Below are 64,325 nucleotides of genomic sequence, written 5' to 3' on the forward strand. Positions count from 1 at the left end.
TCAGTTATTCTCAAATATGTCATCCCATTTATTCCCTCAGAACATTACATAACAGAAGTGTTAGCTCTCTTTATTCATTTGCTACATATTTATTGTGTGTCTCCTCTCTTGCCCACTATCCTTCACTAGAGGGTAAGCTCCTTAGGGCTTGAGTCTTTGTCTTGTTCACTACTCCATACTCAGCCACAAGCTCCGGACCTCATATGAAGTAGGTACTTGATAATATCTGTTGATTATGTAGTTGGTGAAGTCCATTGTTTGGGCTCAATTGTGGTCAGATTGTGAAGATGTTTATTGAACTACTCTTAGCTTAACTACAGTGCCTGGCACTTAGTAGGTACCCAGTTTGTTGAGTGAAGTACAGAATGAATGAATGAATGAACTTGCCGAAAGATGCTGAGCTGCCAAGAGGAAGAGCTAGGACTCTGTAGTCTAAAGCCTTATAAAATTTGGATTGTTTCCATTCTTTCCCCATCCCCTTTTCAACTCCTCAACCTCTGGTACATCTTTGCCTATTGAATTGAATTAACAGTCCTTCTGCCAGCTGTGGAAGCCCCAACTTATTTCTCAGTTCTCTGTTTTCCTACCAGTCAAGATGTGATTAGTATCATTAATCAATTGTTACAAGTATCTGCAACTGGTACTCTATAAACAGAGGAAAGACTATAGTACATCCAGACTACTCCACCCTAGGAGATGCTATAACACAGTCCCCAGTACCTTCTTTCCCAGCACACACAATTGGGAATGTGGGTTATGATATCAGGTTTCAAAGCCATCTTCAGCCTCTCCCATAGGTCTCTACCCTCAGCCTCTTCCTCAGGTCTGGGGACTCTTTAAGTTGTGACACCCCCCTTATGTCAGTCACATACCTCTCATGTTGTCTTTTCCCCCATCCAACTGCAACTACTGTTGGGAAAAGAATAAATTCATTTGATGGAGAAATCACACCTCTAGTTACCAACATGCTGACAAAAGACGTATCAGCGTGTATTTTGATTCTTTTTAAAATTTAACAGATGTCCAGTCTACTTCCATTCCTTGCTTTGTCATCATCTTGAATGTGGTGGATACCTTCAGAAAATGATACATTTCAACCTCTGCCTCCACTCCACTATCCAGCTTGCGAAGAGCCACAGCTAGTTTGCTCACTGCAAGGATTTCCAGCTTCTGTCACCACTCAGATAGAGACCAACTCTTATTCTTTCTCAGGAGTTTTCAAAGGCGATTTTCCCAAAGGCCATCAAGTGAAACCATCAACCATGAAGTAAATTAATATTACTTGGTTGAAATGAATGACAGCCTTGGACACTACCCTCTTAGCTATCACCATGACCTTGATGGATGTACTTGAGGACCCTTAGTGGAATACTTGGGGATTCTCAGAGCAGTTTAAAAGTCATTTCCTTAACAAAACACCCCTCATGTTGGATATCCACCTGCCAACCTGACCGGTCCACTCAGCTCACTGCCACAGAATGTGTAACAGCTCCCAGAAACTACTAAGCACTGAGAATATGCCAGACCCTTTGTTGAGTGATCTGTATTTTTTTCATTTAGTCCTCACCACAACCATATGAAATAATTAGCACTATTACTCCCACTGTACAGATGAGAAAACTGAGACTTATATCTCCCTGAAGCTCCTATTAGCATAGCATTACTATGAGCACTAGTAAAACACTGATTCTTTAAACAATATGTTGCAACACTTTAGAGGGTCATGCAATCATCTTATTCAATCTTTACCAGCTTTTAGAATAGAATAGGAAATATCAGAGTGTACTAAAGGATTTTTGGTGGAAGTTTGGTTTCAGTTATAAATATGTCTGTGTATGGGTATAGGTGAGTATGTACCTGGTTGCAAGGTAAAAAGTATGTCTTACTATGGGCCACTCAGCTTCTGTCTTCTGATTCCTTCTGGTGCACCAGGGTCTGAGGCAAGAAGTTGTTGCATGGACTTCTAGGCCCCAAGAGAGTCATGAACATGGGTAAAAAGGCAATTGAGAGATAGGATCAGCCCATACTTCATTGACCAAGGTTCATGAGCTTTGTCTTTTCAAAGAGCAATCTTTTAACCTTTACAATCTTACTAATATTCAAAAAGGTGCCATTTGGGCAAGTAGCACTCCAGCTGACCTAAGATAGGGAAAATGAATGAATTTAAGAACTGCTAGATTTCCAGTGACCTCACCTCCCAGCCAGCTCCAGAACCTGATCCACCAGGAAAGGTTTAGGCCGGAAGTGCAAATCTGCAAACCTGCCTCCTGCTGCAGAAATGTTACTGAGATGTCAGAAAAAGGCAGCAGAGAGTAAATACTCTCTTCCTCTGAACCCCCTTTCATTCCTCCCTCCATTCTTCCCCACCAGTCAGTTTTTCCACAGAACTCAGGTACTGCTCTCGGCCTAGTGCCTTCTATGAATTCCCTCTCTGGTTTGGTGATTTTATTTACGTTGGGAAATGTAAAGGTTACAAACTGTTATATTGGCTTTGGAGAGAACAAAGGCTATTTATACATTCAAACTGTAAAATTTGACATTTAAAAATCTCTTCAATGTTCAGGAAAGCTTTCTGAAAGAAGATAATGGCAATTATTGTTTCTTCCTCCCCCAGACTCAGTGTGAGTGTGAATGTGTGGGGGTTGTTCCGTGAGGTGGGGGTGGGGCAGGGAGAGAGTGAGTAAGTGCACAAGAGGGAGAGAATGAGGAACAGAGATTTATTATCTATACTTCACCCTCTGAGTTTTATGCAGGTTGTAGTAACAATCAAGCTCTATTGCTCTGCAGACATTTTACAGCTTTTGTAAGGATTTGGGGTTTTCTTGTTTCAATTTTATCCATTCACATTTACCATTGTTGTTTTTATAATTCTTTGTTGATTGCCCCATTATAAGTGCATGCCTTGGAGGCCCTCATTATGACATGTACATATTTTTAGAATGCTACAAGAAATATGTGAAAAGAGTAAGGGAAATTATGGCAATGGAAGAGAGTACGAACATGCTGGTTATATTTACACCTGAAGAAACTGCCATGTTGTTTCAGAGGTGAATGAATCAGCCAGTGAAACAATCAAGAGGAATGATGTTGTAAGGGCAGATATTGCATGAAGTGGCAATCTTTGTTTTCATTTCATGTTCTTTAAAAGTAAAAAGGAAATACAGTTTACTTCTTTGTGCTGTTTCATGTAGGTCTCAGACTATCCGATAGTGATGCTATAGCTAGGAATGCCTGCGACACTCACCTGGGCCCTAGTATTTGTGACGGTCCCATAGAGATTTCCCCCATGAGAGTCAATGTCGTGGCTGGGCCAGCCCTCATGGTTCTTATTATGACTGTAAGATACACCTCTGCAACATCATCCAGCAGGGAACTTTGAAAACAAAGTTTATTACTCACAGGTCACACGGAATACACAACATGCGTGGGGCCACACAGTGAGGTTGCAGGTACAGAGAGTGTATGTGTTGGGATTGGTGGGGGATGTGGGGGAGGGCGCTCTGCCTTTATTGAGGTCTAAGCATTGAGTGGCTAAAATTTCATAAGTTCAGTCTTTATTGGGAAATTAAAGAATGAGAGTGAGAATTAAGATGTGGGAAGGGAAAAGTGGGGCCATTTAATCATTATCTAGGTTAACCAGGGCTTTCTAAAAGGAAAGCTTTATGGGTGGCAGTCGGGGGGCCTGGATCCTTATCCAGGGGTATAGCTAGTAACTGTGTCACACAGCTGGACCCGTGTTCATTTGAAATAAACACCTTTGAAGTGAAAACCTTAGCAATTGAAAGCTTTAATATCAGGCACTTATGTTACAATCAAAAGAGCTTATTGTCTGGAAATTACCCTGTGTGTCTGTGTGTGTGTCTGTGTGTAATCTTTTTACCCAAATGAGAGTATACCATAATACTGTTCTACACTTTCCTCTTTTCCATTACCAATAAATACATCTGGCCAATCACTCCATTATCAGGATGTCTGAAGCTTCCCCGGGCCTTTTAATGACTTCAGAGGATTCCATCATCCCTGTTTCCTTGTATGGTCTTCAGATACAGAATCAGTAGGGGCCATTTGATGCTGCAGCTCTCTTGGCCACAAACATGGTGGGAATCCTCCTTCACAAGACCACTGGCTTCTGGGACATAGTGGTAAAAATCTTCATAAGTGGGATGTGACCATTTTAATATGTTTCCACTAGTGTCAGGGCAGCGGGAGGGTCTATATATGTGTATGTGTTATGATGGGGTGACAATTACAATATTTAAGACCTAGGCAGCATAGACACTGAGCAATTTGTCTGGTAGTACCAGCATATACCAGACAGAGAACAGCCCACCTATGTCCATATGTATGTATATGTATATATGTAAATTTGTGTTTATGTGTGCCTGTGAATATATATGTGAATTAGTGTGTGCCTCTGTATACATGTGTTTGTGTCTGGATGTACAATGATATGTGTGGGTCCATGTGTGGATGTTGGTATTTATGTTGGTGTATTATATACCTACATGTAAATGTGCCTGCTTCAATATGTCTTTGTATTGGGCTTTGTGTGTATTATGACTGAGTGCAATTACATGTAAAATGTATCTGTATTTGTGGGTTACCTCATCAACTCTTTGAAAGTAGCAGGAGAAAATAGTTGCACTAGTTCTAATTTCTACAGCAACCTGTTTCCTGCTTCTGTTGCTGCCCCCTACAGCATGTTCTTAGAACAACAGTTTGATATGTTCCGTTAACATGTAAGTCGAAACACGTTACTTCCTCGCTCAAATCCTTCCAGTGACTCTCATCTCGGGGTAAAAATAAGGAAAAGGCCCCTTGTTTCTTCTCTGACATCCCCTACTACTTTCCTCCTCACTGACTGACTACACTCCAGCCACACTGGTTTATTTGCGGTTTCCTGGGCACACCGAACACATCCCCGCCTTGAGCGCTTTCGAACTTGTTCTCTCTGCCAAGAACGGTTTTCTCTCAACTCTGCCTGACTTCCTCCCTCATCAAATGAATTCAAGGTGTCTGCTCAAATTTCACCTCTTCAGAAAGGTCTTTTCTGAATTACCTGTCCATAGTACCCTCTCAGTCACTCTACCCCAGTTGTCCAGCTCTACTTTACTTCACAGTTTATGTATATTTGTTTACCTGGTCATTTGTCTCCCCCTCTGTAAGGAGGAATCTCAAAGGGCTTTTTGGTTTGTTTTGTTTACTATTACTTTCCCAGCACCTGGAAGAGGGGCCTGCCATGTGATGAGTGCTCAGTAAACATTTATGGCTGCATTAAATGAATGAAAGATGCAGCCAGGACCTTATGTGAATAAGTGAATTTGTAAAAAAGGGATAATAACACCTCACATGCAGACTTGTGTCTTGAAAAGTAAATGAAGTATGTAAAAACCTCCACCACAGTGCCTGGCCCATAGTAAAAGTTCAATAATTTGTTTTGGTATTTATTTATATTTAAAAATTCTTTTTAATGGCATTTTTTATTGTTCAGGTACAGTTGTCTTCATTCCTCCCCCTAATACTCCCCCCACCCAGCCATCAATAATTTTTTTTCAGCAAAAACAGTCCTCACCTTGAGAAGCTCAACATCATTGACAGTTGGTAGCGTCTTCTGCAGAGCAGGAAGGGCACGGAGAGGCAGGAGTTGCTTCCAACGTGTAGGTGAATATGCGTGTGAGAGGGAAGGGGTGATTTGGAAGTCATTTGGGGATTAACTGTCAGCCATGGTACCTCAGGAGCAGTGCAGCAAAGGCCAAACCTGTCTGAACCAATCCCTAAGCACATGACCCCGGTGCCTCACCCTCCCTATTCACCTGATCTTGCTCTGGAGCAACTTGTTTTTATTTGCCCGGATGATAAAAGTCCTCAAAGGGAATGTTTTCCCGATGTGGTAGGGGTGAACAAAAACCAGCAGCAGCACTAAAGGGCATCAAAATCAAAGAGTTCAAAAACTATTGTGAGCAGTGGGAAAAAACATCCAGATAGGTGTATTGCATTGGATGGAGAGTACTTTGAAGGCAACTGAAGTTTAAACATCTAAGAATAAATACACAATTTTTATATATAAATTCTGTTTTGGGAGTCTCCTCTCATGCTACAGTTTCCACTAAGGGAATCTGGGTACAGCTTGAAAAAAATATATGGCTATTCTTGACAAAAGAATGCCCAACCTACAGAGAAGTCTTATAAGACTTTATTTGAGCTAGAATTTTGAGGACAGCTGGACTGGTGTGGCTCAGTTGGTTAGGTCTGTCCCACAAACAGAAGGGTTGCCAGTTCAATTCCCAGTCAGGGTACATGCCTGGGTTGCAGGTTCAGTCCCCAGTTGGGGTGCAGACAGAAGGCAGCTAACTGATGTTTCTCTCCAGCTCTTTCTCCCCCCTTTCCCCTGTCTTTAAAATCTAAAATAAAAATAAAACACTTTTAAAAAGAAAAAAACAATAAAAATTTGAGGACATTCTCAGAAGCAAAATCTCAATAGATTAAGAAAATGTTCCAGAATGGTAACCAGAGGAAAAAATGGGAGGGGAGAATGGGGGGGGAGGGTGAAGGGTTTTCAGGAACAACTATAAAGGGACACATGGACAAAACCAAGGGGGTTAAAATCAGGGGAGGGAGGTGGGGATGGTTGGGGGGGGAAGGCACAAAACTGTACTTGAACAACAGTGAAACTAAAAAGAAAAAAGGAAAATGTTCCAGGGCATGGAAATTTTATACATTAGAATGAAAGGAAAAGCTATAAAGAGGGTTACATGAAACCCACTGATGGTAGATTAAGGGGGCAGGAGAAAAAGAAAACAGAAATCTGTCAGATTGAATAAAAAGCAAAGTGGAGAAACACATACTTATTTTACATTGGTGGGTGCAAGAGAGCTATTATTTAACATTCACAGCACATAGAGATGGTAGGTGGAAAACAAGATAACTGCATTGTCAATAGGAGTTTCCTATAAACTATTCCGAGGAACAGAAAGGGAGTCAGTAATAAATAGACAGTTGTGGGTGTCTGTAGCCTATAAACAAGGTAGCAAAACTTCTGGGTTAAGGCTTTACATCGAGTTAAGGTAATATTAGGTGCAGAAAGTAGGAGTACTTTATAAGAAGCCAGTTGACTGACAGAGAAGTGTTGAGTCATGAGAGTTTAGTAAAGATTCAACACAATGAGAAACATAAATAATGGCAGGGGAGCCCCTTAACTATTTCTCCCATTTGTTTGCACTCGTGGCTTACCAGAGGTGGGCCTCAGGCAGGGAGGGAGCCCTTTTGCTACTAAATCTAATTTCTGGCTATACTATTCTGTCAGTTTATGATATCTCCATGTTTCCGGGTTAAAAACTCCTAAAGCATTTTCTCTATATTTATACATGAAAAGGAAGTAAGGAAGCTGATAATTAAGGCCTATCAAAGTGGAAGCTTTAAGTCATTTTTTCTTTAAAGCTTCTAGAGCTTGTTGACATTAGGAGCTCCATTGAATTGGGTCAGGTTGATCTGGTTTTAATAAGACACATAGGGGCTGAGCCATTGATAAAAATTTTGGAACCAAATTGTGACAATACCTAGTCAGACCCAGCAATCCTCTAAGCCACTTTATTTTATTTTATTTTTTGAAGAGAAAAGAATACAATTCTTCTAAATTTTTCTGGGATAATTAGTCGCCCATCTTTAAATGTTAGCCGACCAAGGTATTTTACTTGGGATAAACAGAATTGAAGACTTATCATCTGAGACCATATGTCCCTTTATGGTTAGCTGTTGTAATAGGTAAATAGTGTCCGCTTTAGAGTCTAACAAGGTCCTAGTGCATAAAAATAACTCATTCACATATTGCATTAGAGTGGAATTGCTGGGAAATTTAACATCATCCAAAGCAGCCTGTAGTATCTGAGAGAAATATGTGAGACTCTATGTATATCCCTGGGGCATTATCATCCAAGTAAATTGGTGATCTTCCCAGGTGAAAGGAAGGAGGTTTTGACTGAATGCTAAAAACAGCATTACATAAATCTATTGCTGAAAAATATTGGCAGTCCATAAGAGTAGTTGATAATAAGAACTGCAGATTTAAAACCACAGAATGTCTGGGAATAATTTATAGCTGTGAGAGCCTCATGTACATTTTTTTTAATTCTTTGCCATTTTTTTAATTGAAAGGATAGGAGAATTACAAAGTCTTATACATGGAATTGTAAGCCCTATTTTAAAAAAGATTTTATTTATTTATCTTTAGAGGGGAAGGGAAGGAGAGAGGGAGAGAAACATCAATGTATGGTTGCCTTTCACGCGTCCCCTACTGGGAATTGGCCTGCAACCCAGGCATGTGCCCTGACTGGGAATCAAACTGCAATTGTCTGGTTCGGAGGCCTGTGCTCAATCCTCTGAGCTACACCAGCAAGGGCTATAAGCCCTATTTTTAAGTAGTCTTGTATAATGAACCTAATTCCAGCTAGTGCATCAAGTCTTAAAGGATATTGGTAAGTATTAGTTAGAAGCATTGTATTGTCAGTGGTGACTTTACTAGGAGTGGCTGACTTAATGTTGCCAATACCTGTACTAGAAAGAGCCCCAAATTGCATTGGAACATCCTGTAACAAATGTTCCATCCCAAGATAGGTTTCCTCTTGTAGAGGTTTCTTTAAAATCATTATTTTCCCAATTGGCTCACTATCTGATTCATTTAGTTCTAAATACATTTTTTTCCTTCTAAGAAAAGAATATGTGGACAACATGGGTTTCAGAAAACTTTTTCCCTAGCAGGTTAATTAGAACAGATTTGACTCAGAAAAGTATATGTTGCTCTAAACATTCCCTAGCTGGAGAACAGGTTCTGATGCAAAAATAGACATAAGTTGACTAGATATCCCTATGATTTGTATAGAAGCTTTACTCCAAGGGAGAGGGCAACTTGACTGGGTAGGGTTAAGAACACATAAAGTAGCTTCCGTATATGCAGGGTCTTAGCAGTTTTTCCTTTTATGGAAGTATCAATTTTTTGTAAAGTACTGGTAAGGAGAAGGAGAAATTTTCCCTCACAGTCCTCAGAGCGGCCTGATGCTGGCTTCTGTTTCTTTTCTCTTTCTAGTCCTACTTTAGTTTTTTTGCAATCCTTTGTAAGGTGGCCTGGCTTTCTATAGTAAATATCCAACTCCTTTTTCTTGTCCAAAAGATCTCTGGGGAGGTCTGGCCTGGTTGCTTAACTGCTGGAGCTGCAAATTCATGACTTTGGTAGCTTTGTCTTTTTAATTATTTTGGATAGTTTTAGATAGCTGATTAGCCAGAATTGTTAGTTTATCATTAGTTGTTTAGCCAGTTTAATTTATGTTGTTTAATCAGAGTTACAAGCTCTTCATCTAATCCTTCCAAAAATGGCAAATTTAGCAATGAATTATTTTTCATTTTTATTTTTAATTGTTGTTCAAGTACAGCTGTCTCCATTTCACTTGCCCCACACTCTTCCATGCCCCACAGACCCCCACTTCCCACCCTTGATCCTACCCCCTTTGGTTTGTCCATGGATCCTTGATATATGTTCCTTGATGACCCTGCCTTTCTTTCCCCCATTATCCTCCTCCCCCACCCCTCTGGTTACTGTCAATTAGTTCTTTTTTTTTAAGTTACTGTGTTTTTATTTGAAAATCACAATTCTAATAATTATTACTACACAATACCCTCTACTATCATACTTCTTGGAAAAACAGTTCAGTTCCCCAGTTAAATTATCTGTGTAACCTGATTATTTTTTACTCCCTGTTCTACAACAAATATTTAATTTTTTAAAATTTTTTATTGATTATGCTGTTACAGTTGTTCTATTCCCCCTTTATTCCCCTCCACCCTACCCCTCATCCCCACCATTACCCCCCCCTTTAGTTTATGACCATGTGTCTCAAGTCCTTTAGATTCTATATTTCCCATGCTATTCTTGCCCCCCATCTATTTTCCATCTACTGTCTATGCTACTTATTTTCTGTACCTTCTCCCCCCTTCTCCTCCTCCCACTCCCCTGTTGCTAACCCTCCTTGAGATCTTCATTTCTATGTTTCCACTCCTGATCTAGCTGTCCTTTTAGTTTGCTTTTGTTTTAGGTGGTTGTTAATAACTGTGAGTTTGCTGTCCTTTCACTGTTCATGTTTCTTTAACTTCTTTTTCTTAGATAAGTCCCTTTAACATTTCATAGAATAAGGGCTTGGTGATGATGAACTCCTTGAATTTGATCTTATCTGAGAAGCACTTTATCTGTCCTTCCATTTTAAATGAAAGTTTTGCTGGATAGAGCAATCTTGGATGTAGGTCTTTAGATTTCATGACTTGGAATACCTCTTTCCAGCCCCTTCTTGCCTGTAAGGTCTCTTTTGAGAAATCCACTGACAGTCTGATGGGGACTCCTTTATAGGTGACTGTCCCCTTAGCTCTTGCTGCTTCTAGGATTCTCTCCTTCATTTTAATTTTGGCTAATGTAATTATGATGTGCCTTGGTGTGTTCCTTCTTGGGTCCAACTCCTTTGGGACTCTCTGAGCTTCCTGGATTTCCTGGAAGTCTATTTCCTTTGCCAGATTGGGGAAATTCTTCTTTATTATTTGTTCAAATAAGTTTTCCACTGGTGGCTGTGCCTTTCCCCTTCTGGTACCCCTATAATTCGGATGTTGGAGCGTTTAAAGATTTCCTGGAGGTTCCTAAGACTCTCCTCATTTCTTTGAATTCTTGCTTCCTGACTCTTTTCTGTTTGGCCATTATTTGCTTTCTTCTGGTCCACTCCATTGATTTGAGTCCCAGTTTCCTTTTCATTGCTATTGGTGTCCTGTCCAATTCCATTCATTTCAATTAGTTTCACCTTCATATATTTGTCTAATTTGTGGCTATAATCAACCAGTTCTGTGAGGATCCTGATCACCAGTGTTTTAAACTGTGCGTCTGAGAGTTTTGTTATTTCTTCATTGCTTAGATCTATAGGCTCTGGGGCTTTGAGATCTTCTTGCACCATTTTTGGTCTGTTCTGGCCCTTTAAGTGTGAGAAGCAGCGCCTTGGACTCCCAGGTCGCTAGGTTGTGACGCTGTATGTGGGGGCGTGGTCAGAGCGGGGAAATGGCGACCCCCTCTGCTGTTTCTCACAGCTGGGTGAGGAGGAGCAGCACCTTAGGTGGTTCACCTGGGCCGGGCCACTCAGAGTCGCTGGGTTATGATACTGTATGTGGAGGTGGGGTCAGAGCAGGGAAATGGCGGCGCCCTCCACTGCCGCTCGCCGTGGGGACCTGCCGGCCCGGTCCACCCGCGCACAAATGCGCGACCTCAGTCAACACGCAGCCCTGCTGCCCCGCTGTCTCCCCCGTGGTCGCTCGCCTGGTCGCTCGCTCGGCCGCTCACTAGGTCTGACCCTGCGCCTGGATTCCACAGGCCTGAGTCCGTCTGACCGAGTCCTCCTGTGCAACCCTGCTCCGCCAGCCGCTGGTTTCACCCCTTACCGGTCAGGCTGAAGAATTTGTTGTTAACGGACTTCCGAAAAGTTCAATTTTCCGTGTTCTGGCTGTGTTTTCTGTTGCTAATATTTAGTTTTCTCTAATCTTGGTTGTGTGAGAAGGCACAGCACATCCACCTATGCCTCCATCTTGGCGGAAGTACCTCAATTAGTTCTTTATTTCAATGTCTCTAGTTATATTTTGGTTGCTTGTTTATTTTGTTTATTAGGTTCCACTTATAGGTGAGATCATATGGTATTTGTCTTTCACTGCCTGGTTTATTTTGCTTAGTATAATGCTCTCCAGTTCCATCCATGCTGTTGCTAAGGGTTGGAGCTCCTTCTTTCTTTCTGCTGTCTAGTATTCCATTGTGGAAATGTACCATGGTTTTTTGATCCACTCATTTACCAATGGGCGCTTATATTTTATTTTGATAATTTTTGAAAGTGTATGGAGACATACCTAAATATTATTTAAAAGTTTTTTTGAAATGTCTAAATAAATGAAGTATGGTTCATCAGATTTTTTTTTTCACATTGCTGGATCTTGGTCCAGTCATTTTCCATTAAAAAAAAAAAGCCCTGGCTGGTGTAGCTCAGTGGATTGAGCACAGGCCTAGGAACCAAAGGGTCGTTGGTTCCATTCACAGTCTAAGGCAAGGGTGTCAAACTCATTTTCCCTGGGGGCCACATCAGCCTAGCAGTTGTCTTCAAAGGACTGAAATAATTTTAGTACTGTATAACTGTAACTACTCCTTAATTGCTAAGAAGTTGAAGTTACATTTGGCTGTTTGAAGGCAACCACGAGGCTGATGTGGCCCCCAGTGAAAATGAGTTTGATACACCTGGTCTAACACACATGCCTGGGTTGTGGGCCAGGCCCCCAGTAGGGGGCGCATGAGAGACACTCATACATTGATGTTTCCCTTTCTCCTTTCCTTCTCCTATCTCTAAAATACATGAATAAAATATTTCAAAAGCGCTCAGGTACTGCTTGGCAAATCTGGTGAGCTAATTCCCTGCGTTTTTTCCTAGTCTGTCTCTATCTGTATAATGATCTCTACTGGAATTTCCCAGCAAACCTTATTTACCCACTCGGTTACTTTGCTCTCAGCAACGAGTGGCTGTATCATTAAAATAGCAAGGATCATGTGTTCTGCAGTTAAATCAAATTTCTTTTTGAACTTATCAGGGTCCTTAAGAGGGTCAGGAAATTTTTTATTTAGATTCCTTAATTGTGTTCTAGTCCAAGAAATATATATGATTGCTGGTTCCCCGTTCCCCTCTGCCTGAAACTGGCTTTTCCCTAAAGGGAGCTGCCAGAGTTTCTGGTTTTACTGATTTATGTTGGTCTGGGTTTCTATTCTCAGTTTCCCCTAGATCAGTAGGAAGTGGTGGTGGAGGAGGGGTACAGGAGAGAAAGGGGAGAGATGGAAGGGTGAGCAAGTCCTAACAAGGAAGCTTAGAAAGCAAAGGAAAGCAGCTGGAGAGGGAGAAGAAACTGGGTGTTGCTATTTGTCAGCTTCAGAAGACTTCTTTAGTTCAGAGAGTCTTCTAAAATTTTATTAACTTCCTATAGAGAAGAGATTTTAACAGTGCTCCACTGAAAACCTTCTAACATCAAATTAGGGTAAGTGTTCCGTTCATTCAGTTTGATTTTAGAGTCAGCTTTTTCCAGTTGAGCACACAGGAAAATCTGTTTGGAGGTGTCAAAAGTGCACCAGTTTGGCCATCTCAAGCTGATAGCACTTTTAGTTAATGGACAGGTTGTGGAGAAAAGGGAACCTTAGTGCACTGTTGGTGGGAATGCAGACTGGTGCAGCCACCGTGGAAAACAGTATGGAAAACTAAGAATGGAACTGCCTTTTGACCTGGCAATTGCAATGCTAGGAATATATCCTAAGAACCCTGAAACACCAATCCAAAAGAACCTATGCACCCCAATGTTCATAGCAGCACAATTTACAGTAGCCAAGTGCTGGAAGCAACCTAAGTGCCCATCAGTAAATAAATGAATTAAGTCTTTCTGTATATGCAGGTACTTGCTAGTTAAACCTCATAGGAATTATACATATAGCATGTGGAATGTTATCAGAAGGCTGGGGTTCTTGGAGCTTGTCAGCTGTGGAAGCACTATTTCCCGTGTTAATTTTAGTTTTATTTATTTTTTTAAGATTTCATTTATTTATTTTTAGAGAGAGGGAAAGGGAGGGAGAAAGAGAGGGAGAGAAACATCAATGTGTGGCTGCCCCCTGCATGCCCCCCACTGGGGACCTGGCCCACAACCCAGGCATGCGCCCAGACTGGGAATCGAACCAGGGTCCCTTAGGTTCCCAGGCCCACGCTCAATCCACTGAGCCACACCAGCCAGGGCTAATTTTAGTTTTATTTTGGGACCTGCAGTATCTGGTCAACTTTCTAGTGATATTGTGCACACTGCTTAAGGGTTGAGCTGTAAGGGCCTGTCAGCTCCCGAGTGACTGCAGCTCTCCTTGCAGGTCTCAGTCTCTCTCCCCAGCTGTCCAATACAACCACAAGGACTGGGAGCACTAGATAATCAGCCTTTCTGTGCACATCCTCAGATGAATCAGTGTAATTAGAGTGTCTTTGAGTTCTTTATGAGGTAGCTTCACATCCTGAGCATTCCTCAGGGAAACCCCTCCAGATTCTTAGTCACTTAAGAATACCCAAGATTTAGGCTGTGGGGAATAGGGGCCCCTTATCTTTGGAGCTGATCAAGTTCAGACTCATTTGGCAAAAGGTTTAGTTGAGACTCGCAGTAATTCATTCCAATTTGAGAAGCTGGAATTAGAAGCAGCTGTCCATTTCAGCGCTTATCCTTTAGTGCCATCTTGAGGATTTTCTAAGAACAGCTCCAACAAAGGCAGCCCTACTACCACAAACAAAAGAGAAGGTCCAGAATTCCAAGACAAAACTCACTCCCAGAGACTTCCACCAAGATGGAGGCGTAGGTGGAAGCACTGTACCTCCTTGCACAACCAAGTTTAAAAACAACAAAGTTTTAGCAACAAAAATGCAGCCAAACCACAGAAAATTGAACTATACAGAAGTCTGACAGCAATGAACCCTTCAACCAAACAGGTAAGAGGGGCAGAGCAAGCAGCAGAGCAGGTCGGGCAGGAAAGATCCACCGGGCCGACCCGGGAGTGAGACCCAGGCACACCAGCAGCCATGGGCGAATCCCAGGTGTGGAGTAGTGGGCGGACCCACTGAGGCCACAAGGCGGTGGACCCACTGAGGGCTGACTACAGTCACACATTCGTGTGCAGATAAACTGGTGAAGGAGTGAGCGGTGAGACAGACTGTGCAGGCCCCAGTGGCGGGAAGCAGCAGAGGGGACTGCCATTGTCCCTCTCTGACCCCACCCCCACCTACAGCATCACAAACCAGCGACCTGGGTGGCCCTGCCCTGGCGAACACCCAAGGCTCTGCTTCTGGTACAAAACAGGCACGAACAGATCAAAACATGGCTCAAGAACAACTCAGAGCCCCAGAGCCGATAAATCTAAGTGAGGAAGAAATAGCCAAACTTCCAGATGCACAGTTCAAAACACTGGTCATCAGGATGCTCACAGAACTGTTTGATTTTAGTCACAAATTAGAGGAATATATGAAGGCTAAACTAATTGAAATGAAGGGAAATGCACAGGAAACCAATAGTAATGGAAAGGAAACTGGGACTCAAATCAAAGGAGTGGACCAGAAAGAGGAAAAAAATGACCAAACAGAAAAGGATGAAGAAACAAAAATTCAAAAAAAATGAGGAGAGGCTTAGGAACCTCCAGGACATCTTTAAACATTCCAACATCTGAATTATAGGGGTACCAGAAAGGAGAGAGGAACAGCCACCAGTGGAAAACTTATTTGAACAAATAATAAAGGAGAACTTCCCCAAGCTGGCAAGGGAAATAGACTTCCAGGAAATCCAGGAAGCTCAGAGAGTCCCAAAGAAGTTGGACCCAAGAAGGAACACACCAAGGCACAACATCATTATATTAGCCAAGATTAAAATGAAGGAGAGAATTCTAGAAGCAGCAAGAGATAAGGGGACAGTCACCAACAAAGGAGTTCCCATCAGACTGTCAGTGGATTTCTCAAAAGAGACCTTACAGGCAAGAAGGGGCTAGAAAGAAGTATTCCAAGTCATGAAATCCAAAGACCTACATCCCAGATAGGATAGGATCTATCCAGCAAAGCTTTCATTTAGAATGGAAGGACAGATAAAGTGCTTCTCAGATAAGATCAAATTCAAGGAGTTCATCATCACCAAGCCCTTATTATATGAAATGTGAAAGGGACTTACCTAAGAAAAAGAAGATAAAAAAGATGAACAGTGAAAGGACAGCAAACTCACAGTTATTAACAACCACACCTAAAACGAAAGCAAACTAAGAGTACAGCTAGATCAGGAGTGAACCATAGAAATGAAGATCACATGGAGGGTTAGCAACAGGGGAGTGGGAGGAGGAGAATGGGGGAGAAGGTACAGAAAATAAGTAGCATAGATGGTAGGTAGAAAATAGATAGGGGGGAGGGCAAGAAAAGTAGGGGAAATATAGAATCTAAAGAACTTGAGACACATGGTCATAAACTAAAGGGGGGGAATGGTGGGGAAGGGGTGTGCAGGGTGGAGGGGAATGAAGGGGGGAAATAGAACAACTGTAATGGCATAATCAATAAAATATATTTTAAAAAAAGCTCACCCCCAATTCACTTGATGTGAAGCAGGGAGCCCGTGTTACTCAATGGGCTCCTACTGGTACCTAGCACTGGGTCAGTGTCTGCAGGGTAATGGCAGGCGGGCTCTTTTGCAATCCTGTCAACTATACCAAGTCGATGTTGATGATACAATGACCAGCCTATAGAAAGGTCTTACAAGAGTTTGTTTGAGTCAAAATTGTGAGAACATGCCTGGAAGCAAAATTTCAAGAGATTGAGAAAATGCTTCAGAGAATGGAAGTTTTTGCAACTTATTTTATACATTGGAATCAAAGGAGAAAACATAAGGACAGTTACTCGAAATCTTTTGGTGGTAGATGAAAGGAGCAGGAGAAAGCAAAGCACAGAGATCTCTAGAATTGGATAAAAAGCAAAATGGAGAAATACATACTTATTTTAGCTAGGTGGGTAAGGATAGTCAATATTGAAAATTTATACTACATAGAGATGGTATGCGTGAAACAAGGTGACAGAGAGGTGTTTTGTGGTCTTATGTTCCGGTTGTCTTGTGCTCTGGGGCTGGCCTGCATGCCTTCTAGGAGTTTGGAAAAAATTATTCTGACATTCCAAGGTATGTTATCTTAGATCACAAAGACAATAGAAAGGGCTGGCTTTAGGTAAGACTGACCTTTGTCAGGAAAGCCGCAAGGCCAGGACATGACTACCCACCATGACTAGTTTAGTTACAAATTTTTCTGTTTAGACCATCTTGTGTGTTTACTTCTGGTAACCAGGTTGATATGGCCTTCCATGCCCTGCCCCTCCCTGAGTTTGCCAGTTTTAGTATGTGGTCCCCTTTTTGTTGACACTATCTATTGCAAACCAATTTTTTATCAGATGCTTTTATACTACAAAAGTCATGCATGTGTACAAATAGAGATAACAATTTAATCAACCCTCATGTACCCATATCCCAGTTTTTAACAATTGTCTGTATGTAGCCACTCTATACCACTCTTCACTCTCTCACCTCCTCGCTGGATTATTTTATATGAAATTCCAAAACTTATGTCAGTTCACCCCAAAATATTTCATTATGTATTTAAAAAAATAAGGACTCTTGCCCTGGCTGGTGTAGTGCAGTGGATTGAGCACGGGCCTGTGAACCAGACAATCGTGGTTCGATTCCCAGTCAGGGCACATGCCTGGGTTGCCGGCAGGTTCCCGGCAGGCCAGTTCCCTGCAGGGGATGCACTAGAGGCAACCATACATTGATGTTTATCTCCCTCTCTCCTTCCCCTCTAAAGATAAATAAAATTAAAAAAAATAAGGACTCTTTTTTCTAACATTACCACAGTATTATTGACATACCTTAAACAGTTAACAATTTCTTAATGCCATCAGATGTTCAATTAAATTTCCCTGATTATTCTTATATTTTATAGTCAGTTTGTTTGAACTGGTATTAATTCCCATATCCAGAAACTGTGTTTGGTTGATTTATACCTTAATTCTCTTTTAACCTATAAATTCTCAGTAATAGGGAGAATAATGGCCCCCTAAGGTTGTCCACATTCCAATCTCTGAAAGCTATGAATATGTTTGGTTACAAGACAAAGGAAAATTGAGATTTCAGATAGCATTAAGAGTGCTAACTAGCCAATTTTAAATTAAAGAGATTATTCTGCATTATTTGGGTAGACCCAGTACAATCACAAATGTCCTGAAAGGTGGAAGAGGATAGGATGCCAGGAGCGGAGAATGAGAGAGAGATGTGAGTATAGAGGAATAGCAGAGACGAGCTAGCTTTCGAGATGGAGGAAGGCGGCCATGAGTCAAGATATGTGGGAAGCCTCTAAAAGTTAAACATGTCCAGGAAATAGAGCTTCCGGGTAGAAAAGTAGCTCTGACACTTCAGTGATGACCACATTGGACCTTGACTTATAGAACTGCCAGGTAAATTCACATTGTTTTAACCCATCCGGTTTGTGGAAATTTGTTAAAGCAGCCAATTGAAAAGTAAGTCATTCTCTTACCCTTATTTTATTTTCATTTATTTCTTAGTAAAACTACATTTGCCCTACAGAATCTCCTACATTGTGAATTTTACTAATTGTGCCCCGGTGGGTGTCATTTAACATGTTCCCCTGCCGTTGCATTCCTGTAATCTAATAATAACATCTAGAGACTTGATTCGATTCAACCTCAACTTACTAACATGGGTACTTCTTAGGTGATGAGTGTTTTTTTGTTTCCCAGGTGATTCTAGGGTCTTCAGTCCATTGGGCAAGCAGTTAGAAACCATGGATCTTGTATGACTCCCATTATTCTGAAGGTAGAAATATCAAAGCCTAGAGAGAAGATGGGATTCACACAAGATCTCACAGGAAGTTAGCAGTAGATATGAAACTATATTTCTGATATGAGGTTTATTACAACACCAGGTCCTGGGGCTAGGCACATCCTCAGAAGGTCATCTAGTTTAGCCCTTGAGGGTAGAGCTCATCTAATCAGCTTCTTAGGTGACTCAACATCTCGCTCACAGGGTAGCCACAATATCAGAAATAGTTTTCAAGTTTTTCATTCTAAACTGCTACCGGAACAGAAAAAAGAAGTCAGGTTGTCTGGACTGTGGCTAATTTTTTTTGCTTTGTTTGTCTGCCCACTTCAGTGACATCCTAAGGTGGTCACCACTTCCTCCTGCCATATTCTGAGTCAAGGTCCAAGAACATAGCTCACCCTTGTGAGAGAGCACACACAAAAACAACCAGCATGAGGAGAGTTTGTTTGTTATCATTTACAAAACCACTTTCCCATCCACTATACCATTTTATCAGTTCCAAAGCCCTGACAGGTATGCTAAGCAAGAACTTTATACCCAATTTGCATATGAGTAAACTGAGGTTCAGAAAAGTAAAGTGACTTACTCTATCCTTGGGGTCCCTCATGTCTTTTCTAAGACTCTTACGTGCCTAGCTTCAGGCTCAAGCCCATCACAGTGCTCATAAGGGTAGCAACTTGGTCAGCAGCTTCTTCCAACTAAGCAATCAGACTTGGAATTAAGATGTATTTCCACCCAGAATACTACCCAGGGCACCAGGGAATGACAGCTATCATTTATTGAGCATCTACTATCTGCCAAGTATTCTTCTAAACCCTTAGATGCATGCTTCACAACACCATTTTCCACACTTGACAGAAGAGGAAAATGAGGCTTAAGAGACATTATTGACTTGTCCAAGGTCACATGATTAATAAGTGGAAGACACAAAATTCAAAATCTGATCAGCCTAAATGTAATCGTTCCTTACTACCTATGCTGCTTTAACACATGCAATCCTGAGCACCAGTGTGGCCTGCAGGTGGTATCCCCCACTCTTCTTCACTAAGGAAACAGGAAAGGAAGGTGACTGGGGGCTAACTGCATAGTGGAAAAGGACCAGTTAAAGTCGGGGACCATGAAGGCTAAGCAGGGCCAGACTACACAGGGTTAGCATGTGTTCCTAGCAGCAATTTGGTTGCCCAGGACAACAGCAGCATTTATCCCATCAGGCAGTATGAAAGAAGGACAGGGACAAGAAGAGCTGAAGGTATTGGATAGTGAAGTGTGGAAGCAATGAGCCAGGGTGTTTAGGCTGGAGTAGGAGGCCAGGATTGGGTACATAGGCCGGGAGAGTATCCCAGGCCAGAGGCCTCTGTGAGGTCCAGGAGTGGCTGAGCAGGAGGAACTAAAAGAAAGAGGAGAGAGCCTGGTAAACATTTAGAGGTGTGAGGAACAGAAAGGGGACATGGAGTCATAAATGTATGTTTCTAAGAATTTACCCACTTTTTCCAGATTGTTTGATTCAATGACATATATAATTGTCCATAGTATTTTTATAATTTTTTGTGGTGTCAGTTGTCTTTTCCCTTCTTCTGTTTTTGATTTTATTTATGTGGGTCCTCTCTCTGTTTTCCTGATATATCTGGTTAAATGTTTGTCAATCTTGTTTATCAATCTTTTCAAAAAACCATCTCCAGGTTTATTCATCTTTTGTATTTTTTTTACTCTCTATGTTGTTTATTTCTGCTCTTATCTTTATTGTTTCCTTGGTTCTACTCCCTTTAGGCTTTGCTTGTTCTTTGGCCAGTTCATTTAGGTGCAAGGTTAGATTGTTTAGTCGAGATTTTCCTTACTTCTTGACCTAAGCTTGCATTACTGCAAATTTCCATCTTAGAATTGCTGTTTCTGTGTCACGTAGATTTTGGGTTATGTTTACATTTTCATTTGTCTCAAAGTATCTTTTAATTTTTTTCCTTGATCTCATTGTTAACACATTTATTGTTTAGTAACAAATTGTTCAACCTCCATGTATCTGTGTGTTTTCTAGGGTTTTTTGGGGTAATTGATTTCTAGTTTCATATCATTGTGGTTGGAGAGACTGTTTGATATGATTTCAATCTTTTACATACATACAATAGGGAATAACTCTGAAGGGCCATTGCAGCTTTTTTGGGTTCCTAGAACCCAATGGGTTCCTAGAATACTTGTAGTTCAGGAACCCTTGTAGTTCAGGCTTCCTCTGCTAGGTGAGTGTTCTAGGAACCCATTGGGTTCTAGGAATCCAACTGAGAATTGTTTTGTGCCCTGGCATGTGGTCTTGCCTTGAAAAATTTCCAAGTGCTCTTCAAAAGAATGTATATTCTGCTGCCTTGAGGTGAAATGTTTTTAAAAATATCAGTTAAATCCATCTGGTCTACTGTGTTATTTAAGTCTACTGTACTAAGGCTTTTACAGGGGTGTCCAACTTTTGGCACCTCTGGGCCACACTGGAAGAAGAAGACTTGCCTTGGGCCACACATTAAATGCATTGTGACACATAATCTCAAAAAAAATCTCATAATATTTTAAGTAAATTTATGATTTCGTGTTGGGCTGCATTCACAGCCATCATGAGCTGCATGCAGCCCATGGGCCACAGGTTGGACACGCCTGTACAGGGACCCACTGGGTCCTATACAGGTTAAGGTGCACTCCCAGTCACACAGCTGAATGTCCTTCCTTTGCCCAGTGAGCGTGAGCCACCTCCAAAGCAGGCTCGCAGCTGAACAAAATCTGAGGTGATACAGTACTATCAGGTAACATGAATATTTCTTTTGACTGAATACCCAATCTACTTGATGCTAGAGACACAAGGGGAAGAAGAAAATTCATACTTATGTGTCTGACATTGCTCACAATGGCCCCAGAAATAGGTACTATGAAGGGGGACCCCAAACCCCCCCTGGATTATCTTCTGGGGGGCGAGTCCCTTGTAGTTCAGGCTTCCTCTGCTAGGTGAGTGTTCTAGGAACCCATCTGCATCAGTGCACCAGCTGGTGTTGTTGTGAGAGGCTGCATTCTCCTATTTTGAAGACTCTTTTCAACACATTTGCCCACTTCAGGATGTGTGATTTACAAGTACACCTGCTTACAATGTGCTGAGTATTCAGCAGTTTTTGACCAAAAAATGGCATGACCTCTATGCCCTCCCCTCCCCATTTACCCTATCTCACCCTGAGTGACTTTTTTGTTGTTTTTCTGGATCAAAAAAGTCCTCAGAGAGAAATATTTTGTTGATGGGGGAGAGATGAAACAAAAAACAGCAGAAGCACTAAAAGGTATCAAAATCCACCAGCTGAAAAACTGTTTTGCACAGTGGAAAACATGTCTTGATGGGTGTGTTGCATCAAATGGTGAGTACTTTGAAGGGGACTGGTGTTTAAACATGTAAGAATAAACAGACAATTTTTTAAATAAATAAATTCCATGTTTTGGGGTCCCCCCTTGTACACTGTTTTCCCCATTTTCCAGATAAGGCACAGAGAAGGTTTTGTCAGCTCTGGCATTTTTGGGAAGCACTAGGACTGTTTAATGTTGAGGATGTAAATTAGAGAGCTCTTGGAATCAGTGCTTGTAGAAGAGAAGAGAATGAGACAGGACTGGACAGAGGGAGCTATGGAACTGTAATGCAGTCTTACTGGAAACTTCAGTATTCCCTTTGGGGGACTCTGAAGCTGCAATGGCCCTTCAGAGTTATTCCCTATTGTATCTCTACAGAGGTCAGGCCTTTATATTCCTGCATTAGTCACTAGGAATAGCCCCTGATTTCTAGTTCAGAGTGATCTCAACAACTCCTATCATCATGCCATCCCAAAGGAGGGAAAAACTGATCATGGAGAACAAGTAGAAAAAAAATGGTCTCTGAAACTTCTCTTACTAGCTGTTTGTTCACTATGGACAAGTTATTTCACTTCTGTGAACTTCAGTTTACCTTTTCAGAAAATGGCGATAAAAGTACTTAGCTTGACGGGTTGTTTTGAATACCAAAGGCAATCATTTATATACAGCATCTTGCATAGAGACCTGACACAGAGTAAGTACTGACTAAACAGAAATTTTTATAATGGCAAGATAAATTACTGTGCCCAGTTTCCTCATGTGTAGGATAGAGTGAATACGAGTAAAGAGCATTACATCTTGTTTATTACCTGGTACTTATAAGCACTCAGTCAGCATTTACTCCAATGAACAAATGTTTATTTAAAAGGATTTGTACAGACATAACACTCTTACTTTCCAAGAGCAGAGGGATCTCTTACATTTTGAACACACAGACACTGTGGAAACTTAAAACTGCAGTTAAGGAAGGAAGGACAAATATCCCTCCTTCCCCAGCCACGGACTGAGACCTGGAGCTAAAACTTTTTCAGTTAGCCAACCCCCATCCCTGTCCCTTAAGTCTGAGGTGACTTTATTAGCCATCTGGCTTTGGTTGAGTAGAGAGCTGTAGGGCTTGGTGACCCTGGTGCTTTTTCTTTGGGGAGGAAAGGCCACCTGCAGAATCCATAGGAAAGGGGGTGGCCAGCAGCTGACCTGAGCTGAGGCTGCCTTACAGAAGAGGGAAGATCCAAGAGAAGGAGGGACAAATGAAGTCCCACCCACTCGCATGGGTAAAATAATTGCCACTCACTCGAATCTCAACCCACTCATGTGTGATTTTGTATAAATGGCAGCACAATTGTCAGCCTGGGGCCCATCCAAGCCTAAGGCAACCCCAATAGCAGAGCCCTGGCGTGAAGACTTAGGCGGCAAGTTAGGCAGGACTTAATGAAGTGGGTATAGATCTGGCTCCCTGATTTCACTATGGGGAACTTCTACTACTGATTTGCAAAAATTAGGACTATGGGAGAAAGACCCACAGATCTCGGGATCCCCAGACACACAGCCTGGTACCTGAGAACTTTTGGATATCTGGGAGACTGGGGGTGGTGTGGGATGCTGAACTCTATAATAACACCCTGTCCCCCAAATGAATATAAAAAGGAGAGCTTGTCCAAATTACTTCTGGGCCTTGTGGATGAGATGAGGGTAGGGAAGATAAATGCACCAGGTCTATTGGAAAGTTATTATTGTCCCTTCAAAGCCTAAGGCAAAAATACAGGGAGGGAGCCCTGACTCAGTGGACTGAGTGCTGGCCTACAAACCTAAAGGTCACCGGTTTGATTCCCAATCATGGCACATGCCCTGGGTTGCAGGCCATGTCCCCAGTAGGGGGTGTGCGAGAAGCAACCACAGAATGATATTTCTCTCCCTCTTTTTCTCTCTCCCTTCCCCTTTCTCTTAAGGAAGAGCACACTGGAGCCTTTACACTAAATAAGATATGGGCCTCCCCCAACCCTCAGATCTTAGGTCCCAGTCCTCAGGCACAAGAGACGGAGAATCACATTTGGGCCTTCTGCCCTAGCCTTAGTTCCAAACAAGAGCAGGGGTTGAAATGTGGGTGGAAGAGAAGGGATTATCAGACATACTGTCATTAGCACCTGAACCACATCTCTTCCTGAACCAGAAACCCCGAGAGCAGAAAGAAATAAGAGCAAAGTGAGAGAGGGGTTGTGCTTCCATCACATTAAATTGGAGACTTGGTAGAGGTGGGGAAGGGTTGTTTCACATCAGGACATCATTCACTGGCCAAGGGGAGGGGTTATGAGCAGTAGAGCTCTCTGTGTTCTCCCTCTCTTCATTCGTCCTGCTTCCGTTTTGGCTTTTTGGGGTTCCGGGACCGACTCTTGGCTTTGCACAGAGGGCATATGGGTGCATTCCGGTGAATTTGTTGATGACATGACAAGCAGGCCTAGGGTGGTACACAGGACAAAGGAAGTTAGTGGTCAGATTCCTCTAGTCTATGGTTCATTCAGCCTTCTGATTTGCAGGGGTCCAGAAAACAATTGTGATTTCCCCAACAGAAAGAAGCAGTGAGCAGTGAGCGAGAGCCAGGAAGAGAGATCGGTGCTGGATGTAAGGGATGTAAAGGATGTAAGGGAGTGAGGGTCAAACACGGGTACTGAGGAAAAACATCCAGAACGTGCACATAATGCAAAATGAGAACCGCGTATCCATTTAGCATTATAATGGAGCATGGTTTAAAGGGCCTGCGTGAGAATCAATTCTCAAAGACAGGTATCAGTAAACATTTTCTGTTAAAGGCCAAAATAGTAAACATTTTAGACTTTTCAAGTCAGATGACCTTAGTTGTAGCTATTCAATACTATATGTTTTACATGAAAGAATCTACAAACATTTTATGTGAAAGAATCTGGAGACAATACATCAACAGGCATGCTTGTAGACCAGGAAAACTTGATTTGCAAAAGAGAAGAGCAGTTCTGACTTGGCCTGTGGGCTCTGGTTTGCTAACCTCTGCTCTAGGAGGATGACCCTTTGTTTAACTATCTACTTTTTTTTTCAACTATTTACCATTAATCAGAGCCCAGACTCAGTGACTTATGCTGATAAACTACAAATGCTTTTGGCCCAGGAGAGATGCAGATTATTTCTGTTCAGAAGAAAAGATGATCACAAATGTTACAGTATTATTGCCCTGTAGGACGTTAAACCAGTTCTGTATTTAACTTTGCAAACTTATTTCAGCATTCCTTTCCCTTCCTCACTATATGGTTATCTGTTCCTCAAATGCTATTGGAACCAGCTTTATACATGCTTACTATATATTTGTACCACTCATGTTCCCAACTTTTTGAATATGTTTTAGCAATGCCTGCCAATCTCCCTGCATTCTAACTGCTCTGGGAATGTGAGGCAACAAAACAGCAGGTCCATTCCAGCACACACACCACACACCCTCTCCTCTGTGTCCCAAAGGCTGTTTTAGAAAGGCCCCAAATTGTAAAGCCAATAGAGTGATACCTTGGTACTCATCGTTAATTCATTCCAATGAATTGTGAGCAAGTGACAATTGATGAAGCATTTTCTCCTGCATGGTGATGTCATGAGGCATACAATTCTCGTAAGTGCAATGGGTGGCGAGAAAGTGCCAAGTACCAAAACATTTTTTTCTCATCAAAATGCAACAAGTACAGGGTTTGAGGAGTTCTGAAGGTGTCAAGTACCAAGATATGACTGTATTTCAAAAGCAGCCTTCCACAGGGCTGCTTAAGGATAACTTGCTTCTTCCACAGGCCCTACCCAGCTCACTCACCTTCATAGGTGGGGGCTGCTGCCTGAAGGTGGCTGTCTGCCGGGTGTCCTGTTTCCTAGCCACTTGAAGTTGTTGTGCGGCAGCGGCTGCAGCGGCCAGGGATTCTGGGATGGGGGGCTCTTGGGGCTCCGTCTGCCACTCTGCTTTCTGCTTCTCAAAGTAACTTTGGAGATGAGAGACATTAGCTGGATCATTCTGAAAACAAGAACCTTGCCCCTCTTTAAAGACTCCATGCCACTAAACCAAGGGGGCTGGGCTGAGGCTCACAATAGAAAGTTCCTGCACCCCCGCTAGCACATCTCTTCTCCCTGGGTTCCAGATCCTTGTCTGCTAGGAAGTGTAATCCTCTCACTCCTTGCCCTGACAGACTCAGAAAATAAAGAAATCAAGGGTTAGCAAAGTCCTCAAAGGGCATTCACCTACCCTCCATCTCCTGATCTTTTGCAGGATTTCTGTTGTGTCCACAGGCCTCTCCTGGCATACCTCTAGGAACGAGAAAAGCCTCCACTTCCACTGGCAGCCTGCTCTACCTTAAGGAAGTGTGTTTCCTTCTACTGAACTGAACTCTGTCTCTCGCTTCTGAGTCTTAGGGTGAAGTTCAAGCCTAGCCCCGGGAGACCATGAAAGTTCAGCTTTCTGTATTTTCAAAGGTTTCTGGACACCCCTTTTTGGCCTTCACCTGGGAAGTAACCTAAGAGTCATACACACACATGAGTCATAGACATGGTCTTGTGTTGTTAAAACCACACAAACAATTTTAAAAGCCATCCAGTAATTCCAGTTTAATCATCCTTTTTTTTGGTGTAACAGCCCAGCACAGGGACATGCCCAAGGTCCATGCAATGAGTCAGCCACCGGCAGGCCTGGGGCCAGGACTGACTTTCAGACCAAGCTCTCTGGGGTGTGTGTGTGAGGTTTCTGTGTGTTGCAGGGGCAGGGGGGAGGCTACTTACTCCAAGGAGAGCTTTTCCTCCTCTTCACATAGGTCAGGGAGCCTCTGCAGGCCCAGAGTCATGCGCAGGGCATCCACATGTTCCTTCAGTGGCTTATACTCATCATGTAGACGGCGGGTAGACTCTAGCAGCTTGTTTAAGTCATTCTCAGACTGCTTGATGGTATTTTCCATCTAGAACAGAGTAAGGTAGGCACAGAGGAAAATCCCCCAAGATTCTAAATGGGGCCGTACAAGATGATAGCACAGGCTCCAGAGCCAGCCTAATATATGGTCAAATCCTCAATCTGCTGTGTTCTATGTGACTCTTGTCAAGCCTCAGTTTATTCATCTGTATAATGGTAATAATAATAATGCCTACCTCATATAATCTTGGTAAGGACTCAGTGATTGAATTGATATAAAGCTCTCAGTATAGGGGCTAACAGAGCAAAGACTGAATAAATGCTAGTTATTATTCAAATACAGCATCTTAGTGTACCTCACCACTATTTTACAGATGAGGGAATTGGCTTAGAGAGGAGGAACTTCCTTAGAAAAATACTTCTTAGAGGCAAAGCCTGGATTAAAAACTCAGGGTTTCTGCCCTGGCTGGTGTAGCTCAGTGGATTGAGCACGGGCCTGTGAACCAGACAATCGCGGTTCGATTCCCAGTCAGGGCACATGCCTGGGTGGCAGGCCGGTTCCCTGCAGGCCAGTTCCCAGCAGGGGATGCAGGAAAGGCAACCATACATTGATATTTCTCCTCCTCTCTCCTTCCCTTCCCCTCTAAAGATAAATAAATAAAAATCTATATTAAAAAAAACCTCAGGGTTTCTGCCTCCTAGGCCAGTGGCCTTTCTCCTAAATTAATGGTCCTCTGAATGTGGTCACCAGATCAGCAGCATCAGCATCACCTGGGAACTCATTAGGAATGCAAATTCTCAGGCACCACCCTAGTCTATGGAATCAGAAACTTGAGGGTGAAATGAACAATCTGTTTCAACAGGCCCTCCAGGTGACTCTGATGAATATTCAAGTTTGAGTATTCACTTAGATCCTCAGCCCCTCGGTGACTAACACCCTGTTCATTTTATTGGATCTGTATACTTGGGTTTGCTGGCAGCAAAACTGCCAACTCCTCATGAGACCCTGGAATCCTGTGATCTGTGACACAGAAAATCCCAAATACTTACTGTCCAAATTTCATTCATATTTCTCTTAAAATTCTAGGCCTAGAAAAATCAGGAAAAATGTTGTCAGAGAAATGAGTTTCTCAAGAATAGAAATTCCTTCAAATGTGATTTTTTTTTTAAGGAAAGGCTTCTCATTGTCATAGGCTCTAAGAGTTGGAAAGGACCTTACAGGTCAACACCTCCAACATCTCTCCTGGTGAAGGAATCATCAGTTCTGCATGCAGCCCAGACAGGTGGTCATTCAAACTCTGCTTGAATAACTCCAAAAAGTTAGGGACTTACCACATTGGCACAGTTCATTCATCATGTTCCAAGACTCTCCAAAAGAGAGACTCTAATGAGGGGCCCCACTTTGGCAGGTTGGCAGACACAATTTGTTTGGCTGAGTTACAGAACCTTTGGAGCCCTTTAGAAGGCTAGACCCCAGTGTCAACTACCTGTTCCGCTTTTCACCAAGGCTGGATCCTAACTCCCAGACTCCAATAATAAGCACATCAGAGCTGAAATAGACCTGAGATGTGATTGATTCCCTTGCATACTACAGAGAAGAAAATAAGGCCCAGGGAGAAGGGACTTGTCCAGTAGTATACAGTCAATCAGTGACAGTGCCAGCCTGGATCTCAGAATTCCGGGATACTTCCATTCCACCACAGCTGAATATGTACTCCCCCGAGTTGGCCACAGCCACATCTTGAGGAGATACCACAGCATTCACTATTACCTATTCCTGAAAGGGCTCAGAGGTAGGCTTTAGGCAGCCAGCCACCTACCACATTGATGTCAGCATGGATCAGTCGGAGCTCCTCCACATGGGCCATCTTCTCTTGTAGCAGGAGGTCCATCTCCTGCTTGTATTCTTTCAGGTGTCTCTCCTCTGATTCAAGGGCCTCAAACTCAGCCTTCAAACGAGCCTTGATCTTCTCCATCTGCAGGGTCTTATTCCTTCAATTCCCCCAAACCAGGGTATGGGCCAGAAGAAGAGAGGAAAATGAGAATGGAGTACAGAGTTAGGCTCTGAGTCAAGGCTAGAGACGTGTAGTTACTGAGCACTTGCAATGCGGCTAGCGCAACCAAGAAACTAAATTTTAAATTTTATTTCATTTTAATGAGTCAAACTTTAAACAGCTACATGTGGTTAATGGCTCTCATATTGAACAGCACAGCTTGATAAGGTCAACTCATCAGTTCCAGGAGAGGAAGAAAAAAAGAACTGTAGCTCATTTCTTTTCTTGGAAAAATAAAACCTGTTCTGGTTGTTATGTTCCAGTTGTACAACCTTGACTGACTCAGTAATCGCACACCTGGGAATTTATTCCCAGAAAGTAATTCAAGGACACAGAAAAGTTAATACATAGGAATGTGCCTTCTGGGCTATGGGTAAAAGTGGAATATGTGGCCACCTTGAAAAGGAATCATTATGAAAACTTGTAACTTGAAAAACATTGAAGATATACTACTCAATTAAAAGGTATGTATGCTAAGCTTGCAATTTCAAAATATACATGCATGTGCCTAAACAAGAAAAGGAACTGGCAGGGGTACAGTTTTAAGGATCTTTAAGATCATTTGAAGCATGCCTAAGTGAAAGGGCCACAGAACTTTGGAAGGAGGCCCTCTGGGGCACCTTGTTGTCCTCCTATTGGCTCTCTACCTGTCCTGCCTACCCATTATCCACGAGCAGATTTGGCATCTCCTTTCTTCTGCCTCAGTAGCTGGCTTTCTCCTTTATACCAGCCCATCCCCATGGTTCACACCCTAGACTCTGGTCTCTGACCTCAGCCTACTTCTGTCTTTAGTCTCTCTCTCCTTTTTCAATGGTGCCTGTGGCTCCTGCCTCAAGAGGTAGCCCTCAATGGCACCAAAATCACAAAAAGAACTGCATACAGAGGATCATGGGAGAAATTTTTATTTCTATATTCAAAAATTTCATGTTATTATATTGTTTTTACCTTAGCAAAGGATAAAAACATAAATTCTTTCGTTCTATTTGTACAGAAGAACATGAGGTTCAGGTATTAACTTGCCCAAGACCACAGAGGTAGTAAAGGGGATATTGGGACTTAATCCCAGAGCTCTCTAATACTACCCATTACTGAGTGAGGTTACCCAGGCTAAACGGCATGAACACATTGAGGGTTCTTTGGTGTACCTGTTTAACTGTATTGCAGAGGGATGACACTGATTTTGTAATGGTCAATTAATTAACTATTGATACCCTCTCCTATACAGACTTCTATTCTCCTCTAGATTAGATGAAGATCAACCTGAACTTCACCTGTCCCTACCCCAAATTATGGGCAGGAAAACTGAGATTCAGAGCAACACAGTTTCTCACCCTAAGCCTTATGGCCAGGTTGTGGCAGTGTTGAGCCCAGAACTCATATCTGCAGGCAAAGCCATACAGTGAAAGAAAAACACGGGCTTTAGATTCATACCTGGATATAAATCCTGGTTCTGCCCCTGATTATTATTTGCCCTTGGACAATAATAATAACAACTATGTTTATAGAGTACCTATAATGCACCAATTATAGAGAATTTAAATAGACAGTAATTCAACAAATATTTATGAAACATCTATCAGGTGTCAAGCACTGTACTAGGTGCTAGCGATAGAGCAGAGAACAGGATCCTCTCTAAACAGGAAGATTCATCCAATGAGTAAAACAGATCCTGAACACACCGTTACATGTAAAACTATGTGATGAGTAGGAGGGATGAAATGTACAATGCAACATAAGGACACAACAAAGGGATCTGCCATAGTCTGAGAGACATTGTAAAGGGGGAAGTCAGTGGAAGTTTCCATGAGAACCTGCGGATGTGACATTATGCTAAGACATGGAGAATGAGTAGGAGGTAGTTGGTAAATGCAGGTAGACACAGAGGAGAGCAGAGAAAATAACCTTAGCAAAGGCCCTAGAATAGAAAAGGATATGGTGCATTAGAGGAACTGAACAAAGGTCAGTGTGGCTGGAGAATATACTGCAAGAGGGGAGGGGCCTGAGACGAATCTAGGGAAATTGCCAGAACACAGCCTGGAGATTGGGATGAGGAATGAAGATTTTTATTTTCTGCACAAAGGGTAATCTAATCAGCAGGAGAACAACATAACCTGATTATCTCACTTCACTTCTCCCAGGCCTCTCACTTCATTTCCTCATCAGTAACACAGTAATAATAACTGTACCTACTTTACAGGTTATGTGGTGAGGGTTAAAATTATCTAAGACATGTAATGTCCCCAGAGTATATGGCAGGGCACATGGTGGGTGGTTGACACATGATAATAACCTTCCCTTTGCATTCTGCCTAACTCTTCTGTTATGGTTATCGCCTTTATCACGGTGGTTTGAACTTTGTTATAAAGAGCCTACAGTGAGTAGGGTGTGTGTGTGTGTGCATGTACACATGTGCACACGTACAAAATTTGTCTGGAAAAAGTCCAACCATTGTTAATATGACAAGAATGGTTTGTGCAACATCAATGTAACCTGACAGGTTAGGAGTGGACTGGAACGCACATGTGTGAACAATGACAACTTCACTGTACTAGTCAGTGGGAGTGGTAGATGATGTTAAGTGAGCATGTGTACTATGTGGTCATCGCATTCAACATGAGTGAGTAAGTAGAGCAATGAATCTGCATCACATTTTGTGATAAGACTGAACATTCCTTCATAGAAACTATTCAGATGATTCAGAAGACCGCAGCGATGGGCAACTGGTGATTGGCAGCTTTATCATGACAATGTGCCCACTCATGTATCATGTCTCATGCAGTTTTTGGTGAAACATCCAATCACCCAGGTGATTCACCCCCCTACAGCCCAGATTTGGCACCCTGTAACTTCTGGCTTTTTCCAAAACTAAAATCACGTTTGAAAGGGAAAAGATTTCAGACCACTGATGAGATTCAGGAAAATACGATGGAGCAACTGATGGTGACTGAGAGAACTGTGTGAGGTCCCAAGGTGCCTCCTTTGAAGGTGACCAAGGTGTCATTGTCCTATGGACAATGTTTCTTGTGTCTTCTTCAATAAATGTCCCTATTTTTCATATTACACAGCTGCATACCTTCTGGACAGACGTTGTATATATGTATCTACACTAGCATGAGTGGCAAGGTATATTGCCAGTTACTAAGATTATAATAGTTAGCATAAACCCCCTCATAATGTCAATATAAATAACAATATTTTACAGATGTGGGCCAAGCCTTTATAATTTGTAATGAATTCAATTAAGATGTCACCAAATAGTACTATGAAATGAAATCATGGGTGAGAAGCCTCTTCTACTGGCACTTCATAGAAATCAGCATAGTATATCTTTCCCTGCTTGGATGAAGGCCTTTAATAGAATCCTCCCTCCATGTCTAATTCTGCCTACAGGATCCCCTGATGTTAGGCAGGAGACACTGCAGTCCCAGATTAAGTCAAAATAAACCAAAGGTATTTCAACTGGTGGGGTCACAGTCAATTGCTACCCAGAAATGGAAAATCAAAGGCTCAAAGCACTGGTGGTACTTCTTCCTGGGGAGGCAGGCTGTCACCAAGTCAGGCTCTACCCAAGGTGTTTTGCAGCCTTTTTCAACTGTCCATGTGGCAAGAAATAGCAAGGACTAGATACCCTGACTAAGGAGCAGGAGGGCCAAGGGAACAGAGGTATGAAGATAGGTTTCAGAAATAGCCTCTATTTGCTACTTCTAGAGTCAGTTTTCCTGGGGGGATCCTGGCCCATGCTGTATTGGAAGGACAGCAGTGTCAGTGGTACTACTGTGACCCCAGCAGTATTGTACCAAGGACAGGACAGTGGGAGCAGTCCATCCTGGGTGAAGACAATAAGGGGGTTCATTGTGTGTGGAGAATTACAAAAATAATAATAGAACCAACCACAGTTGGTCTTTGCTTTTTTTAGCACCATGAAGTAATTCTAAACAATGTTCACTGAAGGACATCTGGGCTGATTCCAGGTTTTGGAAATTATAAATAAAGCTGGTGTGAATATCCATGTACATGCTTCAATCTGAGCACGAGTTTTCATTTCTCTGGGATAAATGATCAAGACTGTAATTGCTGGTTTGTACGGTAAGTATATGTTCAGTTTTCCAGGAAAGTGCCCAACTGTCTTCCTGAGTGGCTGTTATCACTTCACAAGCTCGCCAACAATGTATGAGCAATCCAGTTCCTCTACCTGCAAAGTTCCTTTACATTTTACTTGAATTGTTTTAATAGGGTACATGGTAATACCCCAGAATGATCTTAAATTACATTTCCCTAATGGCTAGTGATATTGAAAACCTTTTCATGTACTTAACTAGCCACAGATATTCTTTTCCACAAGATATCTATGCATGTCTTTGGTCCTTTTCTAATTAGACTGTTTTCTCAGAGCTGAGTTTTGAGGGTTTTTAAAATGTTTATTTATTCTTAGAGAGAGGGGAAGGAAGGGAGAAAGACATGGAGAGAAACATCACTGTGTGGCTGCCTCTCACACACCCCTTCCAGGCACCTGGCCCATACCCCAGGCATGTGCCCTGACTGGGAATCAAACCAGTGACCCTTTGGTTCACAGTGCATGCTCAATCCACTGAACTACACCAGGCAGGCATATTATTTTTTTAACGTGTGTGTATGTGTGTTGATCTTATATCCTGCAACACTACTGACTGACAAACTAGATCTAGGAGGGTTTTTTTTTTTTTTAGTTTCCTTTAGGATTTCCTACATAGAGCATCATGTTATCTGCAAACAGTGACAGTTTTATTTCTTCCCTTTCATCTGTATCCCTTTTATTTTATTTTTTGCCTAATTGTCCTGCCTAGAATATCTAATGCTGTATTGACTCGCACTGATGAGAATGAGTATCCTTGTCTTGTTTCTGCTCTTATGGGGATAACATTCATTCTTTCACAATTAAGTGTAATATTAGCTACTGGAGAGTTTTCGTAGTTGTACTTCATCAAGTTAAGAAAGTTCCCCCCATTTCTACTTTTGAAAGAGATTTTATCATAAACATGTGTGGAACTTTGTGATATGCTCTATCTATATAAATGGACACAATACTGTGAGTTTTGGCTACAGCCTGATAATGTGATAAGTAACATCAATATATTTTTGAAAAATAAACTAGCTTTGCACGTCTGGAATAAATCACACTTCATCATGGTGTGTACTTTTTTGTGTTTCTGTATTGCTGAATTCAATGTGCCAATACTTTGATAAAGATTTCTATTCCTGTATTAATGAGGGATATCAGTTGTACTTTTCTTATACTACCTTTGCCTGAAATTGATATCAGGGTATTACGGGCTTCATAAAATGAACTGGGAAGTGTTCTTTCCTTTTCTACTTTTCTAGAGAGATTGTTAAGAAGTTTTCTTAACCACTTCTAGAATGTTCAAGTGAAGTTTCTGGTTTGGGGAGTTTTGAAATTTCAAATTCCACTTTCCAAACAATTACAGGGTTATTCAAATTACCTATTTCATGCTGGGTACTACCATACTACTACATTATGGTAGTTTGAGGTTTTTTTTTCAGAATTAGTCTATTTCATGAAATTTGTCCAATTTACTTGAATAGAACTGTTCATAGTACTCCCTTGCTATTGTTTTGAAGCCTGTGGGGTCTGCATTGATTATCCTGTTTCACTCCTGACGTCAGTGATTTGTGTCTTTTTTTTTACCCTCTCTGATTGTGTTGCTAGAGATTTATAATTTTATATGACTTTCAGATAGGCAACTTTTTGTTTCTGTTGGTTCCCTTCACTATGCAAAAACTTTTTAGTTTGATGTAATCCCATTTGTTTCCCTTGCCTGAGGAAACATCCAAAAATATTGCTAAGAGCAATGCTGGAGTTTACTCCCTATGTTTTCTTACAGCAGTTTTATGGTTTCAGGTCTTACATGTAAGTTTTAATACAATTTGAGGGGTTTGGGGTATGTGGCATAATAAAGTGGTTTAGGTTCTTTTTTTTCTTTTTTTTGGCATGTATCTGTCCAGTTTTTCCAACACCATTTCCTGAAAAGACTGTATAATGTTTCCTTCTTTGTCACAGATTGACTATCTAGGTGTGAGTTGATTTCTGGACTATTTACTCTGGTCCATTGATCTATGTTTATGTTTTTATGCTGGTACCATGCTGTTTAGATTATTATAGCCTTGTATAGTTTGATATCAGTTAGCATGATACCTCCTTTGTTCTTGTTTCTCAAGACTGCTTTGACTACTTGGGATCTTTTGTTAATCCACATAAATTTTAAAATTATTTGTTCTAGTTATGTGAAAACGTTATTGGCATTTTGATAGGGGTTGCACTGAATCTGTATATTGCTTTGGGTAATATGGACATTTTAACAATGTTAATTCTTCCTATCCATGAACACAGAATTACCTGTGTTCATTCCATTAGTTTATACCTTTTTCATTTTCTTTCTGGGACATGTCATCCCTATCTTCTTTCTGATTTATTCCTTTAAAAAACAGAATGTCTAGCCTATGCCTGTCCTACCATTATACTTGGAAAGCAGATAATTTGTCTGGTTTCACAAAAGGAATTTTGGCTCCAGATGAATCATTCCTCAAGTCTTGCCCCAATCTAATTAGATGATATTAAGATGAGACTTTGAAGTGGACACTGATGCTGGAATGGGTTAAGACTTTTGGGGCTCTTGGGTGGTGGATGAAGTTTGTATGTGAAAAGAACATGCGTGGGTGAGTAATAGAGTGGAATGTTATGGAATGCATTGTGTTCCCTTAAAATGTATTTGTTGAAGCCCTAATCTCCAATGTGACTATATTTGGAGAGAGTACTTTTAGGGACATATAAAGATAAAATAAGTCATCATAGTTGGGTCCAATATGGTAATATTGGTGCACTTATAAGAAAAGTAAGGGATGTGAGCTCTTTCTATGTTTGCATTAGAACAGAGGAAAAGCCATGTGAGGCCACAGGAAAGAGGCAGCCATCTACAAGCCAGGAATATCCCTTACCAGAAAACAAAATTGCTTGCACCTATACCATGGACTTCTAGTTTTCAGAATTGTGAGAGAATAAATGTCTTCCGTTAAAGCCAGAATGAGTTATTTTATTGTGGCACTGTTAATTTTACACACACACACGCGTACATAAGTGTAGACAAATGATAATATATATATTTTCAAGCAGCAGTCTGCTAACATCCAGGATTTCTTGCTTTTAAATGTGGCCACCCACCACATTTTACCTGTCCACACTTCCAAGGATAAAGTCTCACTTTGCTTTCATTTGTATCCTCCACAAACAATATCTCAACGAATATTCTTGTATCTTTCAGAGAAAATTTAGGGAGATGTATCCCAAGAGGGAAAATTCTGGGACACAGGTAATGTATATTTTTATTTCATCTAAGTAGCACCAACTTGCTCTGCAGGACAGCTACACAAGTCTACATTCTTACCAGTAGTGCTTTGTGAGCTCCTGTATCTGTGTTTGTACTCAGAAAGCAGGAGTAATGGGGAGGCCTGGGAGATCCACTCAACTGGACATCCGTAACAGAGTGCACCCTGAGCTTTTCTCATTTCTCTCTTAGGCAATCTCTGCCCAACTCACCTAGTAGCTCTACCCTACCACCACTGAGATCTGATTAAGAGTTTTGCCAAGTTATTACAGCTCTGGCCCCACTGCCCCATCTCTGATCTCTGGTGGTTAGATGAGAATTTTATCTAAAGGTCTGTATTTATTTGGCCATTTGTAGTGAAGTAAAATACGGAGCAATGCTGGGCACTGACAGCAGCCAAGTAATTCATATAGAGCAAGTTGTTCCAGGGACTCCCAGTCCGATGTGAGTAGAATCTGAGTACATGTGCATTTCCCCACTGGGAAGGACCTTTGAAGGCATCTACTGTTCCTCCCCCAACCACTGTGTAAGTAAGTGCCTTCTAGAACATCACTGCCAATGGTTCAATTAGGCCTTCTTTGAACAATTTAGTCATGGAGCTCTCACTACTTCTCTAGAGAATTCATTTCATCTATAGGCAGCTCAACAATTTGAAAACCCTGGGGTCACACACAGAATACAAATGCCCCTTGTCTCCCAAAATTCATTCACTCCTCTTTTAATAGTAATAGAACCTCTTCTTTTCATTTGGGCTTGGAATAAGGGGTAGATTTCCTCACCTACTTTGCAGCTATTTGTGTCCACATGACAGTATTCAGGCCAATGGGATGAAAACACATGTGGTAAGAGCAACCTGTAGGCTATGTCTCTAAAGGAAAGAAGCATGCCATTTACTTCCCCTTTGCCTTCTTCTCACTGCCTAAAATGTGAATGCCCTGGCTGGTGTGGCTCAGTAGATTGAGCATGGGCTGTGAATCAAATGTCACCTGTGTGACTCCCAGTTTGGGCACGTACCTGGGTTGCAGGCCAGATCCCCAGTAAGGGGCACGTGAGAGGCAACCACACACTATTTCTCTCCCTCTCTTTCTCTTTCCCCTCTCCCTAAAAATAAATAAATAAAATATTTAAAAAATGTGTACATAACATTGAGCCATCCCGAACCATGTAGATGAGAGCAATATCCTGTACACAGTGAAGTGACAAGATAAAAAGTGCCTGAGTCCTCAACACTGAGCAACCACACAAACCATGAGTAGCTTTTCCCAGTCTGATAATGTGAGAGAAAAATGTCCTTCTTTCTTATTTTAACTGCTGCTACTTTGGAACTCAGTTGGATTAGCTTTACTAATATCCTGACTGATTGGCTATTGTATTAAATTGAATTTAAGATGCCAGTGAACATAAGGTACTCATTATTTTATGCACTACTAAGAAAATATGCTAGCAATTATATTATGACAAAATGTTTTCTTATTATTTAAATGTCAATTTAATGCTTATTGAAAGAGCTCTTGTAGACTTATTTAAGACACTAATTTTATCTGAAGTTTGTAGTCTGATTCATTCCTCCTACACAATAACTTTTCATTTCAAGGGAGAATCATGATGAAATCTTTTTGAAGATATTCTAAATGACAATTCAACCAAACACATACAGTGGCAATCATGCACACAAGTCAATTAAAGGGATGATAATATGAACAGCCATGGCCAAGTTCATACGCATTGACAACAGCACAATTACCCCTTGGCCAAACATGCTAGAAAGGTAGCATTATATTTAAGACACATCATGACTTTAGATTTTTAAAATATAAACCATTTGTCTTAAAGAGTGAAATCTGATGTTTTAAAACCAACTTTGGGGAATAACCCTGACTTACACTTCTGGTGAAGACAGAGTAACAGAGACCAGACATACCTGCTCATACAAAATAACTAAAACAAAATAAAAGAAAGAAACAAAAACACCAGACAAAATATGTGAAACAACGATGCTTAAGTCATTGGACATCACACAAGTAAAGTCGATGATTTCTAAGGAATGAAAAAGCTTAGATGACCCCAAAGATTACCCTATCTTTTTGCCTAGAGAAATGTTCTAGGTTGCAGGGCAAGGTGGGCAACTCAGAGCCTGGCAGTCTACCTTAATTGAGGAAATGAGGCTACGAGTCTGGGGAAGCCAAGGAATCTTGACTTCACTTGAACAAGTTTTGGAGAGGGGAGACCTGTGGAGAGAGATGCTACAAACTTTAAAGGATCCTACTCAAATATCCAGTTAGGTATTGATCAGCATATGTGCATAAGGAAACTACTTGAGGCCAAGGAAAGGACCACTCAAAAGGATTAGGGGAAAGTGTTTGAACCCACACAGGGCTGGGAAGAGTGACTAGTTTAAATGGCCAAGGTGGAAAAACTTCACAGTTCACAAAGCATTAAAGTACAAAGAAAAAATTTTGCTTTGCTACTGGAGAAAATGAGCCCTACACTAAATGTTGCTACAGTCCTATTAACTAAGCTGAAAAACAAGGCCCAGAAGGACAGAACTGCTTTCAAGTGCCCTAATGACATGCCAGAAGAAACCTCAAGCATATATATAAGAATGTGAAAATAAGAAGAATCAACAAGGTAAATTTCACAATGTCTGGCATCCAAGCAAACCTTGTCGGGTGTGCAATTAAGCAGGAAAAATGCAACCCCTAACACAGAGAATAATAAAACTGACCAAGAGATGACATGGTTGATAAAATTAGAAGCCAAGGACACTAATAGTTATTATGAATGCATTTTATATGTTCACAAAGCTTGTAGAAATACTGGCTCCATCAAGTAGAGGCATGTTTAAGGGTCTTCTTGAAGAAGAAGAAGAAGAAGAAGAAGAAGAAGAAGAAGAAGAAGAAGAAGAAGAAGGAGAAGGAGAAGGAGAAGGAGAAGGAGAAGGAGAAGAAGGAGAAGGAGGCGAAGGAGAAGGAGGAGAAGGAGAAGAAAAGGGGAAAGGAGAAGAGGAAGAAGAAGGAGAATAAAAATATAAACAGTAAAATGACAATAAATACATATCTATCCACAATTGACTCTAAAAATGAAAACAAAAACAAAATAGCCATGGCTGGTGTGGCTCAGTGGATTGAGCGCTGGCCTGTAAAACCAAAGGATGTCACTGGTTCGATTCCCAGTCAGGGCACATGCCTGGGTTGCAGACCAGGTCCCCAGGGGTTGTGTGAGAGGCAAGCACACATTGATGTTTCTTTCCCTCTCTCCCTCCCTTCCCCTCTCTCTAAAATAGATAAATAAATAAATAAATCTATCTTTAAAAATAAACAAAATAAATGAACAAGAAGAACAGAAACAGAGAGTATTGTGATGGTTGCCACATGGGAGGGGGATTAGGGGTATGGGTAAATAAGGTGAAGGGATTCAGAAGTTCAAATTGGTTGCCATGGAATAGTCATGGGGATGTAAAGTACAGCATAGTGAATATAGTCAATAAGATTCTAAAACTATGTATGGTGTCAGACGGGCACTAGATTTATTGGGATGATCACTTAGTAAGTTATACAATGTCTAATCACTAGGGTATACACCTGAAACTAATATAATATTGTATGTCAACTAAAATTGCCAAGTAAAAAGTATTTTAAAAAGATAACAGTTTAAACCAAGAAGTACATGAAAGTAATAGCACAGAGACCACAAAGGGAGAAATAAAAGTATAGTGTTATGAGTTTTTTACACTATATCTGAAGTAGTATAAAATCAATTTTGACAAGATATCTAATATAGACCCTAAATCACCCACTGAAATAACAAAAGAGAATGACAGCTAATAAGTTAGAAAAAGAGCCTTGGCTTGTGTAGCTCAGTGGATTGAGTGTGGGCTTGTGAACCAAAGGATCTTGGTTCAATTCCCAGTCAGGGCACATGCCTGGGTTGCGGGCCAGTTCCCAGCAGGGGACGCACAAGAGGCAACCATACATTGATGTTTCTCTCCCTTTCTCCTTTCCTTCCCCCTCTAAAGATAAATAAATAAAAATCTTCAAAAAAAGAAAAAGAGTTCAAATGGAACCATAAAATATACATAATCCAAAAGAAGGGATAGAAAAGATGGAAAAAGGAACAAAAAACAGATGAAATCAATGGAAAACAGCAAAGTGGTAGATTAAAACCTGACCTTATTAACGAGCACTATAACATAAATAGTCCAAATACCACCAATTAAATAGCAGATAGTCAGATTGAATGAAAACAAGACTATGGGTTGCCTATAAGAATCCCACTTTAAAATTAAAGAAACAAGTAGAAGGATGATGAACACACACCATACTAACACTGTTCAAAAGAAAGCTGGCTAAATGCAGTGTAGTATCTTGGATTGGATCCTAGAACAGAAAAAGGACATTATTTAAACACTGGTGAAATCCAACAAATTAATGTATAAAGCCAATGCAATCCTATCAAAATATCAGCATGCTTTTGGGGGGAGAAATTGGTACTGGAATTTTAAATTTATATAGTAATGCACAGTCTAGAGCAGTCCAAAAAACGCTGCAGAAGAATTACAAAGTTGGAGAACTCACATTGCCTGATTTCAAGAATTATTATACAGGTGAAATAATCAAAATAGTGAAGTATTGGCATAAAGATACACAAATAGCCTTGGCTGGTGTGGCTCAGTAGATTGAGTGCCAGCCTGCAAACCAAATGGTTGCCTGTTTGATTCCCAGTCAGGGCACATGCCTGGGTTGCAGTCCAGGTCCCCTTCCCCTCTCTCTCAGAGTAAATAAATAAAGTCTTTAAAAAGAAAAGATATACAAATAGACCTATGTAGCAGAATAGAGAGTCCAGAAATAACACCCCCCTCAATACAGAGATGGGCAAACGAAGGTTCACACTTGTTCACATGGAAAAAGACATGCAGGTTATGATTATTACACTAGCTCTATTAACTCAAGAGGGTGTCACAATGCAACTGTAAACCTACTTTTGCCCATCTCTGTAGGTAGACAACTGACTTTTGACAAAGGTACAAAGGTAATGCTGTAGAGAAAGGATGGCCTTTTCACTGAACAGTCCTGAAACAACTGATATCCACATGCAAAAATACATAAATTAAAAAATAAATAAACACTCACCTATATTTTGCATCATATGCAAAAGTTAAGTGAAAAATGGACCATAGGTCTACGTGTAAAACCTAAAAATAAAATTTCTGAAAGATCTTTGTGACTTTGGCTTGGGCAAAGGTTTCTTTTATATGATACAAAAATCACTCCATAAAAATACTGATGTATTGGGCCCTGGCTGGTGTAGCTCAGTGGATTGAGCACAGGCCTGTGAACCAAAAGATCACAGTTTGATTCCCCATCAGGGCACATGCCTGGGTTGCAGGCCAGTCCCCAGCAGGGGATGCAGGAGAAGCAATCATACATTGATATTTCTCTCCCTCTCTCCTTCTCTTCCATTCTAAAGATAAATAAATTAAATTTTAAAAAACTGATGTATTGGATTTCTTCATTTATACTAAAAAAAAGTCTGCAGTTCAAAAGGCACTGTTGAAAGAATTAAAGGACACACTGCAGACTGGGAAAACATCTTGGCAAAGCATATATCTGATGAAGGACTTGGATCTGAATATATAAAAGTCACTCAAAATTTACAATAAGTAAAAAAAAAGCAACTCAACTGATAAATAAGGGAAAGGTTTGAATAGACACTTCACCAAGGAAGATGTATGGGTGGCAAATAAACCCATGAAGAAGATGATCAACAAGTTTAGTCATTAGGCAAATGCTAGTTAAAACTACGATGAACTACAAAGAACTACCACTTGACATCATTGGAGTGGCTATAATGTCCTTTTTATACACACGATAACAAGTGTTGTTGAAGAAGTAGAGACACTGAAACCTTCATATTCTGCTTCTGGAGATGGAAATTGGCACCACCGCTTTGGAGAACAGCTTTGCAGTATCTTAAACAGGTATGTGCATGCTTGCCATATAACCCAGAAGTTTCACTCTTAGGAATCTAATTAGGATAAATAAAAACATGTTTTCACGCAAAGACTTTTATAGGCAAATGTTTGGAGCAGCATTATTCATAACAGCCAAAAGGTGGAAACATCCCAAATGTTTGCAGACTGGTGAGGGAATAAACAGTATGCGATATACCCATACCATGAAACAAACAAAATAGAAACAGACTAATAGATACAGAAAACAGACTGGCAGCTGTCAGAGGGTTGGGAGGTTGCGGGGGGTTAAGTGAAAAAGGTGAAGGAATTAAGCAAAAACGAACAAACAAACAAAAAAACACTCATAGCCCTGGCTGGTGTGGCTCAGTGGATTGAGTGCCAACTTGTGAATTGAAAGGTGGCTGTTTCAATTCCAAGTCAGGGCACATGCCTGGGTTTAGGGTCAGGTCCCCAGTTGTGGGCATGAGAGAGGCAATTAATTGATGTATCTCTGGCATATCAATGTTTCTCTCCATCTCTTTCTCCCTCCCTTCCTTTCTCTCTAAAAATAAATAAATAAAATCTAAAAAAACCCATAGACACAGATAACAGTATGGTGATTGCCACACGGAAAATGGGAGGGAGGAGGTAGAAGAGGGTAAAGGGGAATAAATGATGAAAGGAGACTTGACTTGGGGTGGTGAACGCACGTACAATATACAGATGGTATATTATAGAATTGTACACTTGAAACCTGTATAATTTTAAAAACTAATGTCATCCCAATAAATTCAATACAAATTTTTAAAAATAAATGAAAAGGAAAGAAATACTGATATATGCTAATGTGTATAAGCCTCAAAAACAAACATGCTAAGTTACATGCAATGTATTGAAAAGACAAATCTGTAGAGACAGACAGTATATTACTGGTTGCCTGGGGCTGTGGGTGGATAACAGAGATTTCTGAAACTGGGCATAAGGGCTCTCTTGGGGATGATGGAAATGTTCTAAAATTGTATTGTGGTGATAGTTGCAAAACTCAGTAAATTTACTAAAAGTCATGTATACTCATAAAATGGATAGTTTCTATGGTATGCAGATTACAACTCAATAAAACTGTTAAAAATATATTCTTTAATGCCCTGGTTGGTGTGGCTCAGTTGGCTGGAGTGTTGTCACATAAACTGAAAGACTACAGGTGTGATTCGAATCAGGGCACATACCTAGGTTGTGGGTTCTGTCCCAGTTACTGGTCAAGGCATGAAAGAGAGGCAACCGATGGATGTTTCTCAAATCAATGTTTCTCTCCTTCTCTCTCCATCCCTTCCCTCTTTCTAAAATCAATAAGTAGCCCTGGCTGGTGTAGCCCAATGGATTGAGCACTGTCCTGCGAACCAAAGGGTCACTGGTTCGATTCCCAGTCAGAGCACATGCCTGGATTGCAGGCCTGGTCCCCAGTAGGGGGCACATGAGAGGCAACTGCACATTGATATTTCTCTCCCTTTCTTTTTTCCTCCCTTCCCCTCTCTAAAATAAATAAACAAAAATCTTTAAAAAATAAAATCAATAAGTATATCTTCTGAGGATTATTTAATCCAGCTGAGGAATAAAAAATATACATATCCTGTAATGGCTTCTTACTGCACACAGAATTAAATCTAAACCCACATCACCATCTGCACCCAAATTCTAAGCTGTTTCTACTCCTCTGCTCTTGTTTTCCTAGAACAATAAATGACTCATCAAATCGTGAGAGGAAATAGATTTTTAATGGAGTTAGTCAATTGAGATCCCCAGGAGGAATGGGAAGAGGATTAATAATGAAAAAGGAAATTGGGGAGTCATCACCCTTGTGGTTGTCTTTACTCTGCTCTTTAGGCTTTAGTATCTAATGACTTACATTCTACCCTCTGTCCAGCAACTGGGTAGTTTGGGTTAAGATTAAATCTAAGTAAAAGGCCTTTCCTTTCTCAAATCTACAGAATGGGAATCATGCCAGCCACTGTTTAAATGCACACACACACACATATACTAGCTCCCTTCTCTTTATATTTTCTATCAATCAAGTAGACAAAAAATATTAACTAAGTACCATTTATCCAACAGTGTGATAGATCCTGTGGGTGATGGATGATAATAGCCCTTTCTTCAAATAAAATGACTGTGATCCAATATAGAAAATGGACCAAATCATAACTGTTATAGCCGAAGTGGAAGTGAGACCCCCAGAGACCTTATTTTCACTTCAAATCCAGCTGTAGTTTACTCTATCACAGTAGTCCTTCATATAGCCCTTTGGCACCTCCAGGGCTCCTCAGAACATTATTTGCCAGCCACAAATCAAATCCATCCTCTTCATTTCAGAGATGAAGAAAACAAATGTCCAGAATGGGAAAGGAACTAGCCCAAGGGCATGCAGCTATAGTCAACTGAGTCCTCTACATGTATAGATTTGTGCATAAAGCAATTTGAAATCTAGATGATTGTGTACATAAAAACCGTCTAGAGACTGGCAGTATACCACATTTCTCTCTATGAACTCCATGTCATCTATTACACTGCTTTGACCATCAGCGGGGCTGAACAATTATATTTACAGGACCAAAAAAATGAATGCAAACAGGCGGTCATTTAGGATACTGATTATAGTTTTAGTAGACTCAGAAAAACAAAGATATTACCATGATGGGAGGCGGCTTTTATTCATTCAACTTAAAGTTCATTAAGAGTCTGTAAGTGCCAGGACCTGGGAGGGAATTGAGTGTTAAGAAAGGCATTGTTTAATAATAATAGTAGCTAGCCCTGACTGGTATGGCTCAGTGGATTGAGCACCAGCCTGCAAACCAAAGAGTCGCCAGTTTGATTCCCAGTCAGGGCACATGCCTGGGTTGTGGACCAGGTTCCCAGTAGCAGGGACATGAGAGGCAACCACACATTGATGTTTCTCCCTCTCTCTTTCTCCTCTAAAAAATACATAAATAAAATCTTTTAAAAATTATAGTAGCTATTATTACTGGGAGGGTCTACTACATTCCAGCAACTATATTAGGCATTTTACATGCTAATTTAATCCTAACTGCAGCCATATAAATAAGGTATGTTTAGCTCCATTTTTATAGATGAACATTTTTAGGCTAGGAGAAGTAAAATGTGTTCCTCAAGATCACAAAGCCAAGTGGAAAATCCAGTGTGCTAAGCCTAATCACCTTTCCACCAGACTAAGGAACTTTGCTCATATAACAGATTTCAAGTCTTGGAAAACAAACTAATAGGGTGAATTCTTGTCCTGGGTCAGTTACCAATTTCAGGGTGAAAAAGGGCACATCATGGAACTTCTCAGAACCTTGGAAGTTCTACCTGAGGATTGGGACTCAGTAGAGTTGTTGGATGACTTCATGAAATGAAATCTGTGGAACATTTGGTGGCACAAGTGAGGGAAGCATCCACATCATTAAACGCCTGATTTCATGTGGAAAACTTCCAATGAACCCCCCCCCCCACAAAGTACTAAAGTGCAGCTGTTATGGCCACAGAATCCCAGGAAAACCACAGAATATTTCCTTAGGTTTTCCCGCAGTCACTGGGGCCACAGTTTTACTTAATGGTTGATCCAAGTTTTTTTTTTTTAAGATTTTATTTATTTATTTTTAGAGAGAAGGAAAGGAAGGGGGGTGAGAGAGAGAAAGAGAAAGAGAAAGAGAAAGAGAAAGAGAAAGAGAAAGAGAAAGAGAAAGAGAAAGAGAAAGAGAAAGAGAAAGAGAGAAAAACACAATGTGCAAGAGATACATTGATCGGCTGCCTCTCACACACCCCCAACTTGGGACCTGGCTCACAACCTAGGCATGTGCCCTGACTAGGAATCAAACCGGCGACCATTTGGTTTACAGGCTAGCACTCAATGCACTGAGCCATACCAGCCAGGGATGATCCAGAATTTTTGACCTCCATAGTCCACAGCCCCTCCAGTCTGTCCTGGGCGAACACAAAAAAACATTAACTTGCTAACATCTTTCCAATGGCTCTTTGCTAGCTAATATGGAGGAAGAGTGGAGAGGATAGAGGTACTGGAAAAATGGATTATCCACTCCTGAGGCAAACTTGGGAGGCTTGTCTGTCACTCAGCTTCAGAGGTGACTTAGCCACAGCACTCACTCAATAAGCAGGGTAAGACAGCTGGGACATGTGGGACTGTGGAATTTGAGGTTTTAAACAAGAAGGGGTGTTTGTTCTTGGTCTTTCTTGAAGAATGAGCAGGATTTTACAGCCATGGAATGATAGAGGCACATTCAAGAATGAAGGTTCAGCATTGACAAAGGCCTAGAGGAATGGAAATTTATGACACAGGAACTTCTGAGTGGACAAAGAATAGGGTAAATGGAAATTGGACAGGATCATCCGGGACAGACTTGCGAGAGAGGGGGCATGAATACAATAGCCACAGTTATAGACAAATGCCCGTCCAACAGACATACAGCAGGAAATGTCCTACAGTGAGGAATGAGTTTCACATGGTGACCCAATACACACATACACGATATAAAGCAGAAACAAGTTTCCACAAAGAACACCTATCATTTCTTATGCAACAGTTTGCTAATATTTTCTCTCTAGTTCTTTTATGTTTTTATTAATTTTATTGGGGTGGCATTGGTTAATAAGGTCATATTGGTTTCAAGTGCACGATTCTATGATACATCATCTGTATGCTGCACTGTGTCCCCACCACCCAAAGTAAAATCTTCCATCACCATATATTTGGCCTTCCACCCACCTTCCCTCTAGTAACTACCATACTGTTTTCTGTGTCTATGAGTTTCAATTTTATATTCCACATATGAGTGGAATCATATGGTTAGCTTTGTCTGACTTATTTCACTTAGCATGATATTCTCAAGGTCCATCCAGTATTTCATCTTTTCTTAAAGCTGAGTAGTATTCCATTGTATATTACCAAATCTTCTTTATCCAATCATTTATAGCACAGGTGGCAAACACAAGGCCTGCAGGCCGAATCTGGCCCTCCACTTTGTTTTTTTCTGGTTTACATCTCATTTCTGCCCAACAGCAGCGTGGAACTCCTTGCCCCCAGTTAAGGAGTAGTTACACACAGTCCTAAAGTTACATTTGGCCCTTTAAAGGCAACCACGAGGCTGCTGTGGCCCCCGACCCCGGGGTGAAAATGAATTTGATGTCCCTGCTCTCTAGAGAGACAATTTGGCTGTTTCCATGTCTTGACCACTGTAAATTTTTGCTGCAGTGAACATAGGGATGCATATATCCTTGTGAATAAACATTTTTGAGTTTTTCAGGCAGATACCCAGAAGAGGGATTGCTGGGTCATATGGTCACTCTATTCTTAATTTTTTGCAGAACCACAAAAATCTTTTTTACCAATGCTACTAGCAATAGCAACTAATTTATTTCATGATATACTAATGGTTCATGGCTTGTGATTTGAAAAATAGTGTTATAGGCAATGGGAAGTCAGTGAATGTGTTTGAGGAATAACATAACACCAGTGCTTTAGGAAGGTTTTTCTCATAGTATGGATGGCATGGAAGATGGTGGGGGCAGGGGGGAAGGGGAATGAAGACAACAAATTTTTTCTAGGTGGAAACGGATACAACATAAATATCCAGTCATGATGAAGGTGTAAAATGGGGCAGTGAATATGGAGGTGGAGAGTGGGGCAAGAATGTCAGTCAGATGTTGAAGGGAGAAACAGTAGGACTCGCAAAGTGACCAAGAGGTTTCAATGTGAGGGAACTAACTATGCAGAGAGGGATAGCATTAAACCAGAGGTTTAGGTGGAGGAGCTGGATTGGGGCAGGGAGAGAAACTCTGAAGAGTTAGCCCATTTAAGTTGTGCCTGTGAAATTATAGACAAGTTCAATAGGCTGTGGGATGTATTAGGCTTAAGCTTGGAAGGAAGTTAGTGGGTAGAGATGGGGGTCTGGGGGATAATATTGAAAGCCATGGGAGTACAAGCAGTTACTCAAGAGAGTATATATAGAGAAAAAGAGAACACCCAGGATAAAAACTTACACTAAAGAGGATCTACTTAACACCATATTTACTTCCAAAATGAGTTTTTCCTAAGTGAGGGAAGCTTGTTGTATATGGATACCTGTGCATGGGAACATGGGTGTGTACAATGTGTACATATGGATGGCATATGCATGTTGAGGAGATATATTAGTATGCACTTGGGGAGCTAGGGAAGGGCTCTAGTTGATCTAGTGGTGGCTGCACTTCCCTCCTCTCCTTCATGGCTTCTTCTCCTTTCCTTCCTTCTTTTCCATCTCCCTTTTTTCCGAGCCGCTCTTCACTTCCCCTTTCCACATATCCACATGCTCCTTCTTCATCCCTTGAAAGCTTAAGGAATGGATGGGCAAAATAGACCAGTGTGGAATTGGGGGGATAAGGATTGGAGCATAGTGTTGGGAGGGTGGTTGGGATTGGGAGGAAAGACAGGGCTGGGCATGTGGTCAGAGTCAAGCATGTGGAATGGTCTGTGGTAGGAGAATCCATTCCCAAAACACCTCCCACTTCCAGGTCTGCCATCAGTGTGAGAACAGAGTATGCATATGTGTATTGCAGGGCCTGTGCCCGGGATTGTGTTTGGCTCTCAATTTGACATTATCAGGTATTTAGGTGATATTGTCATCATCCCTGCTACTTCTACCCAGAAATAACATTACCATTATTTTTTAACAGTAATAGGAGGCTCTGTTTATACCTTTAAGGGGTTTAACAGTAGAGCAATGGATTTAATGTGAATAATGATTCATCAGATTATTGGCATTTGTTGAAATGCATATGTCATATGATTAAGATATAGTTTCTCTTTCTGCCCTGGCTGGTGTAGCTCAGTGGATTGAGCGTGGGCTTGGGAACTAAGGGATCTTGGTTTGATTCCCAGTCAGGGCACATGCCTGGGTTGCAGGCCAGTTCCCAGTGGGGGATACACAAGAGGCAACCATACATTGATATTTCTCTCCCTCTCCCCTTCCCTTCCCCTCTAAAGATAAATAAATAACATCTTAAAAAAAGATATAGTCTCTCTTTCCTTTATGTATTACCATAGATGAGTTACTTAAACTGTCTGAGCCTCAGTGTCTTTATCTGTAAAATGGGGATAATACTGACCACAGATTTCCATTAGAAGGGTTAAATATTAAATGAGACAAGCTTTGAAGTTAGTAGCTGTCCAACAAATGTTGGCTTCTTTCTCCAGTTCCTTCTACCCCTTCCTTTACTTCTTCCTTCTTTCTACCTCCCATGCATGTTTACCTGTTCATACATGACCATCAAGTACATATATGTAGTTCTGTCCCCATTTCAAATTCTTAAACCAACTGATGTAACCATCCCATATTACTGTAAAGCTGTCAAAGGCAGGATAATTTAAATCACTTTTTGGTGTATTTACATCTAGAGTTGTTATGTCTTGGTGGACTGACCCTTTCTCATTATGTAATGTCCAACTTTGTTCCTGGGTATTTTCTTTGCTCTGGAATCTGCTTGATCTTATATTAATATAGCTACTCCTGCTGTCTTTTGATTGATGTTTGCATGACATCTTTTTCTACCCTTTTTACTCGCAACCTACTTACTCATTATATTTGAAGTAAATTTATTATAAATAGCATATAGGTGGGTCATGGTTTTGAAGTCCATTCTGTCTTTTTTTAATTTCATTTATTTATCTTTAGAGGGGAAGGGAAGGAGAGAGGGAGAGAAACATCAATGTATGGTTGCCTTTTGTGCATCCCCTGCTGGGAACTGGCCTGCAACCCTGGTATGTGCCCTGACTGGGATTCGAACCGCGATTGTTTGGTTCGCAGGCCCGCGCTCAATCCACTGAGCTACACCAGCCAGGGCCTCATTCTGTCTTTTAATTGGGGTATTTAGACCATTTATATTCAACGTACGTATCAATATGTTAAGCCTTGTTACTTGTTTGTTGTCTCTGTTTTTAGTTTTTCTGTCTTCTTTGTCCCGCCTTCCTCTGGTTGACTTAAACATTTTTTTCAAATTCCATTTTAGTTTACCCATAATGTATTTTACTGCATCTCTCTGTATAGCTTTTTTAGTGTTTTGTATGAGTATAACATTATGCATAACTTATCATAGTCTTCTGATGTCATCATTTTACCAGTTCAAGTGAAATATGAAAACATTACCTCCCTTTCATATCCCTTTACCCTCCTTTTTAATTTTTTTAAAGATTTCTTAATATATTTATCTTTAGAGGGGAAGGGAAGGAGAGAGGGAGAGAAACATCAATGTATGGTTGCCTTTTGTGCACCCCCTGCTGGGAAGTGGCCTGCAGGGAACCGGCCTGCAACCCAGGCATGTGCCCTGACTGGGAATCGAACCTCCATTGTCTGGTTCTGAGGCCCACACTCAATCCACTGAGCTACACCAGCCAGGGCTCCTTTACCCTCCTGTTTATGTCTTAAATATCTCCTCTACAAACACTGAGAACATGAAACAGAGATAATTTTTGATCCAATCATGAGACAATTCAGACAACTTAAGAGGAAAATAATTCTGTTGTATTTACCTGTGTTTTTGCCTACTGTGTTCTTTCATCTAAGGCTCCTTCTCTTATTGTTTCTTTTCCATTTTAAGAATTTTCTTCAGTCATTCTTTTAGGGTAGACATCCTACTGATAAAGTCCCTGTTTCCTTTCATCTAAGAATGTCTTGGTTATCTCTATTCTTGAAAGGTATTATCACTGGACATAAGATTCTGGGGTGATGATTCTTTCTCTTCAGCACTTGAAAAAGGTGCCTCTTCCCACTAGGGTTTTGTCAGTTTCTGATGAGAAACCTGCTGATATTCTTCCCCTCTTTCCCCACCCTGTGAAGGTATAGGTAAGGTGTTGTTTCTCTTTGGCTTCTTTCTAGATCTTTTCTTTGCCTTTTGTTTTCAGAGAGTTGACTATGATGTTTCTTGATGCAAATTTCTTTCAGTTTATCCTGATGGTGTTTGCTTAGCTTCTTGAATCTGGAGGTTTGTCCTTTGCTCACTTTGCAAAGTTTTTATCCACTATCTCTTTAAGTGCTTTTCCAGTCCTGCCCTCTTTCTTCTCTGAGATTCTGTCAACATGAATGTTAACATGACTATAACTAATTAACATGAATGTAAATAGTCCCACAGGTGTGGAGGCTCTGTTCAATGCTTTCTTTTTTATCTTCTTCTTTTTTAAAATCTAATTTCCCCACTATTCAGATTGGGTGATTTCTATTGTTTTGTATTTAAGTTGTCTGATTATTTTCTCTGAATCCCCCATCTTTCTGCTGAGCAAGATTTTAGACAATGGAACACTACTCAGCCAGAAGAAAAGATGAAATACTGCCATTTGCAACAACGTGGGTGGACCTTGAGAAGATCATGCTAAGTGAAATAAGTCAGACAGAAAATGTTAAGGACCATATGATTCACTCATATGTGGGAATATACAACAGAAAGCAGCAAATGAACAAACAAGGCAAACAAACAAATAAAAGCAAATAACAGCAGAGTAGTTACCAGAGGGAAGCGGGGGTAGTAAAGGGTAAACAGGGTCAAACAGATGGTGATGGTAGATGATTTGACTTTGGGTGGTAGGCACATACTGATCACGTGCCATAGAAATGGACACTTGAAACCTGTATGATCTTATTAACCAATGTCACTCTAATAAATTTAATTTAAAGAAAAGATTTCAGCCCTAGTTGGTATGGCTCAGTGGATTGAGTGTCGGCCTGAGAACCAAAATGTTGCCAGTTTGATTCCCAGTCAGGGCCCATGCCTGAGTTGCAGGCTGGGTCCCCAGTTGGGGGCCAGTAGAAGTCTAGGTTCTTCACTGGGTCTCTGACACCCAGGTTCCAGGTTGGGGATGAGTTCAGCCCTCTCTCTAGGCCTCTGATGATCCCATCCCAGGCATTAGTGGTAGGAATGCCTGGTTTGAAACTGGTGAGGGTACAAGTCATATATCAAATTTGGTCTTCATTGGGAGAGATCACTTTTCCTTGCTTCCAACTATTCCTTCTCTTGGGCTTGGGCAAGGGCTTCTTTAAAGTCTAGTGAGGTAAAAGTTTAAGCTTTCTGGCCCTGGCTGGTGTAGCTCAGTGGATTGAGCACAGGCCTGCGAAGCAGACGATCATGTTTCGATTCCCAGTCAGGGCACATGCCTGGGTTGCAGGCCAGTTCCCAGAAGAGGACGTGTGAGAGACAACCATACATTGATATTTCTCTCTCTCCTTCCTTTCCCTTCTAAAAGATAAATAAATAAAAATTTTTAAAAAGTTTAGGCTTTCCACTTGCACACCTAATCTTTTCCAACCTGGGCCAGTTTACCCCTCCTTTTGCAACCTGGTTGTTCCCTGCTCCCGGGAGGTCACCATATTGATGCCGAACTTAATGCAGACACCCGATCGGCATAGCGCACTACAGCCCAGAGCTCCTGGACTCAAGCAATCCTCCTGCTTCAGGCTCCTGAGTAGCTGGGACTACAGATGCAGGCCGCCATGCTAGGCTGCATACCTAATCTTCTTATTAGCTACATTGTTATCATGACAGCTGGCCTTTTTCTGCACCAAGTTACCTCACTCCTTATCTCCTGATGCTTTTGCAGAAAAAACTGAAGCATCCTCCTCTCTCCATCCTTTCTCAGACTCTCTATGGGACAGAGTGGAAAGACCAGAGCCTCTGCACGTAGATTGACTGGGTTTCTGTCAAAATTTGGCATTTTCAAGCTGTTTGGCTTTGGAAGTTACTTAAATTTTCTGAGCCTCTGTTTCCCCAGTTGTAAAGGAGGTGTTGGGAGCTTTCAGGTCTCTTACTGAAATGAGCAATAGCAGGTCAAAGGGCTCGACACACCAGGGGTTCAATAAACTATAGTTCCCTTCCTTTTACTCCCTTGCATAAGTAAAGCTACAACTCCTCTAAAGCACAAAAAATGTCAAAGTGCATCCCCATTACCATAAAGTGGGGTCTCATTCTAGGTATTCTCTCCAAGGGTTAATTTAAATCTCTGGGTCACAGTCTTATTTCTTAAATTGACACACTCGATATCCTTCCCTCTTTTTCTCTAGGTTGCTAGAAAACACTAAAGGGAGGCAGCAGGATGCCCCCATGGTACCCTTAGAATGAAGGTGGAAGCTGAGGGTGGTGCTCTGGCAGAGGAGGGCAGGTGAAGGAAGGCCTGGTACCAGCCCAGGCAGTCCACTGGCTGGGTGCTATTGTGTTCTGAGCAAGGACAACATCATCGCCTAGCCAAAGCCACTCCCAGAGGGAAGGAGGGGTTGGGGGCACAGGCAACTCCCACTTTTCCTGCTTGCCCCTTAACCTCTGGCGCCTCAGAGCAGCTGGTGAGATCTTAACCAACTGATGCGGGACCTCCTCCCCATTCTCTTTCGCTCCCATCCCCCTTCTGGAGCACGGGATAGGAGGGAAAGTGGTGAATGAGTGAAAGCAAATACACACGCATGAGCATTCGCCATCCTCCCAACCTTGGCTGGCTGGGATCCCTCAGCACTCCCAGCCTGTAGTTCCTGGAAGCCTCCAGCAGCCCCAACGCGCTACACTCTGCTCTCAAAATGCTCACCCATGCTCCAGGTCCTGAAGTTCAATGGGAGACTGAAAAAAATCTCGACACCTAAAGAGCAAGGAGTCAAGTACGCCTTGGAGCAAACAAACACTGAAAAAAAAATAATGGGTCCAAGAATGCCATCCCCCAACTCCCACCCCAAGAAGATAGAAGTGTCTTGGGATCAACACCCCCTTCCCTCCGCCTTGTGTCTCCATCTGGCTTCCTCAGCCACATCTGGCGAGGTCTCTCTTCGTCAGTCGCTGTTTCTCTGTCTCTCTCTAGTCTGTCTCGGCTCTCTCCAGCTTCCTTCCCATCCTTGAAATCCATAGTGTACGGGCTCCTTTCCCACCCTGCTGAGCAAGTAGCCAACAATAGGTACTTTACAAGGTAACTCAGATCTCTCCCTCAGCAAGGGATGGGGGGCGGCTTCAAGGGGGCCTGGGGCGCTGCAACATTCCACTTACCTGATCTCTTTAATGCTTTCCAATTTGCACATTATTTCTTGCTCATCTGCCATGCTTTTCACTTTCAATTTCACGTCCCGAGAAATGTACAAACACACAAATCCAGGGATACAATAGACACAATGTAATCACCTCCTCCCGGCATGGGGCTCTGAGTCTGTGCGGTAGGGACTCGAAGAAGGCCTGGGAGCTGTAGTCGCAGCTCTCAGGCCAGCTAGGCAGCCCAAAGGTTTACAGGACTACGAATCCCAGAAGGCCAAGTGAGACACTCCTGTTTCTTTTCCTGCAGCCGCACTTTAAATCAATTTGTCACAGATAATTATGTCAAAGGTTGTGAAGAGTGCAAGGGAATGGTAAGAACTGAGTGGAGGGGCCCGAAAATGATGAGTTATTGCTCAATGAATACATATTTTCTGTTTGTGGGGTGATGAAAAAGCTTTTAAAATAGTGGTAATGGTTTCACAGCATTGTGAAAGTAATTAATGCCTCTGAATTGTGTGCATTGTATACTTAACAATGGTTAAATTGCATATTTATGAAATATATATTTACCACAATTGAACTAATGTTTAAATGGATTTCCTTGTGTCTTTCTTTCATGAATTAAAACCCAGCACTAGAAGAATCCCAAATCATAGCAATGAAGACTTACTTATTGCATAGTAGAAAAAGTCAGTCTTTCATCGGTCAATAAGAATTTAAAGTATATTTAAATGAGCCTAAGTGATTGAATTGAGAACTTTGGGCTTATCCTATAGCACACTGCCTGTGCCCTGGTGCCCACTCAATCTATCAAAAAGTATTTACTGAGCACACTCTATGTGTTCTCCCTGGGTAATCCCTTTACTTCCATGGTTTCATGACTATTTGTATGTTTGTGACCCCTAAACCTTTACTTCCAGCTTAGAACTCTCTAACTTCAGATTTATATATCCAACTGTTTGCTGACCATCTTCATCTAGATATTCTATAGCCTTCTCACATTTAACATATCCAAAATTCATCACTTATGTTCTCCCCTGACACACATGTATCCATCTTCTCCTGAATATAAGTGACTACACCCGAGTGCAGTCCAGAAATAGAAAGCATATCAGTTATATATACAAAGATTATAATGTAAAAAATTGAAAAGGCAAAAACCAAGGACACTGAAGTATCACAGAGATAGTAACTGCAGTAAGCAGCTGAAATCTCTAGGGATGGAGGAATAAAGAAAATAAGTTGGGATTATTAGACTTTGGAAACTTAAAGGAGGAGCTCTAGGAAGCTAAGACCCAGTTCCCTGAGCAGGGTACACTGATGCTGGGGTCGGTCTCTGAGGGAATGTATGAGTCTGGCTCTTAGAATTCTGGCAGTGTGGCAGAAACTGAAGGCTGGAACCAATGACTACTGCAACCAACCACTACAGACTAGTGAAAGTCCATTGCCGGAGCAACATGGGCAGGAACAGAAACCATAACAAGAAGGAAAAGTCACTTCTCCCTCTGCCAGACTTGCAGTATCTTTACAGTGCCCCCCCCCATTTGTGAAGCCTAACAGAAAGCCAGTGGCAAAAGAAAATTTGGTTTGCAGTGTCCCAGTTCATAAAGAAGAGTATAAGGGTGAAACCTGTATAAGGGTGATTTTGGAGCTGAGAGATAATAACCAGCATGGTAAGTATCAATGACCTTCATCAAAACATCTGTAATGACTCATCAACTGATAAACATGTAGGCTGCTTCCAAATCTTGGTGATTGTAAATAATGGTGCAATGAACATAAGGGTCCATAAAGTCTTTCAAATTCGTGTTTTGGGTTTCTTTGAGTAAATACCCAGAGTTGGAATTATTGGGTCATAAGGCAGTTCCATTTTTTTTTCTTTTTTAAATTTTATTTAGTTATTTTTCAAGTACAGTTTTTTGTCTATTTTTCCCATCCCAGCCTCCCCCACCCCTTGCTCCCCTCCTCCCTCCCATTTCCACCCCCCTTAGTTCTCGTCCCGGTGTCCTTCCTATTTGTTCCTCCAAATCCCTCCCCCTTTTTCCCCTTAAGTTCCCTTCCTTCTCCCCTCTGGTCACTATCCCCTTGTTCTCTATTTCAGTGTCTTTGTTTTTTTTTTTTTTCTGCTTGCTTGCTTGTTTTGTTGTTTAGCTTCCTGTTAAAGGTGAGATCATATGGTATTTGTCTTTCAGCACCTGGCCTATTTCACTCAGCATAATGCTTTCCAGTTCCATCCACAATGGAATTCTATGCTGCAGAGAGAAAGAAGGAGCTACTACCATTTGCAACAACAGGCACTTCCATTTTTAATTTTTTGAAGTAACTCCATACTGCTTTCTACAGTGGCTGCACCAGTCTGCATTCCCACCAACGCTGCACTGGGGTTCCCTTTTCTCCACATCCTCACCAACACTTGTTGTTTGTTGATTTTGATGATAGTCATTCTGTCCATGAGTTTTTTCTTTTTTGCTCAATTTCTCCACTCCCACACCTAGCCCCCTGCTTCCTGACAGCTGTCAGCCTGTTCTCTATGAGTCTGTCTCTATTTGGCTTGTTAGTTCATTTTTTTCATAAGATTCCCCATATGAGTAAAATAATGTGGTGCTCATCTTTCTCTGACTGGCTTTTTTTCACTTAGCATAATGCTCCTCAGGTCCATCCATGCCGGCACAAAGGGTAAGATTTCCTTTTTACAGCTGAGTAGTATTCCATTGTGTTAATGTAAATGGTGGTGCACATAGACTTAACTTGGGGTGGTGAACACAATATGGTGTACAGAAAATGTGTTGTAGAATTGTGCACCTAAAATCTGTATGATTTTGTTAACCAGTGTCACCCTAATAAATTCAAGTTTTAAAAAGTTAAAAAAAAAAACAACAACCCTGTATCAAGGAGGTTTCTCTGATTGCACATAAGAGAAAATGCCCTTGGCTAATTTAAGTAAAAAGGAAATGGAAGGCTACCTGGGAGATACAGAATCAATGGGAAGTCTACAAAAGCATAAGAACTAGGGTAGCTCCAGAGACCAGACAGCAAGAGCTAACGGTTGACTGAATCAGCTCCAAATATTTTCCCCATAGCCAACTGCTTCACTTTATTCAAATTTTATAGTTTCATAAGACAGTATAATTGACCAAGCTTTGGTCATGAACCTACCCTTCAGTTGGTGGGGGGAGCAGAGCATTTCCCTTGATTGATAATCTTACTAGGTCTACTACACACAGTGATGTACAAAGGCCATTTAAAAAATATAAAATGAGAGTGATACTACCAAAGGAAGGGGAAATGGATGCTGAGTAACAAAAATACCCCCACAAAGATTAACTAGAGCACCCAAAAGAGAAACCCATTTACTCTCATCCTCATGGCTTATTTTCAATAAGCCCTCAAGTTTGGTCATTATTTCTCTTTCAAATCTTTCAGATCCACCCACTTCTATCTACCTTGACTCCCATTACTTTAATTCAAGCCCCATCATCTCATATCTTGGTTAATGCAACACTCTCGAGTCTTGCTTACCTGCTCTTTCTTGCTTTCAATGCATTCCCCACACAGTTGTCAGGATAGTCCCTCTAAAATGCTAATCTTATTTATGCTCCTCTGGTAGCCAAATAACTCACCTGGTTCTATCTAATCCCTTTTCTGGTGCCCATAAAATCCCATCTCAAGCTCCTATAGCGCTCAGGAAAAATTCAGTGTCTGATTTGTTGGCCTTTGCCTAACTGTCTAGCTTCATTTCATATCACTTCCCAGAATACCCCTTATCTTTAGCCACAAGTAACTACTTTTTTATTACATGGGACATTCATACTCTGGTTTCTCTTCAGATCGTATAAATCTTTCACCTTTTACATGGGACATTCAAACAGAATTAGACTCCATTAAGACACCATCCTGGAAAGGGTCTTACCTAGTTTTATCATTTCTGGGAATTAGAATCTTGGCATTAATGGTAAGGAAGATTCTATATGTTAGGAGATAATTCATAATGGGTCTCTCACACCTCTGCACATTTTGCAAGCAGAGGTACTAATAGCCTTCTTGTTTTCAACTATCTCTTCAATGATGATTTCATAAATAAACCTTGCAAAGTAAAGATAGTGTCTTCCTCCAGAGCAAAGAGCAGCTTGGTTTACTATCCAGTGTAATAAAGGAAATGTCTACCCACAAAACAAAAGTCAGGCAGGTTTGTTCACTTCCCATTATAAAAAATCAAGCTCCCTAACAAAGCTCAGGGTTCCTCCTTTTGACACAAACCCATTACATGTGCAATATCCACCTGAGTCCCTCTACGTGACCCCTGTGGGACTTGGGTGGCACGGAAAAACAATATAAACTTGATGTTCATGCTGCTTGCTGTGCCGTGAGTAATAAGTTCCTTTGTCTTTAACCCAGGAGTTTCATGTCTTCTGTCAGCACCTATGAAATTGTGCCAGGGCAAATTATCTTGCAAAATAGGGTAAAATTATCAGACTCTTCATGGTTCTTGACACTAAACAATCTAGGGAGGAAAGTGTGGAGGAGTCACATTTAATTCTAAGACAGCAAAGGAACATGTTGAGATTTATTGAACCCATATTTGTGAATAAAAATGTGAATTTTAATTATGCATTAACCTAAGCTAATGTATTTAAAAACATTAAAAGGTGTATCAGCTTCCAAATACTCATCATTCATAAGTTAGTATATACCCATAGTTTCTCTTTTGGTCCTGTCTAAATCTCTTCTCTTTGATCTGGTTCTGTTAACCTCATCAGTTAGTTGTCTTATCACTTTAAGATCCTTATTATTATTTGCTTCGCTGTTTGTACATATAATAGATACAATCAACATGCATACTCAGATTGCAAAAAGTATAGATTTACTTTTCACAACCAAACTAGCACTACCTCCAGCCTCCTTTCTGTCTAGAGACACAAAAATATAATCTAGTCAAGTCCTGATATATTATTAAGTCACATGAGGGATTTTCCTCAGTTACATTCCAACAATGCAAGATTTTCTAATCTCCCTTTTCCTTTTTCTTTTGGCTTGGCTTAAGCTCCAATAGCATACATAGGAAGGCAAATGTTCTGTGCTGGCATTACACATCCTTCTTAGGAGTACAGGACAGTTCAGGTGCTCTTCCTACCACTCCAGGGCTATGGAATATTGTGTTTCACTCTATTTCTGTTTCTGTAACCACACCTAGCCGTCGTTTTGAGTTCTTATACCATGATGTCATAGGAACCCTTGCAAGGTTGTCCCCACCTCCAAGTTTTCAGATAAAAAGCAAGCATGAGTATTCTCTGTTCTTGAGTCCTAATAGTTTTGTAAATTCCAGTCTTGCTGAAGCAACTCCTTGGTAGGAGGATGGTAGGATTAGGGCATGGAGTATGTACTGAGAGATCTCATGAACTAGTTTGTTTTCCTTCCCAAATCCCTCTTCCTCTCACTGGAGCTCAAAGAGTCTCTATGTAGTGTTTCAGAGAGGGTAGGTCAGCAGTAATTGTTCCAAAATATTTTTAGCCACATTAAATTATTTAATGTAATTATGGTAAATATCACATGTTCATTTACTGACATATTTTAGATTATGTATTTCCTTAGATATATTCTGTAAAACATATAGTTTAAAGTCAATATGAAGAAAATATCATTGATAGAAAATAAAATATTATTTTACATAAATAGATAATTTATATAGCTATTTTTCAAGCTATTATTTCAGTCATTAAAGGCAGTACTTAATTTAGTGCAGTCACATAAATTCATGGCAGTTTAACAGTTTAGATAACCTCGTTCGTAAATAAATCTTTTTCCAATTTAAATGCTGAGACTTTCAGAAAAATACAATATTTGAGTTGGGTCTTGAGAGTTGGATAGGATTTTGCTAGGCAGAAAAAACAGCAAAAGCAGTCTTGTTCCTTTAAGCCTTAGATAAAATTTTTACTAAAAGAACATCTAAGTATGGCAGTAAAAAGGCAAATAGCTTTTTACAAACATTGCAAATTTTAACTCATGTTATCCCATGATGGGTATTATTATATTTATATTATTGTTGAGTAATTTGTGGCTCAAAGGGGTGAATTAGTTGTTTAGAGTTACCCAGCTAAGACATGGCTGAGCCCAGATTTGAATCTTTCTGACTCTGAAGCCCATGCCCCTTCCCCACTGTGTTACAACATGTTCCCTTTTGCCCAATCCTTTCTCTTAGCTTATTTCTTCTGATCTGATTCCTGGCACAGTGGTCTGTGAGACAATCTGCTGGATTTATCAAGGCCCTGGGACAAGAGAGATCTGGGATCTATTAGTGTTTTTTTGTGTGAGGTGTGAAGAAGTGAATGTACTCCCCCAGAATTTAGTTTGTGGTCTTTGTTTGACAATCAGATTAAGGGTAGTACAAAAGAGTGGTACCCCTATAGATCAGGGACACAAACAGATCTACAGATGAATACCAAGGAGTTGGGTATTTTGTGGAGGCTGAAGAATTTTCTGTTGCAGGGGATAAAGAAGAGACTTGTAGTGATATTAAGAAACTTGTAGTGATATTATGGCTCTTTGATAAACTCATCACAAGTGGCTCTGGAGATTTAAAACCCATTGAGAAATTAAGTGCATGACTAATTCAGTATCTGCTTTTTAAAATTAGCTCAAGTGTTCATGCAAGGTATATTTGGTTGCCAAGTACAGAAATTAACTGAAGTAAAAAGGAAGTTATTATAATAATATAGTAGAGGATCTTGTGGATCCCAATTGGAGGAACTCAGTCATGTCTCAGGAAACTGAAAACCCTATCTTTGGCCCTCACTCACTCTTCCTTGGACTGTAGAATCTCTTACCATTTCTTTCTGAATCTGTTCAACAACTGCTTCTTCTTGAAGACCAGCTTCCTCTTCTTATTTATCAGAGCTGATCATCAATTTAACATAGCCAGTCACAGCTAGTAAAAGGTGGACGTTTCACACCCTGGCTGGTGTGGCTCAATGAATTGAGTGCTGGCCTGCAAACCAGAAGGTCGCTGGTTTGATCCCTGTCAGGGCACATGCCTGGGTGGCAGCCAGGTCCATGGATGGGGGCGTGTGAGAGACAACCACAAATCAATGTTTCTCTGCCTCTCTTTCTCCCTCCCTCCCCCTCTCTCTAAAAATAAATAAATAAAATATTTTTAAAAATGGAAGTTTTACCCCTCTGGTCTACATTACTACACCAGGTATGCATGCTTTCTGCAGCAATAAACAGCAAATACAGCTATAGTTACTTACTCAATTAACTTTTTGTCATTTAATAAGTCTAGATGTAGGAAGTTATTGGTGTTGATAGAATGGTTCAGTGATGTTAGAGCCAGTATTTCAATGATCTTTCTTGCATGGTTGCAAGATGGCTGCTTGAATTGAAGCCATTTTAGCCATGATCATAGCAAAAACAAAAAAAAGGAAGAAGTGATAGAAGAAAGTACTAACTGTTTTGTCCCATTTCCCTAGGAAAGCAAAGCATTCCTAGAAATGCTTATCAAAATTTCCCTTACATTTTATTGGCCAGAAGTAAGTATTTTAGCCACCCCTAGCTACAAAGCAGGCAGGAAAAGTAAGCTAGGCACACTGTTGTGCAGAATAAAATTTCAGGTCTGCAGCAAGAAAGAATAGGAAAATGAGGCCCAGTAATCATTGTTTCACCAACACCTCCAGAAAAAAACTGGGTTTATATATTTACACATGCATTTTCTGGCTGCAATATGGAGGAAGTATCTCTGCTTCTCTAGAACTCAGTTACATCATCCATAAAATTGGCTGAATAAAGCATTACAAAGGATTAAATGATATAACATCTATAAATTGCCTAATGTAGTGCTAGACACATAATAGGCACTCAATAATTATGAATTCTATTCTTTTTTAATTATTTTATTATTTTATTTTTAGAAAGAGGGGGAGGGATGGAGACAGAGAAGAAGAGAAACATCAATTGGTTACCTCTCACGCATCCACAGCTTGAGACCTGGCCCACAACCTAGGTATGTGCCCTGACTGAACATGGAACCAGCAACTGTTTGGTTCACAGACCAGCGCTCAATCTATTGAGCCACACCAGCCATGGCAATTCTATTCTTGTTAACAAAAATAAACTGCATTTATTAAATATTTTAAAGAGCATTTATAAACATATTCATCAGATTATTAACTGCATAAAAGTATAAAAAAGGAAAAATCACCCATTTCAATTTATAAAAATTTTCATACTGAACATTATAGTGTCTTTCATTCCAGTGTTTTTTCTGTACACAGTTACATTTATAATAAATGACCTATAGTTTCTAATTGTGTGCAATGGCCATATACTGGGAAATCTTGATTTTTCTGCTTAACTGTCTGCTTTGTGGATCATTGGTGGCAAACTGAAATTCCAAGCTGGTTTCCCTCTGCTACACAGCATGCATCTCTACTACTCTCTCCTGCCATCATTTAATATGTGCTTGGGAATGAAAATTCATTTTATATTGGCCTAGGGGAAATAAGCTGCCAATAAACCAGGAACTTCACCCTAGAAATGAGACTTGGATTACCGGAGATTTTATCCCTTCCCATGAAGATAGAGCTCTGAAAATTGGCCCTTTAAGCGCCTACTATGTTCAAGGCATCTTATTCAATAAAAAGATGGATCAGACACACTCTTAATGGAGATTCCAATTTACTAAGGAACTTAAGATCGTCGGTATACTGAGAATTACAATATAGAACAGGGCCGTTCAATTTAATTCAGGAAATATCTATAGACTCTCCACTATGTTCTGGGCATCTGGCTAAGTGCTGGGATGCAATGATGAATAAGGTGTTATTCCAGTTCTTAAGGAGCTCACTACTTACTGGGGACAAGAAACACGTATAACTCAGATACTGGCTGGGCTTACCTTACTCAGAGATCTTATAATACTTGGTTTTTGCCTTTGTCATTCCATGATAGATGAACTCCTGAATCTCCCCATGATTTCTATGCTCACCAGTGGGCCTTATACCTTCTTGCTTTTGTCAAGCTCTGGCCTATTGTTCCTGTATCTATACATGTTGTCTGTGTTTTACTCAATAAAATTTGCACATAGAGTTAATCCTTCACCAGTGTTCACCAGAAATCTATTCTCAAAATCCTTTCATGAGTTCTATACTTTATTGAAGATTTGCAGATAACAGTGAAAGCTCAGAATACAAAGCATGTGGTGTTCCACCATCTTTTCTCCTCTCATTTCTTCTCTTCTCCTCCTCCCTCTCAGATTGCTCCCATAGTTTCAAACACTCTCTCCTCTATTATGTAGAGCACTTCTGTCCTCCCTTGCTCCTCCCTACTAGCTTTCCTACCCAACCCATAAAAGACATGTGGCCAAAGAGCCCCCCTTTTTAAATGGATCAGTTTCCTTGCAATAAATTTAGCTTTATATTTAACAAATTTGTTTTTTATTATGTGTATAAATAATAAATTTGTGTGGCTGACCTTGTTCATTGCTTTCTCAATACTTATTCCCCACTTTTCCTTGCCAACAGAACCCTAAATTTGTTCTGGGAAAAAAATATTACTAGCCTCAAGCAAGATACTCACATTTCCACCTTTCTTAAAGTCAGGGTGGCCATGTACCCAGTTTTGACCAATAATCATAAGGGGAATGGGTTTAGGGGTGCCCCCAGGAAAGCTTTAGCTTTGCTGATAAAAGGGGCAGATATAGCTGGTGATTCTTTCTTACCCCATGGAAAAAGTCCACCTGAAATCGTGTATTCACACCTGCTCCAATCAACTATGCTTAAGGATTATGATTACATTGTAATAACATGACAGCTCTTATTGCAACCTTGTAGGTCAGGGGTGTCAAACTCATTTTCACTAGGGTCCACATCAGCCTCGAGGTTGCCTTCAAAAAGCCGAATGTAGCTTCAACTCCTTAATGGTTAAGGAGTAGTTACATTTATACAGTCCTAAATTATTTTAGCCCTTTGAAGGCAACTGCGAGGCTGATGTGGACCCCAGTGAAAATGAGTTTGACACCCCTGTTGTAGATGGTGTGGCAGAGGAACAGGATAAGGGGAGAAGAATTCCTAGAAAGAGGTTCTGGGTTTATAATCCCATAGGTACTTGATACAACAAAGTTAGAAGAAAAGTAGTATTGGGGGTGTGAAGAGCTTATGTTGGTACTGGCTACAATATACAAGAATGCTCAAATTCTG

The 64,325-nt window shown here is 40.9% G+C and overlaps 1 protein-coding gene across 5 annotated transcripts; it reads right to left on the minus strand.

Annotated features, from left to right (window-relative positions):
• Positions 1 to 22,695: 22,695 nt before the first annotated feature.
• Positions 22,696 to 54,357, minus strand: ZC4H2 (zinc finger C4H2-type containing). 5 transcript variants are annotated; one of them, XM_037135178.2, is made up of 5 exons: positions 54,157 to 54,357; positions 28,546 to 28,717; positions 26,602 to 26,774; positions 25,649 to 25,811; positions 22,696 to 24,283 (listed from the first exon to the last, which is right to left on the minus strand). In XM_037135178.2, exons 1-5 carry the CDS (start codon positions 54,207 to 54,209, stop codon positions 24,170 to 24,172), a joined length of 675 nt encoding a protein of 224 aa, XP_036991073.1. In that variant the 5' UTR covers positions 54,210 to 54,357; the 3' UTR covers positions 22,696 to 24,169. The 5 variants fall into 5 exon arrangements, with proteins under 5 accessions (XP_036991073.1, XP_036991074.1, XP_053522482.1 ...); XM_037135179.2 differs by lacking the exon at positions 54,157 to 54,357 and adding an exon at positions 53,708 to 53,785; XM_053666507.1 differs by lacking the exon at positions 54,157 to 54,357 and adding an exon at positions 50,678 to 50,710.
• Between the last annotated feature and the right edge of the window lie 9,968 nt (positions 54,358 to 64,325).

The sequence above is a fragment of the Artibeus jamaicensis genome, unplaced genomic scaffold, assembly GCF_021234435.1.
Source record: "Artibeus jamaicensis isolate MK-2021 breed Jamaican fruit bat unplaced genomic scaffold, CSHL_Jam_final contig_457, whole genome shotgun sequence".
Lineage (NCBI taxonomy): Eukaryota > Metazoa > Chordata > Mammalia > Chiroptera > Phyllostomidae > Artibeus > Artibeus jamaicensis.

Bases quoted from the DNA above. Each gene is read 5' to 3' on its own strand.
- ZC4H2 (XM_037135178.2), bottom strand. From the start codon at position 54,209: ATGGCAGATGAGCAAGAAATAATGTGCAAATTGGAAAGCATTAAAGAG. The intron at 28,718-54,156 runs GTAAGTGGAATG...GGGGAATTGAAG, and splicing joins GAAAGCATTAAAGAGATCAG to GAATAAGACCCTGCAGATGG. The intron at 25,812-26,601 runs GTAAGTAGCCTC...TCATCTCCAAAG, and splicing joins GAGGAAAAGCTCTCCTTGGA to TTACTTTGAGAAGCAGAAAG.